Below are 65,773 nucleotides of genomic sequence, written 5' to 3'. Positions count from 1 at the left end.
ACTATAATTTATTTACTCTGGAACAGGGGATTTCTAGCTCATGGATTGGGTACCTGCTATAGTAGAAATAGTTTCTAATGAAGGATTAAAATGGAATGCTTTGCAGTTTTCATGTAGATGTTAAAATATTTATTTTTAAAACAGTTTACATGAATTTGGTCATGTAATGTGAAAGATTTAGAAAATAAAAAACATCCTATATACATAATAATTGAAGCTTCATCTCTGTAGCTTGTATGTTTTGCTTTGTCTTCTTAGGTGATAATGAAAACAAATTAAGCTGTCTCCAATGTTTTTTATGATTTTCATTCCTGACTTTTGTAGGATTGTGGAGGCATTGCCTTTTTTGACCCTAAACTTACATCTACATTGGACACTTCCTTGAAACGAGTCATGCAAACCCATGCAAACCTCCATATCTGAAAGCAGTCTTTGAGCTGGACATGGAAGACAAACTCTTACTACATGTTTGGCTATTGCAGTGCTACCCAAAAAGGCAGAGAGAAATGCCCAAAGGAGAGAATCCTCCCAAAAATGTGGGGAAAAGGCGAAACGTCAACTAATCAGTGAACATGTATAGAAGAATTTAAGCAAGCTAACAAGAAGTAACTTTTTTAAAGCCTTGTAAAAGACCTGTACCCACCAAGAGAGCAATGGATGTCAGCGGAAATCTACTGAAACTGAAAGTTATCAACTGTTACTTTTTAAATCAGAACCTTGAAATGTTGGATTGCATCCAGCCTTTTAGATGATAAAGGAAATTCTGCAACTAATCAATATTTGTAACTCATGGTTTGGATTGTATAGCTTATATGTAATCAAATGTCATTGCCTATTTAATTGGCTAGCCAAATCAACCCAGTCAAAAGACATAAATCATGAAGATTGCCTGAGCTACCCAGCGAACAGGACACCACTCGTTTCTCTTGATAGGCAAGAAATGGAAGGGTCAAATTGAAAATGGAAACATCAGATTTTAAGGGTAAGGTCAGTGCAACAGGATACTTGTCATCTAATCTTGAACCAGCATCACTACTGCCACCATTCAACATTGGGGCTAAATAACCCATTGATCTGTTTAGAGACTGTAATTAAGAGTAAATTAAAAAAGAAAGATTTCCAACAGGAAAAGCAAAGAGAGTCATGGGATTTCATGGGGAGGCTAACCTTGTTTTTGCAGCAATTGTTCCTAAAGAGAATAATCTCTGCTGGATAACAGTAAGAGGAAGAGAAGCGAGGACTAACGGAAGGAATATTTGAAGTACTAGAAGAATATTCGTAGAATGAATGGAGAACAAGAAGTTGAAAATAGCAGACCAGAAAGAATGAGAACTGGTGGGCAATTCTAGAACGTGTTAAAATGTACCAGAAAATTTCATTGTACAAAGATGAGGGGATCCACAATCAGGATTATAGTATAACATGGGGGGAAGATAAAATATAAGTAATGTACATATTTGTACATGCCATATTGATAGTCACAGTTCCTAGCAGAATAAGCAATTTTTAAAAACAGATTTCAAGGAGATGTAGGGGACATAAGCAAGATTGCACTACCAGATATTATAGGTTGTTGGATTACAAAAAGTTGCATACAAGGCAGCCACGAGCGTCATGGTAGGTGAAAAAGAGCAAAGGAAGTTATAGAGATGGTGGGAAGAGAGAGGAGAGAAGAGCAGTACACTTATCACCTTAAGATCAGATTTGAGTTGTAAATGGAGAGAAAGAGGGATTATTATAAATGGACCTCAGTGACTGGAAGGCTGTACTCAAAGTGCTTAATGCGGAAGATATGGGCATGAAGACCTGAATGACTTTGATAAGGAACAAATTGTTACAGCCAGACTACTGGGCGACAGCACTTCCAAAATGGCAGTGCTTATTGGGTGCCCAGAGTTAGCCTTGGCGAGTACCTGATGACAGTGCTCTGAACAGGTAGAACCATGACAGGTTGTTGGGCAGCCAAGACTTATTAATGTGAGAGGTCAATGGAGGCTATCCTGTCAGCTAAAAAGTACTGTGTCATAAACTGCAGAGCATTTTCATGATGGCTATGCGAGTAGTGTATCACAACACACAGTGCATCAAACCCTGCTATGTATGGGGCTGTGTGGCCACAGGACCTCAAAGTGCCTATGCTAACCTCTGTCCACCACCAAAGTGCCTACAATGGGTATGTGATGATCACAACTGGGCCTTGAATGAATTGAAGAAGGTCATCTGGTCCAGATAATACCATTTTCTGTTACATAATGTCAATGGCTAGGTTTTTGTGCGTCATTTACTTGGGGAAGAAATGGCACCAGGATGCACTGTAAGAAGAAGGCAAGCTGGTGAAGGGAGTGTGATGCGTTGGGCAATGGTCTGCTGGAAAACCCTGGGTGCATTCATTCATGTAGATGTTAATTCGGAACATACCTCCTAATTAAATATTGTTCCAGACCAGTTACACTCCTTCATGGCATGGATATTTTCTGACGGAAGTGGCACATTTCAGTAAGATAATGAGCCTTAATGAACTGCACAAATAGTTCAGGAGTGGTTTGAAGAATGTGGTGAAGGGTCCAACATTTTCCCTGGCCTTTAAATTCCTCAGATCTCATCACAACTGAGCAACCATAGAATATGTTGGAACAAGAAGTCCAATTCGCAATGGCTGCACTTCACAATTTACAGGAGTTGGAATATCTGCTGTTAATAGCCTGTACCATATACCACACAATATCTTCAAAGATCTTGTAGAATCCATTCCTATGTGGATTAGGACTGTTTGTGGAACACATGGAATAATAGAATATTAGGCATGTGGTCATAATTTTTTGGCTCATCCATGTAAATAGACACTTTAATTAAGTTTATTAGTAAAGTTAATAAGACTACAGTAGCACACTGTGTGTGTATACATATACTGTATATTTATATATATATTACAAGGTGTATGCACTTGTCTGGTGTACACACTTTTGTATCCTCTTGCGGTGATCAAACCTTGCATGTCAGCACCTGAGGCGAAGCCACAAACATTGAGCCACAGTGGCTTGTTGCTTCCTTTCTTCCTCCTCCTCTTGGTTAGCAGTTATCCTTTAAAAAAAGTTTCCTGCTAAAAGGTCCAATTACCTGCCCCCATAGTCAAAATAACGTGATGCCTGCCATAGGCAGCTAGAAATCCTATCAAGCAGAGTCCTCCAAAACTTAACAAAGCTACTATGCCTGAATGGATTCTTCTTCAGCATTCTAAGGTTCCTGTAATATAGTGCCAGATGGAAGCAAGCCAGATTTTAATTCTATATAACCTTGCAACATAGTAGCGCACGCCCCAACCTTCGACCCCCAGTTTCCCCAAGGGGAGACTGAAATATAGTTTAATGCTAGCTACATTAATCATATCTATTTTGGACTTCGGGTTTGCACCCTTTTGTATTTGAAAGTTATTTGGTCCAAGCTGGTTTAAAATAATCACCAGTTCTACCCATTTCAGCGCAACCTTTGATGTAAATTTACGAGCAGCATCAGATAGTTGATGAGTTCTAATCCAGACCAAGTCATGTAGTGCACCTTCAGATGATACTGTGCTTGTCTCAAGGTTGAACTCACCAACCTAGCCTGTACCTTCCTCCCTATTTGTTCTAGGGTTATCCACGTATGATATTGGGGCGTATCTGACGAAAGAGCTGCTTCTATCAATCAATCAAGTGCGCTCCTAATCTGAAGTCCTAGGGCAACTAGAGCAGGGGTTTCACTTAAAGCCTCTTGGACCGCTGTGTTGATGACAAACCATAGCCCTGGAAGTCATTTGTCCCAGTCCTGGTAATGATCACCGACGTAGGATGCCATCATTGTTTTTAGGGTTCGGTTCACCCTCTCTGTCATGTTGCTTTAGAGATGGTATGCCACTGTCAATTTTTGTTTCATCCCCCTGGCTAAATATAACTTTTTTCATTGAGCTGTTGGTGAGCTGTGGACCTCTGTCTGATAAAATGAACTTGGGGACCCCTCAACAGATGAAAATCTCAATCTTTAAAAGGATGCAGATTTTTTCAGTCTTTGCATCGACCTGAGGAGATCTACCCATTTAGAAAAGTAATCAACCACAACCATCAATATGGTTTTTCTCGTGGTAGTGAAAGGCAGGGTCCCCATCAAGTCCGTTCCCAACATCTCTCACGGCTCAGAAGATATCCTTGATTGAAGCTCTCCTGCTGGCTTACTAGGTGGAGTTTTATACTTCTGACACATCTGGCATTGCTTGTTGTAGTCCTACCCATCTCTGCAGACAAATGGCCACCATACGACTTCCAATATCCTCAATAGTGCCATGATAATACGGTAGAAACTCAGGTGTACTTTTATGGCATCATAGCTTGGTGCCACTGAACTTGGATGACACAGACACATATAGCACCCCTTGCAGTTGCTTAAAATGAATGTGGAGTCTTTGGGACTCCTAAGTCATGACAGGAAGAAGATTAAGGTCATAAGGCAGTTTAACCTTCCTTTCAGTGCACACCCGCCTCTTCCATCTTAGCCAGCATAAATGAGTCCAGAAACAGGAAGATATCGTTATTTATAGACTGGCACAGGCATGAGACATCATGGTGCTGATATTCCCCGAGCTTCATTAACTTTAAAATTCTTCTTCTTCTTCTTCTTCTTGTTCTTCTTCTTCTTCTTGTTCTTCTTCTTCTTCTTCCTCCAAGAATGTATAAATAATGAAGGCTGGCAATTTGAGCACTTACTAAATTGTACCTAAGTGCATTGTGGCATTCTTTTGAAATGATGAAGTTAATAAAACCATTGTAATAATCATAACCTGCATGTCATTTTATATATGAAAAACTGTAAACCTTCTTTTGCACACACCTTTATTTCAGCAAGTTACATACCGGCAGGCATTACTGTTATTTAGCTTCAGCTTTGCTGAATATTCATTTGCATTTACTACTATTGGCCCTAACAGGTCTACCTTTGATAGTCGTCCTGGAATGCAAGTCTATTGTTTGTGCTGTTTGTTGTGCTTGTGCATAACTTATATTGGGTTCATGTCATGCCAAGCAACCAGGGTTTTAGAAAGTGGTAACAGAAACGGGAGAGCAGTTAGAAAATGGAATCCCAAACTGTGTTTTACCATGCATGTATAGCAACAGGAGGAACCAATGCATTTATGGCATCTGAAATCTGAAACATCCACTATTTGTGTTATCTTTTAATTTCATCATGCTATATATGTAAAATGTATTTTTGTGCTGTTCCTACCAACTATATTGATAATTGAGTAATACTCAAAATATTTTAATGATCAATTGATTAATCCATACAAAATAGGTTCACATTACTAAATGTTATACTTCATGTACAGTTTTTTTAATTATAATATCATATTTCATGCTTTCAGTAGTACTTTTTTGTTTCCACAGCTTGCCAAAATGGTCGCTGCTCTACCATGTTTGGGCTGAAAGAGAAAATGGATATTGCAACCAATATAGAAAGACTTAGCTTGTAGGTCTAAGTCAATTTTTTTAAGCTACATTTATGTAATTTTGTGAACTTTCATTAAGATTGTTCATGTTACAGTATCAGTAGACAACTACACTATCTTTTAAAGTGAAATGCTCCCAAATTATGGACAAATTCTAAAGCTTCCAAGCTTTGGTTGTAGATTGTTTGAGAAGACATAGGCTACTTTCCTTTTCTTAAATTGAGTCAATCAAGTAACATAGTTACTCATAAAGCTGTATTTATTTATTTATATAATCTGCAGTGTACAGTATATATACAGTTGTGCTTAAAAGTTTGTAAACCCTTTAGAATTTTCTATATTTCTGCATAAATATGACCTAAAACATCATCAGATTTTCACTCAAGTCCTAAAAGTAGGTAAAGAGAAACCAGTTAAACAAATGAGACAAACATATTATACTTGGTCATTTATTTATCAAGGAAAATGATCGAATATTACATATTTGTGAGTGGCAAAAGTATGTGAACCTTTGCTTTCAGAATCTGGTGTGACCCCCCCTTTGCAGCAATAACTGCAACTAAATGTTTCCGGTAACTTTTGATCATTCCTGCACACCAGCTTGGAGGAATTTTAGCCCATTCCTCCGTACAGAACAGCTTCAACTCTGGGATGTTGGTGGGTTTCCTCACATTAACTGCTGCTTTCAGATCCTTCCACAACATTTCAATTGGATTAAGGTCAGGACTTTGACTTGGCCATTCCAAAACATTAACTTTATTCTTCTTTAACCATTCTTTGGTAGAACGACTTGTATGCTTAGGGTCGTTGTCTTGACCCACCTTCCGTTGAGATTCAGTTCATGAACAGATGTCCTGACATTTTCCTTTAGAATTCTCTGATATAAATTTAGAATTCATTGTTCCATCAATGAAGGCAAGCCGTCCTGTCCCAGATGTAGCAAAACAGGCCCAAACCATGATACTACCACCACCATGTTTCACAGATGGGATAAGGTTCTTATGCTGGAATGCAGTGTTTTCCTTTCTCCAAACATAACGCTTTTCATTTAAACCAAAAAGTTCTATTTTTGTCTCATCCGTCCACAAAACATTCTTCCAATAGCCTTCTGTTTTGTCCACGTGATCTTTAGCAAACTGCAGACGAGCAGCAATTTTTTTTTTGGAGAGCAGTGGCTTTCTCCTTGCACCCCTGCCATGCACACCATTGTTTTTCAGTGTTCTTCTGATGGTGGACTCATGAACATGAACATTAGCCAATGTGAGAGAGGCATTCAGTTGCTTAGAAGTTACCCTGGGGTCCGTTGTGACTTCGCCGACTATTACATGCCTTGCTCTTGGAGTGATCTTTGTTGGTCGACCACTCCTGGGGAGGGTAACAATGATCTTGAATTTCCTCCATTTTTACACAATCTGTCTGACTGTGGATTGGTGGAGTCCAAACTCTTTAGAGATGGTTTTGTAACCTTTTCCAGCCTGATGAGCATCAACAACTCTTTTTCTCAGGTCCTCAGAAATCTCCTTTCTTAGTGCCATGATACACTTCCACAAACATGTTGTGAAGAGCAGACTTTGATAGATCCCCGTTCTTTAAATAACACAGGGTGCCCACTCACACCTGATTGTCATCCCATTGATTGAAAACACCTGACTCTAATTTCACCTTCAAACTAACAGCTAATTCTAGAGGTTCACATACTTTTGCCACTCACAAATATGTAATATTCGATCATTTTCCTCAATAAATAAATGACCAAGTATAATATTTTTGTCTCATTTGTTTAACTGGTTTCTCTTTGTCAACTTTTAGGACTTGAGTGAAAATCTGATGATGTTTTAGGTCTTATTTATGCAGAAATATAGAAAATTCTAAAGGGTTCACAAACTTTCAAGCACCACTGTGTGGGTAAGTCAATAATTATCTACATTTAGTTTAGGTTGGCTGCACAGCTTTCCCTAGGCACATGTGGAAACATGGTGCGTCTGTTGTCATAGTGGTAAAGCTTCAACCTTGACGAGACACTAACTGTTGTAATTTTCTAGAAGTAAACGTGGCCACTCCACTCTCCATCTGCACCAAAGAAGACTAAAAAGCAAGGGTTAAAATCCACACAGTTTGAAAATCACAGCAAAGTGTTTATGAATGTATTGAGAAGCACAAAAATGGTCAGACAAACGCTAAGCATGAAGAAGGAGTGGGATGCCCGTCCATGTCGACTACCGACGACAACATTGAATAAGTCAGTACCGTGATTCTGATGAGGATTTCCTCCCATGGTAGACCTTCAGTGTTCACTTTTTGGGGTATATAAAGGTATTAGTATGTTGTTCACTTCCTCTCATTTTGTTCCTGTCTGAAGAGGAAGAACACCACATGGAGGAGAAAATGGCATCAATTCCACTCTGGCCCTTCCAGTCTTAAGAGTAAAGACCTGTCTCCTCTTCAGTCCAGTGTCATTTGGCCAACAAACATAAGAAAGACTGGCTCAAGCTCCTACAACTGTGTTGCTGTGATGTTTGTAGCAATACAAATTTTACCCCTAGCTTTTCCCTGCAATATTTATGCATCCAAATCTCACATTAAATGGGGTCTTTTAATCCCAACACTTTGACACATTTTCCTTCCTTTCTAAAAATATGCAAAAATTACCCAGACTAATTTTTCACGTTTATTCATTCACTTTACTATTTACTTCAACAAGCTTACTAATATAAAGCACTGTTTATTGAAGACAGGACTCCGACAGTTGAATATTTATTCTGCGCATTAAAGATTGAACTACCACAGAAGGCAGCAATACTGTATGTATATTTCAGGTCAATGTTTGCTCTTGATTTAAGCTGTATCCTTTTACATTTGAAAGAAAATATTTCATGAGAATTATTTCTTCCCCACTGAGCAGAGAGACCACTGCAGACCTCAGTAGCCTGAAAATCACACAGTCGGGGTCTGTGCATTCCAGAAAAACTTATAAACAAAAATCTCAAAGATTTATCTCTTTCCCTGCTAAAAAAAGACAGAAGACACTATACTGTATATCCAGTAGCCTGTTAACATGAGATTACTTTTTCAGAGGCTACAGGTAAGTATTACTAAATCATTCATTTTTGATATTGGTAAGATGTGTATGTGTGTTGTTTTCTTTTATTCATATATATATAGGGTGTTCCAGATCTAATTATGCAATTTTCATTACGCTATAACTTACTAAGTTCATTACATAGAAAATCACCCAAAAAATCCCAGACCATTGAGAAGTGTGCGAACTGACAACATGAAGAATCATCTTTGCACCGAACTGGAATTGTTCCCATATAAATCAGAGTCATCCAGACGATCTGGATCTGCATAATTAGATCTGGACCATCCTGTATATATATATATATATATATATATATATATATATACACATATATATATATACACATATATATATATATACATATATATATATATATATATATACACATATATATATACACACATATATATACACACATATATATATATATATATACAGTTGTTCTTGAAAGTTTGTGAACCCTTTAGAATTTCCTATATTTCTGCATAAATAAGACCTAAAACCTCATCAGATTTTCACTCAAGTCCTAAAAGTAGATAAAGAGAAAGCAGTTAAACCAATGAGACAAAAATATTATACTTGGTCATTTATTTATTGAGGGAAATGATCGAATATTACATATTTGTGAGTGGCAAAAGTATGTGAACCTTTGTTTTCAGTATCTGGTGTGACCCCCCTTTTCAATAATAACTGCAACTAAACGTATCTGGTAACTTTTGATCATTCCTGCACACCGGCTTGGAGGAATTTTAGCCCATTCCTCTGTACAGAACAGCTTCAACTCTGGGATGTTGGAGGGTTTCCTCACATTAACTGCTCATTTCAGGTCCTTGCACAACATTTTGATTGTGATTAAGGTCAGGACTTTGACTTGAACATTCCAAAACATTAACTTTATTCTTCTTTACTTTGGTAGGAAGACTTGTGTGCTTAGGGTCGTTGTCTTGCTGCATGACCCACCTTCTCTTGAGATTCAGTTCATGGACAGATGTCCTGACATTTTCCTTTAGAATTCTCTAACATAATTCAGAATTCATTGTTCCATCAATGAAGGCAAGCCATCCTGGCCCAGATGTAGCAAAACAGGCCCAAACCATGATACTACCACCACCATGTTTCACAGATGGGATAATGTTCTTATGCTGGAATGCAGTGTTTTCCTTTCTCCAAACATAACACTTTTCATTTAAACCAAAAAGTTCTATTTTGGTCTCATCCATCCACAAAGCATTCTTCCAATAGCTTTCTGGTTTGTCCACGTGATCTTTAGCAAACTACAGACGAGCAGCAATGTTTTTTTTGGAGAGCAGTGGCTTCCTCCTTGCAACCCTGCCATGCACAGCATTGTTGTTCAGTGTTGTCCTGATGGTGGACTCATGAACATGAACATTAGCCAATGTTAGAGAGGCCTTCAGTTGCTTAGAAGTTACTCTGGGGTCCTTTGTGACCTCGCCGACTATTACACACCTTGCTCTTGGAGTGATCTTAGTTGGTCGACCACTTCTGGGGAGGGTAACAGTGGTCTTGAATTTCCTCCATTTGTACACAATCTTTCTGATTGTGGATTGGTGGAGTCCAAACTCTTTAGAGATGGTTTTGTAACATTTTCCAGCCTGATGAGCATCAACAACTCTTTTTCTGAGGTCCTCAGAAATCTCCTTTCTTAGTGCCATGATACACTTCCACAAACATGTGTTGTGAAGAGCAGACTTTGATAGATCCCTGTTCTTTAAATAACACAGGGTGCCCACTCACACCTAATTGTCATCCCATTGATTGAAAACACCTGACTCTAATTTCACCTTCAAACTAACTGCTAATCCTAGAGGTTCACATACTTTTGCCACTCACAAATATGTAATATTCGATCATTTTCCTCAATAAATAAATGACCAAGTATAATATTTTTGTCTCCTTTGTTTAACTAGTTTCTCTTTGTCTACTTTTAGGACTTGAGTGAAAATATAATGATGTTTTAGGTCATATTTATACAGAAATATAGAAAATTCTAAAGGGTTCACAAACTTTCAAGCACCACTGTATATATGTGTGTGTAATATATGTATGTACATATTTATTGTTCCCTTAGTCTTTATCTTAGAAACATAAGAAATTTGACAAACAGGAGACAATTCAGTCGATCATGGCCAATTGTTCCGCTAATAGCGAAGCTGTCTCAATATCTCATTCTGAATCTTCTTAAATGTTGTTAGGATTTCTGCTTCAAATACATGTCTCAGTAGCTTGTTCCAGAGTCCCACAACCATTTGCATAAAGAAGTACTTCCTGGCTTCAGTTTTAAATGCACTTCCCCTTTATTTCCACTGCAAACCATGAATACGTGATTCACCCTTAAGCCAAATGATTGTTGCTAAATCAATGCCTTTGAGGATTTTAAATACCTGGATTATGTCCTTACACATTGTTCTCTGCTCGAGACTAAACAGGTTTAATTTGCTGTGTCTGTCAGACTGGGATGCACCTGGTTGCTCTCCTCTGTACAGCTTCACGTGCTGCTATGTCTTTCTTGTACCATGGTGTCCAGAACTACACACAATACTCCAGATGTGGCCTTACTTGTGCATTATACACTCCAAACATAATGTCCCTTGACTTAAATTCAAGTTTTTTATAATATAACCTAACATTTTATTTGCCTTTTTAATTCCTTCTGCGCATTGCTTGGTTGATGGAAATGTTGTGTCAACATAAACCCCCAAATCCTTTTCAGAGGTTGCTTCTTTTATGACAGCAACTCCCATCTTGTATTTGAAATTGATGTTCCTTTGCCCTCGTGTTGCACTTTGATCTTTTCTAAGTTAAACTGCATTTCCAGGTGTTCATCCAGTTCCAAATTCACCAGTTCACCTTGAATTCTTTTTGCTGCCTCCTCGGTGTCTGTCATACCACCAGTTTTAGTGTAATCTGCAAATCTGACAAGTTTACCAACTACACCAGAATCAGAAAACCAAATGGTCCAAGAACAAACCCCTGGGGGACTCCACTGATGACCTTGCTTCATGTGGAACATTATCCTCTTATTTGTACACTTTGTCTCCAGCAGGTTAATCAACTAGATTTTTACAAAATCCAGTTTTGTAAATTACCTCTGATGCCTATGGTTTCTAGTTTCAGAATTAATCTTTGATGTATGAGTTTAGCAAATGCTTTTCGAAAGTCTAGGTAAATAATGCTGTATGCTTTGTTTTTCTCAAATATTCCAGCTGCTTTTTCAAAAAAAAAATCTAAAAATTGGTTTCACAGGACCTTCGTCTCATAAATCCATGTCTTATTATAGTTATCATAATTTTGCATGGCACAGAAGTTAAGACTAATTGGTCTGTAATTACTAGCATCCGTTTTGTCTCCCTTTTTGAAGAGTGGAGTCACATTTCCAGTCCTCAGGTAATAACTTCTCCTTTCTGAGTTGACTACTGAAATATGCCTAATAAGGGTTTATAGATGACGTCTTTCATTTCTTTTAATACATAAGGTAAACTCCCATTAGGTCCAGGGGTTTTATTACTTTTCAGTGTATTGATGGCTTGAAGCACACCTGACTCTTCTATTTTAAAAGCTATGAATTCATGTTTGTTTTTACTTCTGCAAGATGCAATCCTCATGTTTCCTCTTTTATACATACAGTACTTGAGTGAATTATTTGTTCAGTTCATTTGCTATTTCCTTCTCATTTTCATTGATTTCTCCATTTTGTGTCCCTAAGGTTTTATAAATTCTCCTTTATCATCTTTTTCTAGTAGTAGAGTCGTGGAGTAGTACTAAAGAATTGCTTGTTCGTTTTTTATCTTCTCCAGCAATTTTTCAAATGCTTTTTATCTCATGCTGTGGTTTCCACTATTCCTCTACATAAGAATTATCTGGCTTTTTTAAATAAAAATTTTCTTAATTTTAAATTTAATCATAACTTCAAGTGGAACTCAGAGCAATGAAAAATGAATCCTTAAGTAGTCGGCTGGGTAAATACACATAGCCGCACAGCAAAAAACTGAAAAATTGGCAGATTCCTCACTAAAATGTCCTTGTGTTGGGACAGCTGTCAGTAGAATTCACTTTCCATTTCTCATCTCTTGGTTCTCTTAACAGGACTGTAAAGAGTGAAGGAGATTCTGTCAGTTGAGCAAAGGATGGGTTTAAAGGAGATCCGAGGCATCTTTCAAAGGTAATTTCTGGTGTGACAAGGAAAGTTTGCTTATGCCAGTTTTCAATTACTTTCTGTTTTTTGCTGCCATTTCATGTTGTGGAATTTCTAGCAGATTGAGGGTGAGAGCTGCAAGGCAGTGTTAGCTGAACCTAATGAAAAGTTTAACAGAAATGCGGAAATATTCAAAGGGTGAATATTTTCTGAACATTTCTGACAAGATCATTTTGGATGGCAGGCCACTAAGACGATTAATAAAGGGTGCAGGAGAAGAAATGTTTGTCAGAGACTAGTAGCGTCAGAGCTGTGCAATCAGTTCTAAATTAAAGCACCACATCCTTAACAAAAACCAGAAACTTGTAGTCGAGTGAAGTTGTAAAGCTAATTGACTGATTCAGAAAGGCGCACACTAAAGTCAGTTATCCACAATCAAGTACAACCAGCAGGTATTCAATACTGATCTTTATACTGTTGTGGTGGTGATGCCACAAGCTTTCAGCCTTCCCTACATACCATCTCATTAGCAACCTTCAACAAAAGCTTCACAAAATAGTGGCACCCATACTAGCGGGAGAGCAAAATTAATTTTTAACACCATGTAAACGCAAAACAAGAAAGAAACATCCATCCATTTTCAGAACACACTTATCCAAAGCAAGGACATGGGGGTAGCTGGACCCTATCCTATCCCAGCAAAGCAGGAACAACCCCTGAACAGGGCATCAGTCCATTGCACGTTGAAAAGAAGAGGTGAACCAAGAAGAAAATATCTGCATCAAACTGCAGGAAAGCTGACAGAAGTAAGTCATACAAATATGTAAACCAGAGTCTATACAGGAACACTCACAAGGCTTTTCTTAAATTATCCTATACTGTATATCTGGACCATGCTTCATTCAAAATGGCATTCTTTTATGCTGTTGTGGAAATAACAAACGGTATTCCTGAATACTGGGGTAACACCTCTAGCAACCTTACGTTGTACATAGCAGCAGAGCCACAAAATGGTGTCACAGTAAAACAAAAACAACAACTTTTTAGTGCAGCCTCCTTGGCAAGTATATTGCATCCATTAGGTTTTCCACAGTTCTCTAGGAAAAATGTATTATTCGCAGGAAAAATTGCCACTGAATTTATGACACGCAGACTGAACACAAATTGTAGCACCAATTCAAGAAAGTAGAGCACCTGATGGAAATTCACACAGACACGAGGAGGACATGCAAACTTCATGCAGGGTGCACCCGGGGATGTGGACCCCAGTCTCCTTATTGTGAGGCAGCAGTGCTACTACTGTGGTACCAAGCTAACCCTTAAAACGAAACTTCAGAAATGAATTCCTGGTCTTCAAAATCCTAATTCACATGTATACATTTTATCTAAAGGTCAAATAAAAAAACCCAGGAAAAAAAGTAAATAGGGTAACTAGTCCTAAAATTGATGGAATTTGGCCTGGAACACAGAAACAAGAATGTTTCTCCCATCTGGGAACCTTTGTGTTGGTGCACACGCACACCGGCTTCTCTAGGATGGTCCAGTACACTCAGCAAGCAGAAGAGATGAAAGGGCTTTCCAGTCATTACTCAAAATTACTGAATTGTCCTGATACATAAGGGAGTATTTAGTATGTCGTTTCAAACTTAGTCCATTATATAATGAAACATAAGGGGAGCTCAATAAGATCCAAAAGGGATTCTGACAAGCACAAACAATCTATCATGGTTGAAATAGTCATTTTTTGCCAGTTTGAGTATTCATGTAATACCTGTCAATACTTTTTCATAACATTGAGCATTGGGGTGTGTTATGTTGTTTGTTCTAAATTTTGTAAAAGCTTTTCAAGTCATGGCATCCAATTTAGGGTTTCTTTTACTGTGTACTTAAGATATTGTAAGATTGTGTCCAAGGTTTTTGCGTTATTATGCACAACTTGTGATCTTTAACAACATTTTATTGAACCTTTCTGTCATTACATTGGTTTTAGAATGGTGGATATTTTGTAGTCTGTTTCATGATGGACTTTGTTTTACAACATTTATTTAAGTCCATTTTTAAGTGGAAGGAACTATCTTAGCTGCTAATGTTTGATGTGAAATGTTACTTTTACTACAAAGCAGTTTCATATAGTAGAACAATCTAGACAACACCAGGCCATTCAGCCCAACAAAGCTCGTCAGTCCTATCCATTTAATTCTTCTAAATAAAACATCAAGTCTAGTTTTGAAAGTCCCTAAAGTCTTACCGTCTACAACACTACTTGATTTGCTTTTTCCAAGTGTCTATTGTTCTCTGTATGAAGAAAAACATCCTAAAATTTGTGTGAAATTTACCCTTAACAAGTTTCCAACTATGCCCCGTGTTCTTGATGAACTCATTCTAAAATAACTGTCTCAATCCACTGTACTTATTCCCTTCATAATTTTAAACACTTCAATCCTGTCACTTCTCAATCCTCTTTTGCTTAAAATTGGCTTACTGGTTCAGTTGTCACCTTTTCCTTGCTGTGTGGCACTAAGTGGGTCATTAAACCCTCCCTTACTCAATGTAAGTGTTCGTGCTGTATCCTAATTTGGTCATCTTGGATTATATTCACATAATATGTCAGTTAGCACTGTTGCCAGGCTTACTAAATTTGCTTTTCAAAAACAGTTAACCTTAGAAAACTGTATTGTGTAGTATATCATCATTAAAATTGTTGATAGCCATTCTAATTTTGTAAAGTGGTCTGATGAGGTTAATTTTATTATCAAAGCAATACAGCATTGAACTAAGATATGTGTGAAATATTTGGAAAATGGGACTTATTGGGGCAGCTTAGCATTTAGCTAAATTAACAAGCTTGATGGACTGAATGGGGTTCTCTTGTTTGTTCTTATGTTCTCAGAAAACTGGACAGTTTTTACAAACTTGTTTTGAATCTTTAGAAAGGTGTACCCAGTTTAAATACTGTATGTTAAGTCCATTGTAGTTTCTTTTCACTGTGTAGATGTCCTACGAATGTGCACACTGGAGTATTTACCTCTGTTTATCTGTGATATGGCAGCCATGTTATGTGCTAGCTGCTATCATATGACTGACATCAGAGCTTCTCATAAAGTCATCACTGGTCGACTTTATAAGATGGCAACAATATATGCTCAGTATCCTAGTCATCCATCCATCCATTATCCAACCGGCTTTATCCTAACTACAGGTTCACGAGGGTCTGCTGGAGCCAATCCCAGCCAACACAGGGCGTAAGGCAGGAAACAAACCCTGGGCAGAGTGCCAGCCAGGGACAATTTAGAATCGCCAATGCACCTAACCAGCATGTCTTTGAACTGTGGGAGGACATGAACATGGTGTTGACTACAAGTAACCTTTGTTCCTTTGAGCACTCTTCTTATAAATTGTCTTCCATTTTATCTTATATCAATTACAGACATTTCAGTGATTCTATATGTGAGCCAGTCTTGCCACTTTAGATGTGTAACTCTTAGACATACCTGCATATAGGCCTTATTCTACTCCTTCAAGAAACAGTAGTCCTCATATACAGAGGGGCATTAAAGATGGCACTTTGTGCCTCTCTAGCCTGCATAGCTTTCCTCTCTTTACAATCACTCAGAATCATCCTTACAGATATTTCAAAGGTCAGCAACCAGTACTTTGGATAATTCTCCATATAATACATTTGATAGGAACAGGTACTCATGGCCCAGGAGACTGCGATCCAACCTCACCATCAGATATAGTGGAGCATGCTGAGTATTGTAATGGTGTCCCATTGTACAACTAATGCAAAACGCCATTCCACTCACGGTACCAAATGTGAGTAAATTAGACTCCATGTGTTCTGGAAAGAAAGATGGGTCAGAATTTTAGAACTGGATTAGGACCAAGAGATGAGATGGAAACAAAAATCAAAGATCTTTGCCATAACTTGTTAATCCTTATTCAGAAGCACCATAACTAACATCAAGAGGCAATTTCACTGTGTATCTGTGTGAACACTGGCGACACCCTAAATATCATCACATTGGTGATGTCACTCCTTCTGACTTCAGGTAACCATGACCTAGCAACATGTTGTTTAAAATCTATCTATCTATCTATCTATCTATCTATCTATCTATCTATCTATCTATCTATCTATCTATCTAAATAAAACAAATTTCTAATCCCAGTTTCACTTTCAATGTTCAAAGTCTTATAAAACAATGCAAGGCCTGTGTTGGCTGGGATTGGCTCCAGCAGACCCCCCGTGACCCTGTGTTCGGATTCAGCGGGTTGGAAAATGGATGGATGGAGTACAGTAATCCCTCCTCGATCGCGGGGGGTGTCTGGTAGGTGACTACCTGTTGAAGCTCATCGAAAGAATGCCAAGAGTGTGCAAAGCAGTAATCAGAGCAAAGGGTGGCTATTTTGAAGAAACTAGAATATAAAACATGTTTTCAGTTATTTCACCTTTTTTTGTTAAGTACATAACTCCACATGTGTTCATTCATAGTTGTGATGCCTTCAGTGAGGATCTACCAATGTAAATGGTCATGAAAATAAAGAAAACACATTGAATGAGGAGGTGTGTCCAAACTTTTGGCCTGTTCTGTAGATATGATATTAAAAGGCAATACCCCTTCCTTAGTGATACGGTGGTAAGAAATCACATAGGAGAAATAACTTAGGTTTCTTTAATGACGGCTTACGCTGCATAACAGACGAAGGAAGCCATGAGAAAAACCCAGTTCGGGAGTAGTGGCCCGATGTGTAGAGTCTGTCATTTTCGCTGCTGCGTTGGAAGGATTTTCAGGATCGGATGACGTTATTTCCCATCCGTTGATAAGCTTCAAGGGTGTGCCAAGCAATGTTCCAAGCCTTTATATTCTTTCTTTATGTGCAGGCCCCCACTTAGGTGAATCATGACATTCCAAACAAAGCAAAGAGGATACAATTTCATGCTGAGTTTGACACACAAAAATAGTACACAGTGGTCATCAGTCTGACTGCCCATTTTGCAGTTGTCCTTAACTATCTTGTCTTAAGATGCTTGCCTAACAGTTCTTATATGGTGAACTCCTGTGCTAAATCTGGCTTTGTGTCAAATGTGCATGTGAGTAGAAAAAGGCAGATTTATAAAATATATTTGCACAGAGCACAGTGATATATTAAACTTATATACTTATTACACACACCCTAACCTGTTCTGCAATGGGACCTGTCAGTGTCTCTGTGTCCCTAACATCTGTCCAGCACATTTTCCCTTTTAGCATTCATATTGGCAGTACTGTGACAATGCTGATTCCAGGGCACATAAATTGAAATTGCCAATCAAGAGTTTGAATAATCTGCCAAATTAGCTTCCAGTTTTTGTATTGTTTCACAAATAGCCTGAAAATAAAATGGGCTTTCATCAAGATCATTTGTACCAAACATAATGCAGATAAACTAAGAGAAAACCTCCTCAAACAACTGAAAAACCCACCTATGATTTTAAGTTTAAGAAGGCTGTCCTTAGGGGAACCATTCTCTTGTGTAGATATTTTTTAACTAAAGTTAAAAAGTTAGACACTGATCCAGTATTATTCAGTTCCAGTGTTATTTTTTAAATACTTATTTATTTTAGGTTTCATCAGAGCATAACTTAATGCATGTGGCTTTAGAACTGTATAAGTAGGTCACTTCAGATATTTTTTGTATTACAGCAACATTTCTGTGGTTTATATTAAGCAACACTACAGCAATTATAATTCAAAAACAATACTTTATTTTATTTCAAAGAAAGCACTATAAGGCTCAGTGTTTTTTGCTTAAATCATATTATGTATAAGAATTGAGTGTTAGTGTTATATTTGCATTTAATTGTAAATTTACATAAATCATACTAATCTGACATTTTGTTCTTTTTTGTGTAATATAGCATAATTATGTAGATTTCTCCACATCAGTGCTTCATACATCACTCATGTCAGAGTAATTGATGGTGAAGCTGTATTTGCCTGTTAAGGAAGCCATGGGGCTACTGTAGATCCAGGCTGTCAGTGGCAAGCTTCTCCGCAGCCTACTGTTGATAATCACAAGAGTACAATATGTTTTCCTTGATTGAAAATGAATTAAATTCATGTGACAGCAGATGCCACAGCTGCATCATGCCGCCTGTCAGGTATCCACTGGCACCCTGGGATGTTCAAGACACTGGTTGTTATTTGTTTCCAGTAATTGCTGAGACTGAAGTCATCTGAATAACAGCACCCTTCACCTTATACAATTTATCTTATACTATTTGCAATTTCACCTCATTGTATTGTGCATTTGGTAAAATATGATCTGTTTCAATATATGTTTTATAATGTTACTGTATTTATCTTGAATATTAAAAATAGTCTTCTCTATTTTATTCTGCGCCAGTATAGCATCACACAAAGTGTTTGAATACTTCTAAACCTAAATTTGTGCCTTCAGTCCTTAAAGTTCTTTTGGGCATCCATCCATCAACCCGCTATATCCTAACTACAGGGTCACGGGGGTCTGCTGGGGCCAATCCCAGTCAACACAAGGCGCAAGGCAGGAAACAACCCTAGGCAGGGCGAACACACACACACCAAGCACACACACGGGACAATTTAGAATCGCCAATTCACCTAACCTGCATGTCTTTGGACTGTGGGAGGAAGCCCACACAGACACAGGGAGAAAATGCAAACTCCATGCAGGGAGGACCTGGGAAGCGAACCTGGGTCTCTTAACTGTAAGGCAGCAGCGCTGCCCACTGCGCCGCCCTACTAAGACAAAGAATCATAAAACAAAAAGAGAAGACATACTAAAAATGTTATAATGACTTAACATGAATACAGTTTGAATATAAGACTTCCTATAATATAAACTTTTATTTGTACCCTCAAATACCACAACATCATTTTTTGCTTAATTTCCTAACATGCACAGATTGTGCATCACAGCTTTTATACTTAAAGTCGCTCAAGTGGAAACTTTTTCTTAAAAAACTATGTTTTCTTAATTTGTATTTCCACAATACATTCAAATGCATTACTTCAAAGCAAAACAGAATATTTTTAAAGGCAAATGACACATCACAATCGCAAAAATGTTTTCATTTATTTAAAACACACATAAAAGACCATTGTTAATAGCTGGCTATTGTTTTGCACTAGTAAACAAGTAAAAAAAAATGTTTATTTTGAGCAATATTAAAAATGTGTGAGAAACATATAAGCAAGTAAAAATAAGTGTAGTGAAACTGGGGTTTCACACCACAAAAACACGCTTAAATGGAGTAACATCTCATAAACCTACAACAAAATAAAATCCCTTTAATGTTCAAGACAATTTCCTTTCTGAGCCGCTCGCATTTCTTTTCATTGAATTTCCTGTAAGACTAAGGAATGTACTCTGCCAGAGTGTCTTGCCGCCAATCCCAATGACACAGCATGCCAGCCGTTTGCCAGCATTTCCATTTATCAGACTGGCTGGGTTGCCTCCTTCACCAAGATCATCTTGCTGCTCATGAATCACAATTGCTCGGCTCAAGATTGAATGTGGACCAAACATGGTTGCCTTGATGTTTTTCCTGTATTTTTTAATTTTTCCTTTTTTAGGAGTAAAGTTTCCGAAATCCCCTGGATGTCCAGGGTGACTGACATTCATTGGATTGAAATGACCACCTGTAGCATCACAGCCATTACTCAGGTCTCCAAACTCATGAATGTGAATTGCTCTGGCCTGATTATCTGACTCTGAGAACCCAACCAAATTGATTGTTGTTTCTAGATGCCCACTGGGGTATGTCTGCTTAAAGAGCACCTGTCCAGTCACCTGTGGCTTCTCAGCCTCGAGTGTACTGCTTGGCTTCATTTCACAAATTGCATACACTTCCTTTATATCTTTTGCTGCCAGTGCAACTGGATGGAGCAAGCTTTGCCACAAATCATCCACCTTTGACTCGATATTTTTCAACATAAGGGGGCATGACTCATAATTGGCTTGTATCTGAGAAACAAAATGGCTTATGAAAAGCAGTGCAAGATGGTGATAAAATGCTGATTGCTTCATTCTCGTGGTCCTACTATCCTAAAAGGTAAAAAAGAGAAGATTTAAGTGCAACCCATGCCAAACAAAGTTGCATGAAGTGTAAAACTCCACATAAAAAATTGAAAGCACCTTTAAACAAGGACATTTCAGCATGAGAAAACATAAATGATCATTATTAAAATACATCTCACATGATACAAACATTCATAAAAGAAAAGAATGCTCAGATGATCATTAAAGAATGCACCAAACTTAAGTCTCCACTACCTAGCTAATGTCCATTTGCCTCTTGTGCTCTTGGAAAGTGAAGTCAGGTTAAAAAATATATGGGCATATCTCCAAACTGGCACTCTCATACTCCTATCTTTCAAAACAACGCCCCTAGAATAGATGTATGCTTCATCTTCTTTCTGTACAGGACACATTTGAATATTTGCACCATTAGAAATATAACTGACAACTTCAAGCTCCAGACCATCAATTGCTAAGATTTAGTTATCCTATTCCTTCTCCTTTTTCCTCCAGTTGAGGTCAGCCTTTAAGACTTGGAGTTTAGTTATTGTCTTTTCTCTTTTCTTCTTTCCTCCCATCCTGTTTTTTTTTCTGAATTCCGCCCTTCCTTCCCATACACAGCTAGCTGCCATGCTGTCTGCTGCACTGTATAAAGCAGCCTATAATCATTTACCTCTCTACTCAATTTGAAACCCCCCATTATCCATCTTTATATTCTGGAATACTACTTTTTAAAAATCCATCTCTATTCCTAAAATCAAAATCATCAACATATTTGGGTTCATATTTAAGGTTTATGGTTTAAGCTTTCTTTATTTAGTCATGTTTATACAAGAAAACATGAAATTTGCCTTCTCAGTTGCATCTAAATAACAGACAGAATGAATAAAACAGACAAATAGAAACAAAAAAGGTTAAGGTAAGGCAGTTAGATAATTTACACAAAATAAATACAATAATCCCTCCTCGATCGCGGGGGTTGCGTTCCAGAACCCCCCGCGATAGATGAAAATCCGCGAAGTAGAAACCATATGTTTGTATGGTTATTTTTATATATTTTAAGCCCTTATAAAACTCTCCCACACTGTTAACATTATTAGAGCCCTCTAGACATGAAATAGTCAAAAGTTTAAACTGTGCTCCATGACAAGACAGAGATAACAGTTCTTTCTCACAATTAAAAGAATGCAAATATATCCTCCTCTTCAAATGAGTGCGCGTCAGGAGCAGAGAATGTCAGAGAGAGAGAGAGAGAAAAGCAAACAATCAAAAAATCAATACGTGCTTTTGGTCTTTTAAGTATGCCGAAGCACCGCGATAAAGCGGCATTTTTTTTGGAGGAACCTCCGTATCCTCTAGGCAAACAGCCTCTGTGCAAACAGCCCCTCTGCTCACACCCCCTCCGTCAGGCAGAGAGAGTGAGAGAGACATAGAAAAGCAAACAATCAAGCACCGCGCCGGAAGCATATCTTATATCATTGAGGAGTTTTAGTTAATATGTAATACATGCTCTGATTGGGTAGCTTCTAAGCCATCCGCCAATAGCGTCCCTTGTATAAAATCAACTGGGCAAACAATCTGAGGAAGCATGTACCATAAATTAAAAGACCCATTGTCCGCAGAAATCCGCGAACCAGCGAAAAATCCGTGATATATATTTATATATGCTTACATTTAAAATCTGCGATGGAGTAAGGCCGTGAAAGTTGAAGCGCGATATAGCGAGGGATCACTGTATAATAAATATATAAATAGATATAAAATATAAATATATAAATAGATATTTACACAAAAAAAAATGTACTACATCCACATCCCATGTCCTGTAAATGGTTTCTTATATGACCAGTCATTGACTAATACTCTTGTGTTTTAAAAATGCACCGCCACATACATATCACAGTTCTGCTCCTTCCTTTTTTTACCTTGTATATTTCTTCTTCTAGACCTCTTTTCTCTTTGTCTTGCTACTGTTCAGTGAAGGATTATTAAGTACAATTGCAGCAAAGGTATTAGTAGATCTCACTTGAAGGTACCTAACTGTCTTTCTCCTAGTTTCTTGAAGTCCTGTCTTCTTAACGTAACCCACCACTTCTTGAGTTTTGTCTATAATTGAGGGATGAATTGGGGGGGTGGTGGTAAAAGAAAATCATAACAAATAGGAATCAAGTGCCTAGCCAGCTTACAGCTTAAATAAACACTTCTTTGTTCTTTTGAGGCTTTCTAATGGCAATGCAGCTTTTCTCCCACACCCCAAAAATATGCTGGATACATTAAAATGCAACTGTAATTTCTCCCATTATGAGTGTGTCTGAGTATTCTCTGTGATAAACTCAACTGTAGATACAGGATCTGTTCCTGCCCTCCTGCAACCTTCTATATAAAACTGCATCTGTACTTTACAGTTATTGGTTTAAGAAGATCTTGCCTGAAGAAGGAGCCTGAGTTGCCTCAGAAGCTTGCATATTGTAATATTTTTAGTTAACCAATAAAAGGTGTCCTTCTGTTTGACCTCTCATTACATCCATAATGGCTAACATGGTACAACACCATACTACTAGAGAAATGTACTGGGAAAAATTGCTGGGTTGAGGGCATGTATCGGGTGGTCCAGATCTAATTATGCAATTTTCATTACGCTATAACTTATTAAGTTTATTGCATAGAAAATCACCCAAAAAATCCCGGACCATCGAGAAGTGTGCGAACTGACGACTTGAGGAATCGTTTCAGGCCGAACTGGAATCATCCCTGCATAAATCAAAGTTATCCAGGCGATCTGGAGCTGCATAATTAGATCTGGACCACCCTGTATAAATAAAAGGCTAAACCAATATTCTGGGAAGCTCAACCTGGAAATTTCCCAGGTCAGATCTAATGTGATTCATGAGTCAACACACAAAATGTCACAAAAACCTTACATAAGGAATGCTAATTTTAATGCAGATGCACCAATCAAATAATGCTTAAGTGTTCCATACATACAGTACAAGTCTATAAACAGCTGCAGTTTTTATATACAAACACTTAATATTAACTGTTCTGCTACAATTTATCTACACTGATGAGAAATATATTAATCCAGTATTTTTTGGACACATTTGTGCACTGCCTATATCACCTTTGTTTCTCTGTTAATATACAGAAGACAATTTCACCAGCACTGGGAGCATTGTGCTTATGTGCCAGTGAAACTGATAGTCAGTGACATTTATTAGGTGGACGGCATGGTTTATGAAGGTTTGCGTTACACTAAAAGATGTATGACATTACATCCTTGAAATGTCATTCTTGGTTCTGATGATTTTCAACTTCCCTAGCATAATTTTCTTTGCATCTTTATAATTTCATTTTACCACTACTGTTTAACAGTCAAATGTAGATAAGATATACATTTAAAAATTATAATCATTCATTGCAGATGTTTTATACAGCTTTTGAATTTCACTTTTTTTTTTTACATTGTTTGGGGCTGTAATGTGTGAACACTATTGATACGACAAATAATGGATCACCTTGATTAATTTAAATTAATAAATCCATACTAAATTTCTTCAATGACTAACCCGGTAATGTATTGGGTTAAACGTATGAAAGAAATTAAAGCTGCAAAATACTGTATTCAAGCTACTTTATTTGTAAAGTTATATTATGTTTCTGTGCCCTTTAAAGGTCACTTTCAGTAATTAGTTTCTTGAATGTTTTTGAAACATCATTATTTTCCAATAACGGAATGGCTAGCCCTCACAGACTACAATAGTAGGTTTGCTCCCTACCTCTTACTCACAACCAAACCATTCTGAATTGGATTCAGCGAAATACAGAATATTTTGCACATTCTATAACTACAACAGTATTTACTGAAGTTTCATTTAATTATGTTATTCCTCTTTTTTACCACCATGCTGTCTACTTTCATATATTCATCTATTTACTGCACAGCAGAGGATTCATTGCCCTTCTGTGGTTACTCTTCTTTCTATTGGTTCAAAGAAGGAGAACTCATATTATGGGCAGTACTCTGTTCAACTTGCATGATGAAGGCATCATCATTTCCACTACTGAACTAAATCCAGACTCAATTAAATTAGATTTTTAACAATTGTTCAATTGTCCTTTGCCTTAAGTCACATCTCTCCACTTCAGGTTGACTGTTTTAAGAATAAAGTATTATTTTTCATTCCTATCACAATACTATTAAGTTAGCCTTCTCCAAAAAGAAACACTTTCACTTTGTTGTTCTTAAATGTAAAACATAAAAAGTAAGAAAATGAACACATGGAATAATATTTAAGTGCATTCAGAGACTTAATTTGCTGTTTTGAAAGCTGGAGCACTTCTAAATTTACTGGTCACTTTATTTAAGAGTTAGGATCACCAGTTTCTTTATTAAATGTTATTGTAGCAGTGAGTCATAATAAAAAACAACAGATAATACACTATAGTTATGTGTATTACAGTACTTAAAACTGTTTTATTACCATTTTACAATATCATATAGTTGAAAACAGAGCTCACATAAGCTTGTGGTTGCTGAAATAACTTTCATGAACAGCTCATTTTAACTCTAATGATGAAAAAATTGCATAGATTGCTGTCCTATTGTTAGTTGCTGGTTGTGAAAGGGTCTATGACAAATTGTAGTTGAAACAGCTTAAACATAAATATTTAACCTAAACTTTGTGTTATCCTCTCAAGCTAAAACTATAGGCTGCATCTGACCATGATGAATAGTAAATAATTGTGGCACATTTCAAGTCATACAGCACACATCTCTTTAAAATGTCTAGGAACACTCAGCTTCTGTAATCGGCTTCACAGTTAAAACTCTGCACTTAATTGAGATGAGACACATTGGTCAACACCAATGTGTTTGTTTACTTCTGGCATTAAGGTCATTTGAGGAATCGCGACCATTAACTCTTAACCTGGACGGCATGTAACCGGAGTCCAAAGCCACACAGGCTCTACATGGTTTACTCCTGCTGGTGCAACAAACCTGCCAGACACAAATGTTTAGGTGCCCATTAATGCAGGCATGACTGGCATCAAAATTAAACCAAACTGGTCATCCCAGGTGTTTCGTCCACTCTTTCTGCATCCGTTAAATAACAATATGATGCACTTTTCAAGTCTCACAGCACTTATCTCTTTAAAATGTCTAGGAACACTCAGCTTCTGTAATCGGCTTCATAGTTAAAACTCTGCACTCAATTGAGAGGAGTCACGTTGGTCAACACCAGGAATTTGTTTGTTTACTTCTGGCTTTAATCTCTTTTGAGGAATCTAAACCATTATATCTTAAACTGAACCCCATATGACTGCACTCCAAAGCCACACAAGCCCTACATACTCTATCCCCACTGGTGCAACAAAACAGCCATACACAAAGGTTCACTTTAATGCAGGCATGACTGGCATCAAAACGAAATCAAGCTGGTCATCCCAGGTGTTTTGTAGGTTCTTCCAGCATCCGTAAAAGAGCAATGGAGATGCGTGTTTCAAGTCCAACAGCACTCATCTCTTTAAAATATCTAGAAACAGTCAGCTTCTGTAATCGGCTCCGCAGTTAAAACTCCGCACCTAATTGAGTGGAGACACGTTGGTCAACACCAGGAATGTGTTTGTTTACTTCTGACTTTAAGCTCTTTTGAGAAATCGCGACCATAACTCTTACACTGGACGGCATGTGACTGGAGTCCAAATCCACACAACCCTACACGGTCTACTCCTTCTTGTGCAACAAAACAGTCAGACACAAATGTTTAGGTGCCCAAAAATGCAGGCATAAGTAGCTTCAAAAGGAAACCAAATTGGTCACCCCTGGTGTTTCGTCCACTCTTCCTGCATCCGTTAAACCATGACAACCAAATAGCAAATGGGTGAAGTTATTATACCTATTTTTTATGAAGATCTTAAGCAAACCATCGCCATGTCTCTCAGGCCAGCGAAGGCAGTAACCCTAATTTCGAAAGCTGAACATCCAGAGAGCAGATTCCTATGTGAGCAATCACATTTTACTACATTAAAAATGACGGTGTACCTATGGAGAAGATGTTGCAGACAAGTGCGCTGCATGACAGTCACACTGGGAGCAACCTCACTGCCTATACAGTATGCAGAGCTACTGAAATGGCTAACTGACTGGCTGTTGTTCCTAAAACCTATCTAGCATTTCCAATGGTTTGATCCATTACATGACCGCATCAGTCACAAGTTTGTGTGTTGGCAATTCCAATAAATGTTGCTTCTCTTTAAAGTTTGTAACACACCTGACCTGGCCAAGCAAGCAAGCAATTGTTGTAATTTTCAGAACAGCCTGTGATACCAAAGTGAGCATGTGCACTAAGCAGCCGGGGTGAAGTAGCTCCATTAGCTGTACGCACAGATCTCATATTAGAGGAGTTGTCACTCACAATGGCAGGTTGTTTTTCTTTTATGTTCCATGCATTCAGTGCCTCTGTCAACAAGCATCAGCACTAGATCCTTATTTTAAAACTTTTCCCTTTTGTCTGAAGAGGAACAGTGAGGACACATATTTGAGACTGATTAACGTGACTGCTATACGTGAACAACTGAAGATATGTGTAATCTGTAGAATTATAGAAAGACACGAGTCTTCCACTGTATCTTTAATTTTGACTAATTCAATTATTTTAAATGTTCAATAGGGGAATACATTTGGCTAACAGCTTAGTTGAAGGGTATGTACATGGAGCTTCGTAAGACAAAAATAGGTTATTGAATATCATTATATAAGAAGCAATATTTAATAATTTCACAATGTATAATAATATTATTTGCAAGATTATAAAATAGATGATATTGCATTACATTAAAACAAGGAACCTCCCATAATATTGTGGACTCTAATGTGGCAATACATATATATGTTAGTTAAATAATGGTGAATTTTGAATAAGTGAAAAAATGTTCTGTTTTAAACAGCAATGATATTTTGTTCCACATCTTCTAAATAGTGATGTTGACTGTCCATTACTAATCAAGTATTTCTTCTTAAATGTCACTCCATGCTTATGCATATGTTATGAAGTCACTATGCAGACACCCTTCAAATAAAGTGTTACTGAAATTTTTGACATTATATTAATGTTCTCTATGCATGTTTAAATAATTTCTAAAAAAGCTACCACTGGAAATATATCAATGCGTGCTAATTCAGTCAAGATAAAATCGATATTGAATGGAATCGCGGCATTGTGAATAAAAATTGAATCGAATCAGGAGATCATCACCAATACCCAGCCCTAGTCCTGAGTACATGTTTATACAGTGTATGTATAAAATGTCACCGAGGTTATGGTTAGGGATTTTGTTTTTTTTATTTTATAATTTCTACATAAGTCGCTTTCAGTTTTTACTTTTACCACATGAACAAAAGATTTGTGCATTTTTGGCTAAAATATTAATAACAGTTACTTCCTGAAAGCTTTGCATTGAATGTCCACAAAAAGAACGTACTTCCTACATTACTGTGTGTTTGAATTGAAGATCCACTTCTATTCCACATTAACTGGTCAAGAATCTGATCTTCAATTCAAATGCGTACATTCTGCATGCTTTGAGCATATGAATGGATAACATAATGGACATGTGGATTATGTGACACAAGTTACATGAGAATTTTTTTTATTTTTCCTATGGACCTTTTTTCACATCATTTGCTGTTGTCCTTAACTGGTTACTGCAGTTTCCGACTGAGGTTGAATCTTCAGTATGCAATTTCTCAATGAAAAAAATGAGATTAGAATTTCTTCTTGGCCCCCACTACAAAGTAGATGGGGTAAGTAACACATACAAATATTTTTGGGTGGAGTATTACTTTAAAGCTGCCATCTTCACAAAACCTTTTGATAGAGCTTTGTATTTTATTTTTCATTAATCAAATGCTACTGATTATAAGTTGTTACAGCACTGTTTTAGCAATGTGTATTATGTGAATTTCCCCTTGGGATTAATAAAGTATCTATCTATCTATCTATCTATCTATCTATCTATCTATCTATCTATCTATCTAATCTTATCCTTAGCCATCCCTTAGATGTGTAGTTTTTGTAAAAATGCAGGTGGAAGGTCACAATGTCATAGACTAAGGTTTGGATCTGACACTCTGCTGGTCGTTTTGGTTTCATCTGTAAGACATTCTGATGATTTAACAAGTAATTCTGGCAGCAGTCATTGTCATCACTAAAGTTACCTTGAGCCTGAGCAAGCCAATCCATGATACAATGCAAGTCCCTATGACTTAATCTTGCAACAGTGGGCCTGACAGATATTTAAAATGAATAACAATGGTGGTTGCAAGTATATTATTAAGGTGTTACAAACTAAAATTGGCTTAAAAAATAGACACACAATTGGCTTATCTGTAAAATTAGTAATTGAAAAGAGTTCCCAAACAGGTAATTAGTCCAGTCTACTGCAGTTCCTAGGGTTTCGTAATCACAAAATGTTACACATCTGTGAAACAGAGATTAATCCATTTAAAGTCTGTTCAGCGTTTTGCAAATAATATTCATCATAACAGAACCTTTAAATAGACTTTGATTGTGAAACAGGTGGGGGAGACAGCAGCCTTATCTGTGAACAATGTCTAATGCAGTGTTACGGGAATGGGGTCAAAGGTATTCTACAGACAAAACCTTGTTACAAATACGCATAAATAATGGAAGTTTTCAGTTTTTTGTTTGCATTCTCACACAAACAATCCACACTTTCTTTTTAGTAACATTAAACTCAAAAAAGAATGGGTTATAACCGCCCCAAAACACTTAAAATATGTATTACTACTTTGTTTTACTTTTTAAGTTTATATTACCATAATAAGTATTTTTTTTTTCTCTATTAATTTTCAAAACTGCATTTCTTAGCCATGAGAAACCAACCAAGGAGAACACACTGGTCCTACACAATAAAACAAGTTTGACTCACTTTCTAATAATAGTATTAAAAGTATTAATGATAATAATCCAAGTAAATGTAGTATATCTTTGTTTTTGTTGATTAACCTGTGCAAAGTACCTTGAGTTGCATGTAAATGTATGATAAGTTGCTTTATTATTATCCATCCATCCATCATCCAACCCACTATATCCTAACTACAGGGTCACGGGGGTCTGCTGGAGCCAATCCCAGCCAACACAGGGTGCAAGGCAGGAAACAAACCCCAGCCAGGGCGCGCACAAACATGTTAGGGACAAATTAGAATCGTCAATGCACCTAACCTGCATGTCTTTGAACTGTGGGAGGACATGAACATGCAAACTCCACACACGGAGGACCCGGGAAGCGAACCCGGGTCTCTTAACTGCGAGGCACCACCGTGCCACATTATTATTATTATTATTATTATTATTATTATAACCCTAATAATAATAATATGGCGTTTGTTTATTGTAAATATCTTTACTTTCCAATACAAGGGATAACATTAAGGCTTAAGACAGCTGTAACTTCAATCAAAGCAATGCCTGTGACAACGTATACAAGTCAAATGATCGTATACGCATTTTAATTAATCAATAGCAGGTTTACCAGTTTGGATACCAACTAAATTCTGGACCTACTGTACAAATGGGAAATCTGTGCAAAATCAGGCGGAGAGATTCAGCAGTGTGGCACTACGTGCTGGACAAACCCAGAGAGAGACATTCATGTTTATGTGTTAGATCCATGACTTAAAGATCTTTGACTGTTAATTAGCAAAGAAGTCGAAATGTAAATATTTAATAAATGACGTTAAATTACTATTTTCCCCAATATATGTGAAACGATACATTTATAAAACACAATTCAAAATCTTCATACTTGGAGGAAATGTTTAAAGTGATTAAAAATAAAACTTAGGAAACGGAATGCAGAAATGCTACAGCTCGCACCCATATATATTATCGATCTGGCACTTTCAAGTAATCGTCTTGCACAACAAGACAAGGAAGCACACAAACACACATACAAATATATATATATGAGTTGAAAAAAGTTAAGTACGCAGTAAACATTTACAGTACTTGGTTTTCGCGTGTCCGGCTCCAGCTGTTTGGTTAGCAGGGTGGGCAGCTCCCTTCCGATGCAAGTCTCATCGAAGCCGCAGCGTTACGTCTGGCGCCGTCGGCCTCGCGCAGCTCGCCTTTCTAGATCGCGGCAGAGCTTGCGTAACGCCAAGTTGGTCCCAGCTGAGGCCAAAAGCTGCTTTTTTTATTTGAACAAGACTACAATGTTACTTCAGTTATGAGCCAGAGTACATGATTTCATTGCTTTGTCTTTAACTGTGCTTACCGGCAGCACGTACATTTCTCGCTTGTTTTGTTTGTTTTCACTTACTTAATTTTTGGTAATGTGTCAGTTTTCTTGCTGGTTTGCGCTGCTGGGAATTTTATTTCCTCTCCAGGAGTTTGAGAAGCAATGAAAAACGGTGCTGCTGGTAAACAGGTAACGATTTATTGCTGCAGTGATTTATTTTATATTTTGGAGACTTTTGACTGGGACAGTCCAGAGTCCATGGTATGCGTTTCAGTTAGGCTGACCAGACGTCCCGAAATCGAACAAAACGTCCCGTTTTTAAGCGTACGAAACGCGGAGGAGGACCACAAAAGGACTTCGAGTTCATGTGTACAACACTGGGGAATTTTAAATTGTTACTGTCGCTGGGGTAATCAGTTATTTTTATGTTTTGGAACCATGACAGCCATGGTCATGCTACTTAACGCCCATAAATATATGTTCCACAAATGCACAATAATATATACAGTGATGACTTCTCTAGCGCCTTCACCATCATCCAAACTCTGCTGCTTAGGGACAAGCTGACAGGGATGGGAGTAGATTCATACCTGGTGGCATGGATTGTGGACCATCTCACAGACAGACCTCAGTATGTGGTCTCGGGAACTGCAGGTCTGACATTGTGGTCAGCAGTACAGGAGCGCCGCAGGGGACTGTACTTTCTCCGGTCCTGTTCAGCCTATATACGTCAGACTTCCAATACAACTCAGAATCCTGCCACATGCAAAAGTCCGCTGACGACACTGCTATCGTGGGCTGCATCAGGAGTGGGCAGGAGGAGGAGTATAGGAAGCTAATCAAAGACTTTGTTAAATGGTGCGACTCAAACCACTTACATCTTAACACCAGCAAAACCAAGGAGCTGGTGGTGGATTTTAGGAGGCCTAGGCCCTTCATGGACCCCGTGATCATCGGAGGTGACTGTGTGCAGAGGGTACAGACCTATAAATACCTAGGAGTGCAGCTAGATGACAAATTGGACTGGACTGTCAATACTGATGGTCTGTGTAAGAAAGGACAGAGCCGACTATACTTCCTTAGAAGACTGCCGTCCTTCAACATCTGCAAAAAGAATGTGTTTGGTTGTCAGGTGGTCCCCAGCACCATATCAAATGACCTGATATTACTGTTTACTTTGAGGTGCTGTATGTCGTTTCTGTGAAAATGTACATTAGAAATAAATGTTGCTTTTTACACCTTTTCTCACCAGCCAAGACAAATCACCACTGTTTTATCCATACTGTGCATCTCAAAATTTCTTTAACATGGCAATAATTCTTTGCTGAGAAACCATATGACTTGATAGAATGGCTTGAGCTGACCAGTAAGATGATATCAGTTGCAAAAAAGAGCTGAAATGAAAGGATGCATTATTCTTTTTTATTTTTAGGCCCGCTTTTTAAGTTGTCTTTTGTGGTTTTGATGCATTTTAACATGTTTTGTTTTTGCACAGAGTGCTCATCTTTCACTGAAAGCCAAACTAATCTTATTATCATAAATCAATCCGGGATAGGAGAAGCATAATTTGAAAAATTGTTCACCAGATGATAAATGAATCCTCTGCAAATGTTCTGTCAATGTAAAATATATACATATCCATAAAATGCAGGCAACAGAACAAATAAAATTGCATTGCTTTTCAGTGCAAACATGAAGTTAGCATGCCAGTAGAAAAGTGCGTTTAAAGAATTCTTTAAAAAAGTAATCAGTTCTTAACAGTTATTGCAGTCAGCATAGTATATGATTACATTTACGCAAAAGGGCACATTTCACATTTGGATTGCATTCGCATAGTGAGACTGCTGCTGTCATGTTGCCCAGGAAAGAACTAAACAAAGACCTAATAATCTAAATATATTATCTGAGGAACTGAAGAGAAAATTATTGCCCATAGACTAAAACCATTTCATTTTCTATTTGATGGCACAATTTCCCTCTACTTCAGCCCTATTTGGAATAATATCGTTATTTCATCAGATACAAAACAAATCACTGATCTCTTAATGCAAATACTATTCATTTAAGAGGAGCCTAAAAACACTTAAAATAGAAATTTCCTTTGCATCAGCGTTTAGCCAGCTTGAAAATGATACAGGCATACGGTACAGAGAAATACTGGGTTTGTAATTAACTGTGAGTAATAAATGTGACAGAAGGTACAAGGTGTTGGCTAAAAATATGAATTCCCAGAGAAGAATGATCCTTAGTATACATAGTATTGAATAGGGGTAACATTTTAAAGAATTTTTCAGAAGCAATTCTCTTCATCCATTAATTGTCAAACCCAATCCAGTTCAGGATCACAAGGGACCTGAGCCTTTCCCAGCAGAAATGGGTGTAAGGCAGGAAGCACCTGTATAACCTCTTACCTGTCTCACTGCTCTTATCGCACCCTGTATATTTAACTCTGGGGACCTCTAATGGCAGGCTGTTCACTGAGTGAAACTGTCTTTTATTTTCATTTCTTTACTCCAACCCCATTTACCATTGATAGAGGACTTCACAAGTGACCGTTGTGCCCAAAATTGCTCTGTTATGACTATTGGCAGCAAATCTCCAAGCAGGGGAACCCAGATTGAATGATTATCATGGACTGGGTAAGATTTGATTGCGAGAAAAATTTTTTTTAAGAAACACTGCCCTAGATTATAGATTATATATCCTTAATCAAAAAGGGAAAATTGAGATTTCTTGCCAGAGACAGAGCTCTTTGATAAGCATCCAGCAGCTAAGCAGATAGTAAGCTCCATTTAAATATCCATGACTTCTCTCGAAGTGTCAGAAAGCCAACAGAACACCAAGTAAGTTAAAACTAAACTAAAAACTGAACCGAGAATCTATCTGAGGAAAGCTCTAATGAAAGGCAGCCACTGTCCTCACTTCCATCCATCCATTTTCCAACCCGCTGAATCCGAATACAGGGTCACAGGGGTCTGCTGGAGCCAATCCCAGCCAACACAGGGCACAAGGCAGGAACCAATCCTGGGCAGGGTGCCAACCCACCACAGGACACACACAAACACACCCACACACCAAGCACACACTAGGGAAAATTTAGAATCGCCAATCTGTCCTCACTTTTCGCCCATATTTAACACCTTTTTTACTTCTACTAGAAGAGCAGGCACATTCTCTCAGTCAAGGTTACTTTACAATGGGAATCAAAAACTTGTTGCAAACACACAGGTTGTACAAAACATTTCAAGGCCATGCATTACCTATCAGCTTTCCCAGAACACACTTCACCTCTGGCCTCAGCTGTTTACCTGAAATCTGTCAATTGAAAGAGTTTAAGCATCCCCCATACAGGAACATCGTTGGATGAGGAATATTGTAGAGTACACTCACACCCACACTCAGTTACACCGTGCCAGTTTACTGTCACCAGTTATATTGTCATAGCACTCAGTGAAGAACACAATCAGATGTAGAGAGAACATGATGCTATTTGGGTTTGGGTTTGGGGCTGAGAAGCTAGCTGGGAAGTAGCAGTGCTAACCTCTTTGCCTCCATCTTGCACTCCAGTCATCTGTCTTATTACATTTCTGATTAACTACTGTATATGTAGTGTTTGGCTCCATACAAAATTATTTAAGTGCATCTCGTAATGTTTTTATTTATATAACTGGGGGCTTTAATTATATTGTTTTTTGGATAAGTTGCATTGCTGTCCTGGTTACATTCCAATTTAGAATTTGAAAGATGGAAGTGTTAGTTGGTGTATAATTTTTATGACGTCAATTAATTTTTTTACATTGCAATGCAAAATGTTTTCAATGGAAGTGTTCATGTCTAATGGTATTATAGGAAAACATTTATCAAGTGGAAAGGTCATTCCGAATACTTGGTTGAGATGTACAATGACAGCCCCAATGATAACATTCCACCCCATTTTGAATTCTGTTTGGCAAAAACATAAAGCAGGTGGAAATTTAACACAAGTAGTGTTAAAGACCAAGGTGTCTGAAACCTTACAATAAGATGGAAGTCTTTTCCTTCTTTATTGTTTCTTTTTTTTTTTTTTTGGTTCATTCATATTTAAAAAAGCATTGGCCTACTTATTCCTGAAGCCAAAATTTGAATGTTTCACTTTGTTCAGTGCAAAAATGTAGCAACAAACTAATTCCAATAAGAAAAGCAAAATAAATTTGTGTTTGGCTTTCACAGATTAGATCAGTTTTGCTCATAGCCTGCTGTACCTCTAAGTGCTTTGTGTCCATTTAGTTTAAAAACCAAGCATGAAGGCAAAATGTGAGGCCAGTATCAAAGAATAGGAGCTAGCAAAGGATGATGATGACGTTCGTGTGAGTCAATGTAATAGTGTGGACGGTAAAGGAGCCAGGTGTCATCACGTCATTGGCCGCTATCTAAGTAGAGATGATCTGCAAGAGCAGAAACACAAACTCCCAGGCCTTATTGGATTTCTATTTCAGAAAAACTAATATAGCAAATGTTATAAGTTGAAGTGCTATCAGCGCATGCTCCTTTATTTCACTTTATCATATGGCAGATTTCATTGTCTGCAATTAAAAAAAAAAAAATGTTCTTCCTTTCCACAGCTATTCTTGGACATTTACTGTCGTTGACCTTCATAGTTAGAAAAGATAGGAATGACTCTTTAATTGTGTTTAAAACACTTTGAAAAGATGCCATTGCTTTGCGTTTTCCATTAAATTGGCAAACATTAGTCAGGCTTGAATCATATTACTAGTAAAGGTGCCGATTGTTCCCTGCATTCCACTCTTTAGAAAGACAGGGCTTTTAATTCTGTGTACAACATGAAAGCTATCAGCTTGGACCATTTCACACCCAATTTAACTGCTATTTAATTGCCTGTGAAAAAGGGAAAAAGTAGCTGGTATTTCAAATTAGCCCTAAAGTCTCAAGTAGCATTACTTCTTATCTCTAATGTTAACTACTTCTTCTCAACCAACACCGGTCCTTTGTTTTAAGCAATGAGCCGTTTGCCATTATATTTATTAGCAATATCTAGGTTATGGAATTGCGTAGGTTAATAACAAAGACTTTCCTTAGTAGCTGAATAAAAGTCAGTGCCTTTAGCTAAAATTAGAGTAAGAGTTCACTTGGCACGCAACCTTACTGAAGTTTTTGTAGCTCCAAATACTGCTATAATGAAAATGGCTAAAAGATATTAATTTGTCTTGTCAATTGACAGTCAGTAAGTCAGTCATTATCCAACCCGCTATATCCTAACATGGGGTCACGGGGGTCTGCTGGAGCCAATCCCAGCCAGCACGGGGCACAAGGCTGGAACAAACCCCAGACAGGGCGCCTGCCCACCGCAGGGCGTGCACACACATGCCCACACACCAAGCACACACTAGGGACAATTTAGAATCGCCATTGCAAATAGCCTGCATGTCTTTGGACTGTGGGAGGAAACCAGAGCACCCGGAGGAAACCCACGCAGACACAGGGAGAACATGCAAACTCCACGCAGGAAGGACCCGGGAAGCAAACCCACTGAAGTCTGCTTACTGTGCTGTCCTCAATTGACAGTTCTATTCCATATTTAACTGAATTTGCAAATTATGGTGACAACATCATATTCAGCTTACAAAGTACTGTAACTGTCAAATTGCTGACAAACTGCATAAGCATGTTTAGCTTTTCTTACAAATATGAAACAGACACAAAATTCTGAAAAAACAGTCATTATTGAATGTTTAATGAATGTTTTCCCACCATCCAGAAGAAATACTAAAGGTTTAAATTCCTGTCAGGTTATGTGCAGCATAAGTATAGCAGTTTTAAAGCTCTAAACCACCAAAAATCCTAGTACAGCTGATTTAGCAATAGAAATGCTTAATGTAGTTTAAACCAGGGGTCGCCAACTCTGGTTCTGGAGAACCACCGTGGCTGCAGGTTTTCATTCTAACCCTTTTTTAATGAGTGCCCTGTTTGTGCTGCTAATTAACTTGACCACTTAAATTGCATTGCTTTTTTAAGATTTCTTCATTGTTCCTCTGAATAGCTTCATTTCATTCCTTAAACGGCACCCAAACAGAAATTAAATGTGAAGTGAGTGAGCCAACAGAAGACCAACTAAGTCAGGGCCTCAAACGCCAACCAATTTGACTCCAACCAGCTGCTTAATGAGGTGCTGATTCTTGTTGTTAATTAAACCCGTTCTTTAATTCTGTGGTTTGTTGCTGCTCTTGTGGTGCATTAGCAGACATTTCTGAAATTGTTGATTTTTCTTTTTCTAACAGGACTATTAAAATGTTTTGAGACCTTCATCATTCTTTATTTTCAGATCTCGTATGATGGACACCAGTTGTTTTGGCTCATTTTGTATCTCATTACTGTTTGGCTGCTAATTAAGGAAAAAGAAAAAATTAAGGGGTCTGAGTCTTCAAGAGCAAGTCAATTAAAATTAGTTCAAAAGAAGTTAAGTGAATTTACAAGAAGTTAATTAGCAGCAAAAACTGAACACTGATTAAGAAAAGGGTTAGAATGAAAACCTGCAGCCACAGTGGTCCTCCTGGAACGGAGTTGGCGACCCCTAGTTTAAACTGTACTACATATACGTTTACTGACCTATAAAGAACAAAAGAAGAGGACAGAACAAAAAGATATATATTCATATATGAGGGTTGGTAACCCAAAGATTCCCAGAATCGGTCAATAGCATGAGAGTAGGTTATAGTTATTAACTGTGCCACTAGGTATTGTATGGCTGCAGACTTGTTAATCTCTGCTGAGATCATCAAGATGTGTATTTCTGACATTTATTCTACAGTCGTGCACATGACTTCGATGATTATTTTCCCCCTACAAGTTGAAAAAAGAATGTCAGTTCATATCAAACATTAAGACTATGGTGATCATATTTTTCAACATTAATGGACTTGTTAATAAAAAGTTTGTTTTCTGTAATCAGACTATTAATCAGTAACATTACACTGAACTGCTGAGGCATCTCAAGATTCAAGATTCAAGAGTATTTATTGTAATTTCATCCATATACAGTAGTACAGCATACAGTGAAATGAAACAACATTCCTCCAGGACCATGGTGCTACATAAAACACAGGACAATGAAGAATCCATGACACATAACATAAAGACACATAATATATGACAAGGTGCATATATAACAAGGTGCATGTGAGTCAAATGTGCAAACATGTGCAACCATGTGCAACATTGCAGAGCAGAACACAGATATCAGATCGGTCCATGAGTGTTGAGGAATCTGACTGCTTGGGGGAAAAAACTGTTACACATTCTGGTGGTGACGGCCCAAATTCTTCGGTACCCTTTTCCCAATGGCAGAAGTGTAAACAGTGAGTGTGAAGGGTATGTTGGGTCATTCACAATGCTGGTGGTTTTGCGGATGCAGCGTGTGGTGTAAATGTCCATGATGTAAGGAAGAGAGACACAGATGATCTTCTAAGCTGTCTTCACTATCTGTTGTAGGGCTTTGCGATCCCTTACCATGCAATTTCCAAACCAGGCAGTGATGCAGCTGCTCAGGATGCTCTCTATTGTTTCTCTGTAGAATGTTGTTAGAATAGCTAGTGGAAGATGGGCTTTTCTCAGCCTACGCAGGAAGTAGAGCTGCTGGCTTTCTTGGCTAAGGAGCTGGTGTTGTAGTACCAGGTCAGGTTCTCTGCCAGGTAGACACCCAGGAATTTGGTGCTATTGACAACCTCCACAGTTGAGCCTTCAATTTTCATTAGCAAATGCTCACTCTTAGTCTTCCTAAAGTCAACAATCATCTCCTTTGTTTTGTCTACATTCAGAGAAACATTATTGGCTTTACACCAGCCCGTTAACCGCTGCAGCTCTTCTCTGTATGATGACTCATTGTTATTGCTGATGAGACCCACCACAGTCTTGTCATCGGCGAATTTTATGATGTGATTAGAGCTGTGCGTTGCTGCACAGTCATGAATCAGCAGTGTGAACAATAATGGGCTGAGCACACAGCCTTGAGGGGCTCCAGTGCTCAGTGTGGTGGTTCTGGAGTTGTTGTTTCCAATCCTGACTGACTGAGGTCTCTCAGTCAGGAAGTCCAGAATCCAGTTACAGAGGGAGGTGTTCAGTCCCAGCAGGCTCAGCTTTTCCGTCAGCTGCTGAGGAATGAATTGTGTTGAATGCTGAGCTGAAGTCGATAAACAGCATTCGAACGTATGTGCCCTTATTGTCCAGATGAGCGAGAGCCAGATGGAGAGTGGTGGCTATTGCATCATCTGTTGAACGGTCTCAGCAATAAGCAAACTGCAGGGGGTCCAGTGAGGTCTGCAGGAAATTATCAGAGAAAAAACAAACGTCCATGGCAGTGATACATACAAAACTGAATTTTGCACCATGACAATGCACCTCCACACTCTGTGTTATGAGTCAAAGAGATTTTGACCAAAAACAAGATGGTTGTTCCTTCAGACTTCCCATATATGCCAGATATTGCTTCCTGTGACTTATTTTTATTTTTTTTGTTCCCATAATTAAAATTGAAACTGAAGGGAAGACGGTTTGCTACCATGTTAGAAATCCTGTAGACCCAGTAACAAAGGAGGAATAAAGAAAATGTTAACAGGAATGGAAGACACACTGGGACATGTTTATTGTATCCCAATGAGAATGGTTTGAAGGTGATCAAAACAAATTTCTGTAAGTTGTATAATAAAATATTTTTTTAACAATTTTGGGAATTTTTGGTCCCTCTAGCATATTCAAAGAACTAAACCATAAAATATGAGCCAGTGACCTGCAGAAAGGAGGAAATTGTGAGGATAGACAAGGACTGAGTTTTTACTGATATTTTTTCAAATCCCATGCATGGGGGAATATGCTATAATTAGGTAATAGATTATTAAGAATGGATTCTTTCAGTGTGAAGATGTGAAAACTATTAAGATATGTTTGTATTAAGTAGATCATACAGATGTTTAAGTAAGTCATATGAATATAAACTTTCTCAGCTAATGTTTTTTTAGACTTTGTAAGCTGCTTGTTGACTAGGTGAAAAATGTAATACATTTATTAAAAGTTAAGGACTAGTTTTAAATGGAGGAATGAAAATTCTCGGCATAGCATGCATAAGTAACAAGCACCAAAATGTCAACCAAATGGTGATCGATTCCAAATTTAAATGTCGGAAATTTCAGAAGATGCTTTGGCTCACAATAACTCTAAAGGAGGAGATGCGTGCACTTTCTCTGGATCTGAACCACTGTAGACCAGATTTATAAAGTCAGACAATGAGTGGATCATAGCAGCAGCAGGAAGAACAAAGCCATCTAGAGATCTCCAAGGCAAGAACCATCTAAGCTGCAGCAGTGCGAACTGCAAGAGCTGAGAACTACCTGCACATTGAGTGTTTCAGTCAGCACAGTTCGTATAAGCTGCTAAACATTTGTGGTTGTGTATTGGGATTGTCACACTCATTTACTTTGCTTCTGCTTTTGGTATATTAAGTAACGTTAAAAACTATAATGACTGAGTAAAGTATCTAAACCTGCTCTCCTGCTTACCTTGTTGCTCTGTTCTACCCATCTAGGGTTAGGTTTAAGGAGGGATGTCTTCTAGAGAAAGAAGAGTCAAAGCAGCAGGATGAAGCCTGACTGTAGTCCTGGATGGAAGTGCATTGTGGCGGTGGGCTACGTCTCTTTTCAAATCAGTAAGTACAGGAATAAAACATAGAGAGCGAAGATAAAGCATAAGTGTGGCTCTGCAGAAAAAGAATCTGGGCATTGAGACAAGGGAGTTATGTTTTAGGAGAGAGGGCACCAAAACCTTTCCACAATAAAAACACCATACTATTTCTCAAAGTTTAACACTGAACAGCGAAGTTACTGATAATCGCACTACGTAATGATACCTGCATTTTCCCATCGTTTCCAATAAAATGTTAGTCCATCATTCAAACAGTACAAAAAAACAGTTTGTGACATTTCTCACACATACTTTTAAAATAATGAAACGAGTAAATAGCAGAAAATAGTGGTAATTAAATTTCATTATCCTTATAGTTTATTTCTTCCTCTTGTATGTAAAGATAACAATTCAAACCTTATAAAAATGTTATATCTTTTACAGTATCTGCTTTAAGAGATTCCCAGTGAGTTGAAATCCACCGAGTAAACATGTTTTTAATAAACAAAATGTCAGTCTGTGAAAATACATATTTAAGAAAGCTATCATCTGCTAATATGGGTTGTTTCGTAATTCATGTGGATATATTATTATGGACCCTATGATGGAACATAATTAATTATTACTATAACAGAAAAGTTACATGAGTTATTGAAAACAGCAAGTTCTTACCAATAAAAATATAGTTGATATGTGAGACATTATCATCATCCGAAGAGGAAACAATGTTATCATAAGTGTGGTAAATCTTTACAAATATCATATCTTATCATTCTTTAACAAAGTCTTGGATTATTGAATCCATTTTATATTAGCATGACCCATGTCAGAGTTGATATGTTGTTATAACTTTCTAATGCAAATTAGTAGATGCACATCCACAACCCAAGTCAGAAAATAGTAGGATGGTTTGGGAGATTAAAATAAAAACAGAATTTGGTGATTAATAAGTTATAGTAAATGGACTTTGACCTGCAAACAACATAACAGCCCATCATTTGATGTTACAACCAAAAGAATTGTATTTTTTTTTTCAAAAATAAACACTTAATTTGATGTTGATACTTGCAACATATTTGGACAGTAAAGAATTGATCACTTTATGATGTTGCCTTCCTTTTGCAGTGACAGCACGCCAGTACACCCACGTCAGCAAACATAGTGACAGGGAAAGTAGTCATCAAACAAAAATGAGTAAGCCGATAAACATTGCGTCAAAGAATGACGTGAATGGAGTGCTGTGGCAAACTAAAACTGGTAGGAAGGGTTTGCTGGGAATCAAATGGAGAATGTATCTGTTTGGAAGAGCTTCCTATGTATTTCAGAAGAGGTCAAGGATTTGGACACCAAATGGACTATGTTTAAGTCCCCAGTATTAGAAGCATCTGCATGGGGCAAGAACGTTGTGGGTGCCAGTGATTACAGCAACATTAGGACTTATTTTTGATAGCCAATAGTAAGGGAAGCTGTCAAGCTGAAGAAAGAGGCAATTTGTGCAATATTCAAATGAGAGTTTCCAGATTTGAATATTCTATTAAATTGAGTCTTTTTTTGTTGTGGGATTTGAACCTGCCAAGGAGGTGGATCTTGTCCCAAATCCTGTTCTTGATTTTCAAGGACAGGATATTAAGATACAGCAAAAATTGGAGAGTATCCAGTTTGGAAACCTAGAGGCCGCTCCTCTGCTGTTTTAGGATGATGATTTCCATTTGACTTCTTCAGTCTGTGATCTCCAGCTCACACATTTTGCATGCTAGGTGCAGAATAAGAATAAGCACCTCCATATCCAAGGTCATGCTCCTTTTCTAGGAAAAGTGTTGTGTTCTCCTCAGTGAGCAGCTCCACCAAGTGGAATAGTACAAATATCATGACTAATGCATTGGTGCAGAAGCACCAGATCTATGGATATTTCCCAGTAAAGCGGTGGTGAAGCATAGCAAAATCTTTGGACAAGGTGTCCAGTTACAGGTTAGACTACATCCTTAGCCTCAACTGGGCCACAGTTTCCTGGTTAGTGACTGAAACATTGAAATGGGAGTCCTGCACAGGATTGCTGGGCTCACTAACCTTGACAAGGTGAGGACCTCAGCAATGTTGGAGGACTTCACAGTAGAATATCAGCTTTTAAAGGATTAAGGGGAGCCAGTTAAGATGGTTCAGGTATACAGCTAGAATGCTCACTTGGCAACTGCCATGACCCATGGGGAGTAAACCAAGAGAAAGACCCAAGGTATACTTGAGAGATTATATCACTTAACTCCCAATTCTCCATCAAAGGCTGGGAGAGAATGTTGAGGTTAGGATGGCCTGATCATCTATTTTAGCATTTTAGCATTTTTAGTTGTTACCACGACTCTCATCTGGATATGCAGAGAGAAAATGATGATGATGAAGCATCTGATTTTGGATAATTGTCAATACTGTGGAACCTACAAGATAATCCAATAATATCGATCACCAACCATAAATTGTAATTGGTTTATTAGAGAATTAAGCTAGTTGTATCATCATTTTTTTCACACCGAAAAATTGCATTACTTATACTTTTTAATGTTTAAATAAATGCAAACTTTAACTTTCAGCCATGTATTAATATAAGACATCTGAATTTAATAATAAAACTGAAATAAGTGTTACATTTTTATATCTTCATATATGTTAAAGTTGAAGCACTTCAAGAGTCTACACACTTCCTCATAGCCCAGTAAGTACACTATAGAAAGTTCATGGAAAAAAAAAATCTGAATCATGCTAATAACTGCAAGCTTGTGAAAAAGGAAATATTGAGGAAATGGAATTTATTTAGCCTGAAAAAGACTAAGAAAAGACATGATAAAAACATTTTAAATTATGATGTGAATAAATTAAGTCAAATCCAGTTACCTGATTACAATGCACCTCTCAAAAATAACGTGCTGAGGTTCAAGTGGCATAAGAATGCAACCAAAAAGTTAGAAATTCTTTTTTACCAACAAAGTAATTGTAAATACTTAGAAAAACCATGTAGTGTGCTGCAAAGTTCTACCCTGAGGGCACTGAAGTCTCATCTTGATGTTGTTTTAGAAACATTAGTTAAAAAGGAATTGATTAAAGTGACTAATCTCATCAGGATGTTTTCTTTTAACAGGTTGTATCATGATTTACCAGGGATGTTTAATGGGGAATATGTAAATATGTGACAACAGTATGTACAAAATATGTGTGTGTGTATATATATATATATATATATATATATATATATATATATATATATATATACAGTAATCCCTCCTCGATCGCGGGGGTTGCGTTCCAGACCCCCCCGCGATAGATGAAAATCCGCGAAGTAGAAACCATATGTTTGTATGGTTATTTTTATATATTTTAAGCCCTTATAAACTCTCCCACACGGTTTATAAATATTCCCAGCACAGTTATACAGCATAATCCCTTTGTATTCTCTTAGATATTAGGTAAGATTCATTGAAATTATGTATATAAACACACTGTTTATATACAATAAAACCTAAATATTATTTTAAAGATATCGAGCGTCTCCGATATCACATATATTACAGCCATTACGATAGACACGCCACCAGCAATAAATACATACAATGCAAGAAAAATTGTATACAGTAAATGTGTGTACAGTGACACTAAACATACATACATGTACTAAGTACTGTAAGTAGAAAATGAATTATGGTTACTCACCAACAATGACACGATGACTTGTGCGATAACAATGAGTTTAATTTTACTGCACAACAAAGGAGAGCGTTACTGCCCTTAAAGGAGACACTTCAGGCGATTGTGTAGCACTGCCGTTGTTCTTCTTCTGGCAGACTTCAATCCAAATCTCTAAAGCAGATTCAATCCAGACTACTGCCTTATTACATCCACTTACAACTTGTTTTGCACCCTGGTTAAAAGGACACTGCGGCCGTAGATCTTATATTCCTTTCCTACTTTTTAAATAAAAAGAATCGTAGCCTTCAACAAATCCAAAACGTTTACCTTTTCGGCAATCGTTAACATCTTCCGCTTGTGCTTGGGCATGGCCCCTGAAGAAGTAGCAGATCATTTTGGAGCCATAATGAAGGGCTTGACTATGCACAAAGATAAACACAAAAGAGCACAACTCTTTACACAGCGAAACACGTTGATGCTGAATGAGCGAGACGAGACTTCCTGGTTAACACTGCATTCAGCACGCAGGAACTTAACTGAGTGCTCTGAATGGTTAGCTTCTCAGTCAGGAGAACTTAACTGCGTGCTCTGATTGGTTAGCTTCTCAGTCATCCGCCAATAGTGTCCCTTGTATGAAAGCAACTGGGCAAACCAACTGAGGAAGCATGTACAGGAAGTAAAAAGACACATTATCCGCAGAACCCATGAAGCAGCGAAAAATCTGCGTTATATATTTAATTATGCTTTCATATAAAATCTGCAATAGAGTGAAGCCGCGAAAGTCGAAGCGCGATATAGCGAGGGATTACTATATATATATATATATATATATATATATATATATATATATATATATACACATACATACATATACACTGTAAATACGTGGATGCTTGGTTGCACTATTGCGCACCTTTTTTCCCAACAGACAGTACGCAATACACAGGGTAAAATCATCAACCCAGAAGTTGATTTTTAATTATTTTCTTCAATAAAGTGCCAAAACGCACATCCACCACCATGAACAATAAATCAGTAACAATATCTCAATCCTCCTCTCCACCCAGCAGCTCTGTCACACTCCCTCCCAACTCCAGCTCAGCTTGCTGGGTTTCAACCAGTCCTTTAAATAGTCCTTGACCCGGAAGTGTTCCTTCTCTGGGTCAAACGCCACATCCTCCTTCCTCAAGTAGCCCGGTAGTACTGCAGGCTTCCATCCTTGTGCCTCAGAAATACTTCCGGGTCGTAATGACAGTAGGAGTCCCCACGACACCCAACAGGGCTGAAGAACCAGACTCCATGTCCCATGATGCCTTGAGGGAATCCGGGGAACCATTTCCGTCCAGGAGAGCTGCCATCTAGCGTCCCGGGGGATGTAGTGCCCTGAAAAGGCTGCTCTTCCTCTTTCTTTCTGTTGAGGGACGTCCCGGCCAGACTGAAACGCCAGCCATCCATCACAGTACATATATATATATATATATACATACAGTGAACCCTCTTTTATCACGGTTAATCCGTTCCAGACTCTACCATGATAAATGAATTTTCGCGAAGTAGGATTCTTTATTTATAAATGGAATATTTTCGCACTTAGAGTATAGAAAACCTGTTTACGACCTTCTAAAAATGTTTAACATTATTAGAGCCCTTTAGACATGAAATAACACCCTTTAGTCATCATTACACTCGTATTACCCAATATATTAGACAAAATAAGAGAAAATAAGACATATTAGACGTTAAAAATATCATATTACTAGGCGCACTCGCCTTTTAAGGCGACCGACTTTTATCCTCAATTTTTGTGCTCCATGTGTACATCAGGCATGTAAGTGTAGGGAATGAGAACATCAAAGTGCCCATTCATAACATTTCCCGAAAACTTAAGTTTTTTTTTATCCCCTCAAGTGCCTGTCCAAAGTCGTACAATGTCAGCCCGAATCTGTACCGCTAAAGACGGAGTTTCATGCACTAAATAAGCTATAGATGAGAATAAGCAAGCACCATCTCCCCTGATATTTACTACGTGGTGAGGCATTTGTACTCCATTAACATTAATTATTTCCAGAGACATAATTTTGTCTATTTTTCCAGCGCATCGCACACAAAAGCAAGGGAACGATGAGAGCACCAGAACTCTGCTCACATCTCGTCGCTTTGTACCTCAAGCCGCAAGTAGTAAGTCTGTAATAAGTGGAATACGCACGCTTTGCACTCCCGGGACAGAAGGACAATCCCGAACGCTTTTATATAGTAGATTATTGTGCTGTACATTTAAACACACACAGTTCTTACACACAACCACTAACCTATGAAGGCACGATCTCAGTAGGAGAGTCTTCAGAGGTGGTGCAGTATCTTCAGCAGGTGCGTTGTTGTCTTCAGTGAAGAAGTACTAGGAGTAGGCAGTGGGTGTCTGGGTGCGCGGCTGAAGAACATCTTGATAGGCAGTTGCTGGCGCTGTCTTTTCATATGCATGAGGAGGCTCTTGTAGGGTATTGCCATCTTTAATCATATCCAAGAGTTTCACCTTCTCCTGGATAGTAAGCATCTTTCTCCGGCGCTTAGTTTTATTGTCAGAAGGCTTAGAAAAAGCAGCACATTTAGGAGCCATCGTAGGGCTTAGATAAAAGGTCTCAGAAAGCGCATGCATAGTGACGTAAGCATGTATGAGAAAAAAATCGAGATAGAGTGAAGCCACGAAAGTCGAAGCATGATATAGCGAGGGATCACTGTATATATATTGTGAACGATAGGGGGCGCTCTCGCTCCCTTGAACCCCTGTCCACGACTCCAGACACCAGGTAAAAGTCCTCAAGTTGACTTTATTTTCTTGCCACAGTGTACAAAGCACACTCTCCTCCACAATACTCATAAATCACCAATAAATCACAATAAACCAATCCTCCAGCTCCCAGACGCGTTGCCACCCTTCCACCCAGCTCAGCTCGTTGTCTGGGAGTTCCCACAGTCCTTTTATACCTCCTGACCCGGAAGTGTTTCTGCCCAGTAGTCCACAAGTCCTTTTCCCTTCCGGGTCAGGGTAAATAGTCCCTTTCTTCAACCCGAAGTCGTCGCTCTTCCTGTGACGAACCTCCGGGTCACAGGGCTGAAGAAGCCCTCGGTCCTCCCTGCAGCTCCTCCTGTGGCCCCACGGCATCCAGCAGGGCTTTGCATAAAAACTCTAATGTCCATGATGCCCTGCTGGTCTTCTGGGGACCTCCACGCTGCAAGGAGGGCTCCACCTGGCGGCTTGGGGTATTGGCGGGATAAATGGCGCCATCCATATATATATATATATATATATATATATATATATATATACACACATACATACTTACATATACATTCGCACATACATATGTATTCACACATTAATAAATACATGCATATGTACATATTGTATACAGTATGAACATTTTTACATAAGCTATGTTACATTTTATAGTTTTTACTGCCTATATACTGTACTGTATATCTATAGCTGTATCTAAATATAATGCAAAGATGACTGACTGATCACTCACTCAGTCACTCATTTAAAAAGATAGTTAAAATTTGGTAGGATGGTACGTCTGGGGTATCTGATATCCACTAAGAAAGGAAATTTCGATATATCAATAATGACAGATTTGATTGAAATTTGGTGACATTATAGAAAAATGAAAACTAGCCAAACTGTATTTTTTAATTTGTCAATATTTATTAATATTATATGTCGCAAATGTGCAACCAACGGGATGAAAAGATGGTAATGTCACGCCAAATCAGGGGTGGCAGTGTGTACTAACCCTTTCTCTCATTCTTCTTCAGGCCACCCAAGGGAAATCCCACCTGGGCCTGTGAACATCACTTCTGGTTCTGGGCCCAATGACATCACTTTCTCTGACCCACCTATAAAAACTCCATCTTGTTCCTATTAGTTCAGTTCTGTCTTGATCTCCGTCTGTAATGACCTTTTGATTTTTTTCATCTGTTTCAGGTCTACAGAGTGGTTACCCCAAACTGTTTTCTATCTCTCTGTTATCTTTCCGCACATTAGCTTGCATGTTTTTAGCCATGCTGAGAGCGTGCTTTATGCATATCCTGTGCTTTATACAAATGAAGTGATCGATGGACCATGCAAAAGCACCACTAACCAATAGGGTAGACAGATGACTGAAACCAGGATTTGGTGTCCTGCACAGGAAAAAAGTGATGGGATCACGTTCTGAAATTGAAAGAGAAAATTGTTGTTTTTGCTCTTGAATACTGATACTCTTACAGTAGATGCATTCTGGCTCTCATTTTGGTTATCCAATCTGCTTCATTGACCTTTAACATTCGGTCGCGCTGCTGAAAACTGTTCCCTTAACTGTTCTTTAACCACTGTGCCGCAAACTCAGAGGGAGGAATGTTGCTGTTTGATATTGGTGCTTAATTTTCTAATAAAGTAAACACAGAAATTACTGATCTGTGCTCTGTGCTTTTAATGTTAATAAATCAGATAACACATAGGACACTGGCACTTATTTATACCCACTTCAAGCACTGCTTTGCACATGCAGAGGCATTCACATCATAGGACTTACTACGTGCTAAATGGATTTTGAGGAGTCTGGTCCCACATAACAGCTTTAAAAAACAGTGAATTTATTTCTTTTATGTTTGCAGCAGCTTTCAGAAAAAAAGTTATATAAGTATAAGTAATTTTGAACCTAGATCTTCTGACACTTTTTAAATGTTTAAGGACTAAAATGAAGAGAACCATCCATAATTTGGAAATATGTTTTCAAAAGTGTAATGTGCGAACTGGTAAACCACTGCAGGCAAACATTTATAAATCTGTTTTAAATTCAACCACAAAGTTCAGTATGAAGAGTGCATGAAAGTTAAGCAAGCATAATTAAATTCCAGTAATATTAGATCCGTATTAATTACCTATTTATGCCAATTCCATTCTGTATACAGCTGGCTATCGAAAGTATAATTAGATAACAGTAGTCATCGTGTTTTGTGTATCAAAAGACAAGGCTCCGATTAAAACGGTGTGCAACGAAGGTTTTAAAAAATAATCAACAGTCAGGATAAGAGAAGTGATCACCTCCTACAATTATTTCTCTGAAGTCAGTTTATTACAAATGTCACAAGAAAATCAAAGTGGATCCGCTTTATGCAACCACAACTGATTTGAGGTTGAGTAGCACGATGCAAGCTGCCTGAGCATAAAGGTTCATTACATTGATGAGGAATGTGTGCTGAAAAACAGACACTTGCAAAGCTGCTTCTGTAACTGAGTGCGCCTTTTATTTTTCTTAAGAACAGGGGCACCACTACTCACGGACTGAGTCTGGCAGCAGATAACAGTGTGTTACTGTCAACATACTTCTCGAGCTTACTGTATATTAATATTGTTAAATTTAATGCTTGTATGTAGTAGTACATTAGGACTAGTAGGTGACATTACTATCACTTAAGATTTTATCATGTTCCTTAATTTTTAAATACGCATACAGCTTTTGTTTTCTTAATACAGCAGAAACCCAATTTAACATTCCTGTGGTTAACATTTTCTACTATTTCCTATTTTTGAATGGTGAGTGTTGATGATGGCTGTTTTTTTTACAAGAAACACTAATTTTGGAAAAAGAAGGTGGAATGTTTGTGTTGTACCTAAAGTTGATTATCTACATATTTGTATAGCAGCAATCTACTAAATTAAAAAACAGTGACATAGATTTTTATAACGGCGCTGTATCATTATTAAAGACAAAATTTTTCATTTTTCAACTAATCCAGCTTTAACAATTGCATTTTAATTTTAAGTGGTTCCCTGCACAATGATAGTGTGTAAAGAAAATGCAGGGTAGTTGGCAAGACAAGGAGCATGTGCCATTGTACTGTGAATAGGCTATATGAACACTCTCTTCAGGAGTCCATGTCAGCCAGCTGCTTCACTTCCAGCACTGATATCAAAACGGACTAGCTACAGTATGACGTTTTTCACCCGATCACTTCAAGATGTGCCCAGACTTTTGGCAAACGATGTAAGTCATATTATTCAAACATAGTGTCAAACGTCAGGAGCTAAAAAGGAGAAGGACTTCATACTATATGTTTCAAGCCACATTGACAATTACGAAGGCAAGATCTGGACATATGGTGTTAAAAACTTGTGTCTACTATGAACTTACTGTACATGGGACAAATATGTGGTTACATTAGGCTTCTTTAAAAAAACAGAATTAGTCATTAAACTTTACTAAGGGACAGGTGAATACAGTATGTATGTAAGCTTAATTTTTTAAAGTTGATTTTGGAACAAGAGGTTTTTAACAGTTTCTTCTCCTTCATCCTTATCTTTTTGTGAAGCTATCAAAGGGTTATTTTTGATTAGTGAATGTTTGTTTAAAATTAAGCCATTTTGATACCAGGCCTCAGTTTTATCCAAGGGCCTAGTCTGAAGAGGGTAGGTCACCTCTGGCTGTTGTATTTTCAGGAGCCATGAGGTAGAAATGACTAAGGCTTTTTAATGAATTCACAGGCCTCATTTTGATGGTTTTATTCCAGAAAACCAGAAGGTTTTCATAACAGGGTGCAGCAGTGCCATCACAGGGTTGAGAGTGTAAATGTCATGACAAACACTTCCTAGTCACCCGAGTTTACAGTGATTTTGTTCTTGGCAATGAATCCTTGCATACAAACTAAATTTAGAATTTTGCAGTTTGGATTGTTGACTGACTAGTTTAGATGCTGAAGTTCCTTTCTTGAAGCCTTGGCTTCTTGGCCTCTTCAGACTATTGGCGCACAACCTTGGTTTGACAGACTGGGTCTTGGCTTGAGATTTACAAAGTGAAGAGAATTTCACCTTTTCAGCTCCTCATGGAGCAGACGGCTCTTAATATCTTAGGTTCCAGGTTTGAGAGATCAGGATTGAGAGGGGTCGTTTTTCATTTGTTCCCATTGCTGAGAAAATCCCCAGGGGGTTCAGTGAATGTCTTGGAAATATCCCAGACAGAATTCCTGACTCTATTATTATATTCTATTATTTCAGTCTATTGTGACCCTATCCACAAGGGATGCACAAACCAGTGTGTTTCTTCGTGCCAGTCCCAAGCCCGGATAAATGGGGAGGGTTATGTCAGGAAGGGCATCCGGTATAAAATTTTGCCAAATCAATATGCAGACAATAAAAATTTCCGTACCAGATTGGTCGAACCCCAGGTTAACAATGACTGCCACCAGTACTGTTAGCCAACAGGGTGCTGGTGGAAATTGGGCTACTATTAGCCGAAGAAGAATAAGAAGGAGAAGAAGAGGGGGCAGAGATATCTGTAGGCAGGAGGAGAGGAGGAAGGTAAAGAGAGTGGAACTGAGGGTAGGAACTTTGAATGTTGGTAGTATGACTGGTAAGGGGAGAGAGTTAGCAGATATGATGGAGAGAAGGAAGGTTGGGATATTATGCGTGCATGAGAGTAAATGGAAGGGGAGTATGGCCAGGTTGATTGGAGGTGGATTCAAATTGTTCTATCATGGTGTGGATGGGAGGAGAAATAGGGTAGGGGTTATTCTGAAGAAACAGTGCGTCAAGAGTGTTTTGGAGGTGAAAAGAGTGTCAGACAGAGTAATGATTATGAAGCTTTAAATTGGAGGTGTGATGATGAATGTTGTTAGTGCATATGCCCCGCAAGATTTTTGGAGTGAGTTTGATGAAGTTTTGAACATTGTACCCAAAGGACAGAAAGTAGTGATTGGAGTGGATTTCAATGGACATGTTGGTGAAGGGAACAGAGGAGACGAGGAGATGATTGGTAGATATGGTGTCAAGGAGATGAATGAAGAAGGTCAGAGGATGGTGGATTTTGTCAAAAGGATATGGCTGTGGTGAATACGTATTTTAGGAAGAGGGAGGAACATAGAGTTACATACAAGAGTGGAGAAAGATGCACACAGGTAAATTACATCCTATGCAGAAGAGTCAATCTGAAGGAGATTGAAGACTGCAAAGTGGTGGCAGGGGAAAGTGTAGTTAAGCAGCATAGGATGGTGGTCTGTAGGATGAAATTGGAGATCAAGAAGGGGAAGAAAGTGAGGGCAGGGCCAAGGATCAAATGGTGGAAGTTGAAAAAGAAAGACTGCAAGATTGACTTTAGGGAGAAGGTGAGACAGGCACTGGGTGGTAATGAAGAATTACCAGACAGTTGGGAAACTACAGCAGATGTAGTAAGGGTGACAGTAAGAAGGGTGCTTGGCGTGACATCTGGACAGAGGAAGGAGGAAATGGAAACCTGGTGGTAGAATGGGGAAGTACAGGAGAGTATACACAGGAAGAGGATGGCAAAGAAGAGGTGGGATAGTCAGAGAGATGCAGAAAGTATAACAAGAGTACAAGGCATATGATGAGTTATATGAGAGGTTTGACAATAAGGAGAGAGAAAAGGACCTGTACCGATTGGCTAGACAGAGAGAGAGAGCTGGGAAAGATGTGCAGCAGGTTAGGGTGATAAAGGATCAAGATGGAAACATACTCACAAGCAAGAAGAGTGTGTTGAGCAGATGGAAAGAGTACTTTGAGAGGCTGATGAATGGAGAGAACGAGAGAGAGAATAGGTTGGATGATGTGGAGATAGTGAATCAGGAAGTGCAACAGATTAGCAAGGAGGAAGAAAGGACAGCTATGAAGAGGATGAAGAATGGAAAAGCCGTTGGTTCAGATGACATACCTGTGGAAGCATGGAGGTGTTTAGGACAGATGGCAGCGGAGTTTTTAACCAGATTGTTTAATGGAATCTGTGAAAGTTAGAGGATGCCTGAGGAGTGGAGAAGAAGTGTGCTGTTGCCGATATTTAAGAATAAAGGGGATGTGCAGGACTGTAGTAACTACAGGGGGATAAAACTGATGAGCCACAGTATGAAGTTATGGGAAAGAGTAGTGGAAGTTTGGTTAAGAAGTGAGGTGATGATTAGTGAGCAGCAGTATGGTTTCATGCCAAGAAAGAGCACCACAGATGCGATGTTTGCTCTGAGGGTGTTGATGAAGAAGTATAGAGAAGGCCAGAAGGAGTTGCATTGCGCATATGACAGGGTGCCTTGAGAGGAGCTGTGGTATTGTATAAGGAAGTCGGGAGTGGCAGAGAAGTATGTACATGAAGGTCAGTAGGAACAAGACAGAATACATGTGTGTAAATGAGAGGGAAGTCAGTGGAATGGGGAGGATGCAAGGAGTAGAGTTGGCGAAGGTGGATGAATTTAAATACATGGGATAAACAGTACAGAGTAATGGGGATTGTGGAAGAGAGGTGAAAAAGAGAGTGCAGGCAGGGTGGAACGGGTTGAGAACAGTGTCAGGAGTGATTTGTGACAGACAGATATCAGCAAGAGTGCAAGGGAAGGTCTACGGGATGGTAGTGAGACCAGCTATGCTATATGGGTTGGAGACGGTGGCACTGGCCAGAAAGAAGAAGACAGAGCTGGAGTTGGCAGAGTTAAAGATGCTAAGATTTGCATTGGGTGTGGCAAGGATGGATAGGATTAGAAATGAGTACATTATTGGGTCAACTCAGGTTGGACGTTTGGGAGAGAGGCAAGATTGCGCTGGTTTGGACATGTGCAGAGGAGAGATGCTGGGTATATTGGGAGAAGGATGCTAAGGATAGAACTGTCAGGCAAGAGAAAAAGAGGAAGGCCTAAGAGAAGGTTTATGGATGTAGTGAGAGAGGACATGCAGGTGATGGGTGTAACAGAACAAGATGCAGAGGACAGAAAGATATGGAAGAAGATGATCCGCTGTGGCAAACCCTAACGGGAGCAGCTGAAAGTAGAAGAATTGTGACCCTATCTACACGCCATCTCCGCAGCTTCTTTCCTCATATTATTCTATTCCTAAATAAGCTTACATAGGGTAACTGTTTTTGCAACATATAACTGGTCACTGTGCTGTTTTTCTATTTGTAAATACTTCATACTTGCTCAGCTTGCACTGTTTGATATCTATACTAATAAAAGGCAAAGCCCTCACTGACTGACTGACTGACTCACTCACTCATCACTAATTCTCCAACTTCCCATATAGGTAGAAGGCTGAAATTTGGCAGGCTCATTCCTTACAGGTTACTTACAAAAAAAAGTTAAGTAGGTTTCATTTCGAAATTCCACGCGTAACCGTCATAACGATCGACAACGTCCGCCATGTTAAACTTTCTTATTTATGGCCCCATCTTCACAAAATTTGGTAGGTGGCTTCCCTGCGCTAACCGAAACCAATGTACATACTTATTTCGGTGGTATGACGCCACTGTCAGTCGCCATATTGAACTTTCCAACGGTCTTTGTTACCTATGGGCCCATCTTCAAGAAATTTGGTACGCGGGTTCCCAACGCTAACTGAATCCTACTTACGTACATATATACGTCAATAGCCTACAGTTCGGTCCCTGTGTGAGGCAGCGTTGGGTTCCCCATCCCCACGCCTCCCACGTTGTTGGCTGCCTGCCTATGTAAGGCCGTCCGTCGATACAGTCTCTTCATTCCCTTCCTTGCTTCGCCACGGTATTCACGTCTCCCTGCTGATAACTGCAGCCTTTTTATTTAATCCACGGCTTCTCCGCTGTTTTATTGTTCATTTATTACGATTATAGTTATTGTATAGGTATTTTAGACTTAGTTTACATTGTTCAGGCACCCATTTCCTTTATCGTTCCAAACGTACCACCATTAACATATCTATCGAGGTGATCACCATCGATCAAAGAACTGTCACTTACTGAGTGGTTTCCATGCCCGGAGATGGCGCCTGCCTTTTCCATTCTCTGTGCTACATATTGCACGGCCATATCAGGCTCACTCTTGATATCCGGAGGAACATTGTGTCTTACGTATGTATTAAATGACTGGGACAGGTTCAAGGTGTGGACTGATGACGGTACAGGAGATAATTATACTACACAGGAGCACTATAAGAGTGAAATGCTTAAGTAGTTCACCTATGGTTCTGCATGTGAGTTGATGGCTGCCGCTGAATTGTTCGGTTGTCGCTTTCAAGTGTACCGAAATGGCCAAATATTTTACACCTTTGGACAACTGCCAGTGCCTCTTAAACATCTTAGGTTCACAGGTGACGATTTGAGTAGTAGACACTTTGATGTTTATGAATGTTTAAACTCTCAAAAGCTGGATGCGAAATTATCGATGAAACCGGTTGTATGCTTACAACGCTTGACAGATGCAGAATATCTCTTCAACACAAGTCCTACAAATACTGTCGTAATTGAAACAAACCATGAAACTCAAACCGATTATGACAGCAGCAATCCAAGCTGTGAGATTTGAGGCAAGATTGCTTTTCACATGGCCAACTGTACGTTGCATGCTCAAGAGTAAGCTCAGCGCACAGCTTGGTCATATTACAACCGGAGGGCCGAACTTACAACGTGGTATACAAAGAGATCCTTAACAAATAATTATCGGAATATTTTCTCTCAGTTTAAAAAGGTTTACTTTTCTTCTTAATAAGAATTTTAAGGCAGTACTTCGCCACTGCGAACTATTTTGCATAGTTTTTCTATCTATTTGTGTTAACTATTGAAGCTTGTAAATGTTTTGTTCAAGAAATTGTTATATTCGTATAGTGATTTGCACAGTGTCAGGTTAATGGTGGGTTGAAATTTTGTTGTCCTGAGTTAGTTATTTTTTGTATCCTGTGTTTTGCACCTAACCAAATTCAATTCTGGTATGTTTCACATGCTTGCAATAAAGTGATTCTGATTCTGAACTTCAGTTAACTAGCCATTCTCTCCTTCTGTTCATTCTGTTTCTTTTGAGAGATGGGGTGCTTGTGGCTTTAAATGAAGTTTGAACCTTCTCCTCATTGGATTAAAGTTCCTTCCAGGTGCAAAGTCACTGTCCCGTAACAGGTACGTTCTTCTGCCTATCTTAGTTGTCCATCTACACCTTTGCTATCAAATGAAGTCCAGGCAGATTCCTGGTACAAGCTGGTGATCAGTCGCCTAGTGTAGTTTGGAATGCACTTGAGGAAGGAGAAGCTGGATGCCTGCATTTCCTGTTAAATCTCTTTTCTTAACAGACCAGGTATACCATGAAAGACTAGCAGGGTAGGCAATGCCCACTTTGTCCTATGATATTCATGTCAATCTTTTTGTTCTTCAACCTGAAGTGAAGGTGAACATTTAAACATAACACATGTGTTAATGGAATATTTCTAAAGGACAAAACCAGTTGGTTGTATGTTGTTCATTTTCTAGTGTCCACAAAAATGAATTGTTAAGATATAAATGATGGATTATGCTTTCTTTCTGATCCTTTTGGATTAGTACTCCATTTTAACTCAGCGCTTTTTTTTTTTTTGCACTGTAGAGAGTATGATCCATAATAGAAGAATAAACACAAATTATTTCAAAGTGAACCAGTAAGTAATACCTAGAATACAATCATATTGGCAGAAATCACTGGAGCCACTGAAACAGGTAAAGGACTGTTTGTTTCAGTTGGCTCTGACTGTTGTACTTTTCACCAATAAAATTATTTGAACTGAAAAAAATGCAGTTAGAACTGCTGCTTCAAAAGAGTGATGTCCTGATGAATCTGCTTTGCATTGCTTCTTTTATGGCTTCATTTATTATGTCTGAATAATGATCAATAAGCTGAGATACTAGAGCTAAATGCTGGTGAATACACCTGTGTTTTTAGCAGAGCTCTCCATAAATTGAACTGAACACTAGAGGAAATTCTCCCTTAGGAACGCTGTCTTTGCTGTCCTATTTTTTTGCAGTGCAAGCTGCAGACATTCCTTTGGTATTTAAAATTTTAATCTGGCCATCAGTTGTGGTTAGCAAAGGACAAAAATTGCAAAAGTAGTATATTCTTGCCAGCAAATACAATATGTTCATATAAGATACTAAGTGTAGCTTTTGCCACAGGAATAAAGCAAATATATTTGGAAGTTATCAGCCTTAAAATAACACTGATAAATAAGTTTTACTGAAATTACCAAATGCAATTATCATAACTAAAAAGCAAAGAACATAAAAATCCACCTTTAGACTCTTTATCTAGCAAGGTACAGAAAAGAAAAAACTTTGCTTTACTGAATAATGTGATGTTTCTAACTTGTTTTCCATTAGTCATGCCAACAACCCATTCTTGGTAAAGTGCATCTAGAGGATGGGCATCTTCAGGTTGGTCTAGGTATGATGGAACTTTCGTCCTCTTTTGAAATATGAAGGATTAAGATTCTAATTCCCATGATTCCACAGTCTGATTGAACAAATCTAGGATTTGCATTCTCAAGGGAGCAACTTTTGACCCAGGGGTGACATCTGTTGGCCATAATGAGTTAGTAACTTGCAGCCTGATTCGTTTAATGTATTTCATTGAATAGCACTAGAAAGATTTTGAGAATGGTATATTACATTCTTCTCCAGCCCAAGGTTTGAATGTCACACTTTTTGGTTTATTTTTATCTTTTTGTGTGAAACCTTAAGGTTTGATGGATTTAATGTCAACTTCATTCATGCATTTAAACAACACTTTTTCTATTTTTTTCAACAGCACCGCCTAACTTTTTGTTATGACTTGTGTTTTTTCTGATTTTGGTAATACCTGTCCTTTTTGGCATAATTTTCATGTCTAATCAAATTCAGGTATTTTCTTTCTCAACTTTTGCCACTGCATCCATTGCAGTTTATACTAATATTTTAGTAATCTTGACCTAGTTTACTGAATAACAGTTTTATCAGTAAACATTTTTCATTGATTTTGTTATTTTCAGGCACATTGACGACTTCAATTAAAATGACAGCTGTTTCTCACAGACGTCTGCCTGTACTTTTATCAATATACCCAACTCTACCCTACCACCATGCTGCCCCATATAAATATACAGTACATTAGCCTAATTGTTTTGTACCTGAAGACTCATAGTCAGTTGACGTTTGTGGGAAAAATAAAAGGTACAAAGAATACAGGGAGAAAGACTACATTATGAAACTATATAATTACATGCTGCTTGTACTGGGGGCGTCCATGATGGTGTACATTTTGCCTACATTCACCTGAAGCCCCTCTTCTATGTGGGTACGGTTGTATAGAATGTATGCTCATCCATTCAGCTTAGTGGACAGAAGCTATTATGTGTGTTGTGGTTGAAGTGGAAGTTTGTTCAAGAGTACAGAAAGTGAGTAACAGTTGTGTGCAGAGTAGCAAAAATCATGATGTACTGTCTTCCTTCCTGTTTTGAAAATCAATCTCTAATATAATGTTTTCAAACGAGAACTCATTTTGATTTTTTTGACTGTGGCACCTTCCTGCAATGTAAAAAGAGGATTTGGCCAATAAACAAATGAATACATAAAAAATGTGGATTACCAAAAACAGTTGTCAAGTTGTGTCCAGTGTGGGAAGGCAGGGGCGCAATAGAGCGATACACCCTTTCAATGTGCACTGCCTTCAATGTACAACAGGTGGGGCACAAGAGCAGGAGGAAAAGAGAGCTGTTCTTTAGGTGGACATGTGCAATGTTTCTTCAGGACAATAGAGGACAGGTGAATGAGGACATTGTTTAGATTTTCAGGACAACATACAGCAGACAACATGAATCTGAGTTGTGGAGACCTTCAGAGTCTGGTAAGTCCCTTTTGAAGAACCATACCTGTCAGATGTTACTGTCAAAGTATGACTTCTATTTTTCTAGGCCTTCCCTCACCATCTCCTGCAGAATTCCTGTTCTCTGTAGTTGCAACATGGGCATGGGTAGTATTACAAAGCTACGCAAGGCACATTACTGCTCTAATGCTGTGGCCATTCCTGTGTCCTCTTGAATTTTGTCTCCGGAAAGGCAGTGCAGTGATAACTCTAGTGACAATACAAACAGTAAATAGTTAATAATCAGGACATAGAACAGACAATAAGAAACCAATGTTGCTTGCTCTATCACCATCCCTCTACCAACATCAAAAGCTACAAACATTAAATAAAAAGTTCAAGAAATGTAGGTCACCTCCAATTCCCTGTTCAGTCATCTGTGAATGAGAAAAATGGTTTGCATGATTTTAAAATCCTGCCACAAGCTTGTAATGAACTGAAGCACTTTCAGGGTTTTAAGGCCAGGTTTACACTTTACGCGGACATGACGCATGCTGCAGCAGACGCTCCTGCTACGCAAGTGTTTTACTATTTTTACTTTTTCGCGTACTTTACGTAAATCTGAAGAATCCACCAGGTGGCAGTGCGAGATATCATCACAGTGAGAACAGACTCGGCATCAGTGTGTTGTGAATTGCCTGGAACATCCATTAAATTCCGATGACTCCTTACCACAATATCTCTGAAAAGGATGTTTAATGATTAAATCCATCAATCCAGGGATGTGTCCATTCCAGCTAGCATTGGGCACGAGGCAGAAGCAATCCCTGGATGGGCATCAGCTTCTTGCATGGTGAATACAAGCACTCACATACACTAGTGTCATTTTAGTGTCACCAAATCTGCATATCTTTGGAAGGAAACTGGAGCACATTGTGAAAACCCAGCAGGAAAACATGCAAACTGCAGGCAGGGAATACCAGCGATGTGACTCCCTGTGAGACAGCAGTGCTACCGCTCTGCCACCGTGTCACCCCCATGTGTGTAATTATTAAATAGTATTCATTGTTTAAACGAAATTAACAAGTTATCTGTAAAATGTAACATACATACTTTAATGCATTTCATCGTGAAAGTGAAATGAAGTATAAATCTTAGGATTGTAAATGCGCAGAGAGTAGGAATATCATACATTTAATATGTTCTCTGTGGTGATCTATTGCTGTTTGCCACTGCTGTCAGGTCAGGAGGAAGCCCTAGAAAAAAAAGACGGCACAGAAGACGGTATGTGAGACTTTTAAAATGTATCGTGTCATTACGATCGGGAATATGCGATGCTTGAATATAAAAGCACCACGAATGCATTTGTATGTCGGCATTTTGCTTCACCACATCGAACCATTCATCAAACATCAAAGCATGCACATCGAACCTACTAGGGTCCACAGAGCGGCTTTCTGTTACATGTAGATAGTAACCAGAGACTCTGACGTCACATTCCAACTTTTAGCACACTGCGCCCGCCGACTTTTTGCTGGTACTGCAACTCGCGCAAGCGTCGCGTTAATTTCTGAGGACCTGCTCAGAGGATGCATCAAATTTACACTGGGAATGCGTGGCAGCCATGATGCTGCCGCGTACGCATTCTGAGCGTGAAATATAAATGAACGCTTAGGCTACAGGTCATGCTGCCTTAACAGAGGTTAAAGAAAGAGGAACAACAATTTTAAAATGTAAAACCATTATGAGAACAATAGGTCCTAACATGAAAAGTGCTGTGGGACCAACACAGTGCAGGCTTTATAGAAGAGCAGCAACTATCCAAACTGTCTTGCTTATTTAATTACATTAGAAAACATGTGGACCACCATTTCTCCCAAGATCGAGGTCCCAGCCCAAGTAGTGATGAGTACCAGCAGGTTGCTGCACTGCATGTACTTGGTGGGCAGCAGATGCCAGAGCTGTCATTATTCCTTGTTTTGTCTTGGTAGAGTTCTCTATTATTCTACTTTCCCCCTTTGTAGTATTAACCCTTAAACCGCTGGAACTGGCTATAGTTGGTTCCCAATGCAATTTGCTAGCACGCCGGAGCCGAGTATTTTCGGCAAAGTACAGTACATTTGTTGAATACCGCAACCGGCTAAAGTCGTTTCCCAGTGCAATTTGCCAGCCGGCGAGGAGATGAGTATATTCTGCGACTTATATTCATTGAATGCTGCAACCGGCTATAGTTGTTTCCCAGAGAATTTGCCAGCACGCTGGAGCTGATCAGTCAGTGCCGTATATTCATTGAGCAGCCAGCTCATGACCACTGCCGGCCCCAGGAGAATTGCAGCATCACTGTCCCTGGGATTCAGCTGCTGCACTAGACTAACCTGCAAGCATCAGTGCTTACCTCTGTGTGTTTGCGTGTGGTCACTTCAAGCACAGTTGGCTCGGTGATTTAATGAGTTACAGCAATGGCATCAGATGCACCTTGCACATATAATAATAGATTGTTGCAGTAGTTTTTTTAATAGTTTTTACAGTTCATTGGCAGAATGTAAAATGATCAGTGTTGGAGTAATTGTGATGCTCTTTGCATAAAAAAAATGTGTTCCATTAAAATTTCACATTTTCTTTGTGAATTGTGACGTTTACTTTAAGTGCAGCAAAAAAGTATTAGGTGTCCGGGGTGCATTAACCCCCAAGTATGTGGCAGTTTAAGGGTTGATGTGTAGCCTTTGTCAGAATGCATCAGATCTCACAGACTAACCACTGTTTATAAGGTACTGTACCATATAACTTCTCTCACCTTCCCTTCTACGTCTATAACATCAGGCAGTTAGGTGTAGTAAAAGACAAGCAGGAGTTAAGTTAAAACTTCAAATAATGAATTATTGATAATATTCATAAATAATAACGATAAGCAAAGTACAAGTGAATATTGGCAACCATACAACCTGATAAATGGTGATGTGTGGTTTCAGACAGCACACAGACTTGTTTATTTTTTAAAATGTCTCTAGTTAAGACATCATTTGTGGTCAGCTTTCTTCAGAACAGGCCGCATGCCTGTCTCAATATGGCTGCCGAGCTGTACTCATCATTGTGTTGCCCTTTTCAGTTCATGGTGTGTGAGATGCTCCTTCATCAGATTGTATAAGAGAGAGGGAGGGGTAAAGCAAGCAAATTTATTGATTCTCTGTCCAAACCTTACAGCTAATAGGGTGTCATGGTACTTAATGGCTTCAGGCAACCAATAGAATTCTGGTGCGACACAATGGTTTCACACCTGCCTACAATACCATTTATTAAGCTGAAGCTTGCCAGCTAGGTAGTTGGCCTCCATGTGGGGGTTGATTGAGAGAACACTGCAGAGAATCACTAGCCAGACTTCTTTTAGGCACTTCCCTCAGCCCTGTCATAAAATTACAGAGACTCAGTCCTAAAAAGGGAGGGGCGGTGGGGTTCTTAACCATCAAACGATTGCCGTTCTTATCAATGATAGACATTAGTGTTATAAGCTACAAATAAAGACATACAACATTCCTCTTCCTATCACATAAGCAGCTTCTATATGTAGTATCACTGTCAGCAGATGTCATTGCAATTCTTTACCTGTCAGCAATGGTGCATGCCCATGTGTGGCTGAGGTGGCCATCCAGTTCATGGGTTGTGTTATGTGTATCAAGGCATAAGCTCTCAATATTAAGAGCAAGAGCAAATTTCAAGGTGCAGTGTTTTTACGAGTTTTTGTGTGACAGACAGAAAACCTTAGGCATCAGTAAAACTCATAATAATATAGCATTTTTTTTTTTTGCAGCTTTTTGCTTTGACTGCACTTACCACATGTGAAAATCCATTCTAATAATCAATAACTGAGAAAGTGAATTGTTTGTCTTAACTGATTGACAATTTGAGGACCAGTAACAAATGTTACTCGAGGGAGTGCATGAGAGTGATGAACAGAATAACTTACCTTGTTATTGCTCAGACTTGGGTGAGTGCAGAAGTAACAAGTGTCACAATTCTCATACCCTTTTTTGCATGTAACATAAGAAGTGTACCTGCATGAGAGAGAATTTGATTATGGACAAAAGATAAGCAGGTAAAATGCTATCCAAAAGAAGCTAATGGAAAGCCGTAGTATATACTTTGGAGAGCTGTTTGATGTAATCTAGCAATCAGCATTTCTCATATGTCTTGAGTGGTATGCAGTACAATTCTTTAAGTGAGCATATGTAGCAGGTATTTGGGAAGTGTATGCAGAAGACATAATAGTTAAAGAGCAAAACATCTCAGTACAGACTCACTAGAACCCATAGCATATCTCAAAACCAAAGGCAGGTGGCAAGATATCTGTCCATTACAGGGTACATCATACACACATACACACTGCACCAAGCATGACCCTGGACTTTGGGGCAAAATCTACAGTGGAAGAGGATGAACATGTAAACCAAAGCAAATAAAAATTGCAGTGGTTTCTAAGCATTATTAGTGTACTGCACTGCATTGGATGGCAGCACTTAATAAATGAAATCTGGAGACAAATAATGGCCAGGGATAACCAGTCAAGGTTATCAACTGAAAGAGAGAGGGAGGAGAGGTTAGGAGCACACACTGATACAGCACATTGCCACACCCACCACATGACAAACTAACTCAGGATCAGAGATTAGGACCCGAGTGCAGCCATGGAACGGGTGACACCTCAGCACCACACTAGTTCAGATGGAGTGGAACAGTGTGAGTTTTTTTATGGTGGCTGGAGTGCCAGTTCTGCCACCAACCCCGAAGTTTTTCCCTGCAGTTTGGAGGGCCTACATGCAGGGATGGATGCAGATTAACATCATACTCAGGACGGAGCAATTGCAGGTTAAGGGCCTTGCTCGAGGCCCAACAGAGCAGTGTCCCTTTAGGCATTTACGGGATTTGAACTGGCAACCTTCTGATTGCCAGTGCAGATCCCTAGCCTCAGAGTCACCACTCTGCCCAGAACTGAAAGACAAAGGAAGAAATAACCAAAGTGAAATGGAGAACATAATAAAGAAAGAAAGTGAGAGGGTCAGTAACCAGAAGTTCATGTAACCAGACCCAGATCATAAGATGAAAATTGAAGCCAAAACAAAGAGAATTCATACCCCTAGAGCCTGTTTAACAACTTGACTGAGTCCACAAACTTGGACAACCAAGAAGTCATAGGCTGCACGCTTCTGGTTGACCTTACCTAGCAAGGGCTTAGCAGTAATAGACACAGTTCATCTAAAAATGGAGGCACCCATAAAAAAAAATAGTACCCCAGGAGGAAAAAGAAAAGATAAGAAAAACAGTAAATATATGTAACAGCTAAAATCTTCTGCCTCAAAACAACATATCAAAAAAATGTTAAGTCCAAGGAAAAGCTGTAAAAAATTCTAGGGAATATGACAATGAGACAGCAATGTTCATAGAAAACATAACTCACTCTTGTGTGCTGTCTAAACAATGCCATGCATTTTTTATAGCATTTATAGTAAAGCAAATTTTTGTTTCTTCCAGATTCGCCGACACAAGACATCTCAGCTACTCAAGAAGGATCACCAACTTGTTGACTTCCTCATTCATCTGAAAAAGCTTGGAGTCTCTCTCAATCCTTACCAAATTCTATATTTGCACTGTTGAGTTCCTCCTCATTGACAGTGGAATATCCTAATATGATACCTGCTCAGTTCAGGGCGGTGAAGCACCGCAGGGTATGAGGAGTACATTTCAAGATATAACTAAAATGTTCTTCTTTAGAAAGGCAAAAGGTATCATGAAGGTCCTCTGCCATCCTGGGCAGTTACTTTTCTCTCTTTTTTTGTGCAAATGGTACAAGACCATTAGACTTTTCGCCACTAGATTGACGGGCAGCTTTTATCCTCATATTGCAAAGGCCCCTCAACAACTGTTCATCCTAACTACATGAGTATATCTAATGTGTTTGTTATATCAAATTGTCTAATTTTGTATACAATGTGGAGTATCTTATTATATATATATTATCCATTATTTGTATTATACTATTGTCACTAGCCTCTATGATACATGAATGTAAGCATGCCATTGTACCATGTGGTCAAACAGTAACAATAAACTTGAGCTTAATAGAAGGACCGGACAAACATCACTCTTCTCTTACTGTCTTTGCTCTTTGTTTAGCTGTTCAGAACTTTATTTAAGTGTTGCTTACAATATTCACCCTTACACTTGTAGTCCTTGCAGGGAGTGCTCATTTATCAGAAGTCATCTTGGACCTTTGAGGTCACCCCCAAAATACATCTTGGGGAGAACACAAAGTATCAAAGAGAAATCAAAAGCTTGCTGCGCCACCTGAAACAGGTTCCTTGTCTGTCCTTGCTCTCTACGTAGAGTGACTTTCTTACTTCCACACCTTTATCTCCCTTTTTCGGTTACCAACACTCTGGCCTGCCTTCTTCCAGTAATGCTTCATTCAACTTATACCCAAGCTGTACATTCATGGCTTTTTAACCTCATCTCAGGTGCACTTCTAGGCAACAACCCAGTGTCAGAAGAAGTTCTACTAATTCTTGGAGTTACCAGGGTGCAGAATCCTCTGGAAGCCCCTGAATACCCTGAATTCTGCACAGCACTTAATCAGCCATGCCTGTGTGGCTGCTGTAGAGACCCCTTTTTGTAAAATGCCACTCTGGAAAAAATTTTTTTTGGCCCTATAATCTCTTTCCTTAGAGTGCTGCTAAAGACTTCCTTCTATGTGACTATTTTCAGTAATAGAATTTACTGATCCATGCTGGCCACTTTTTGTAGAGAATCCTCTCCCTCTGGTCTATTTTGACAGTCGCTTGCCATCCTACTA

General features: G+C 38.6%; 1 protein-coding gene and 1 long non-coding RNA gene across 3 annotated transcripts; one reads left to right on the top strand and one right to left on the bottom strand.

The window, feature by feature from the left end:
• Nucleotides 1–19,789: 19,789 nt before the first annotated feature.
• On the bottom strand, nt 19,790–30,910 carry LOC120527775 (extracellular superoxide dismutase [Cu-Zn]-like). 2 transcript variants are annotated; one of them, XM_039751588.1, is made up of 2 exons: nt 30,786–30,910; nt 19,790–20,781 (listed from the first exon to the last, which is right to left on the bottom strand). In XM_039751588.1, exon 2 carries the CDS (start codon nt 20,761–20,763, stop codon nt 20,032–20,034), a length of 732 nt encoding a protein of 243 aa, XP_039607522.1. In that variant the 5' UTR covers nt 20,764–20,781; nt 30,786–30,910; the 3' UTR covers nt 19,790–20,031. The 2 variants fall into 2 exon arrangements, with proteins under 2 accessions (XP_039607522.1, XP_039607524.1); XM_039751590.1 differs by having other exon boundaries at nt 30,781–30,881.
• Nucleotides 30,911–30,912: 2 nt separating this feature from the next.
• Nucleotides 30,913–65,051, top strand: LOC120527776. The gene is made up of 3 exons (XR_005633401.1): nt 30,913–31,206; nt 40,589–40,708; nt 64,456–65,051. It is a non-coding gene; the product is annotated as an uncharacterized LOC120527776 (long non-coding RNA).
• Nucleotides 65,052–65,773: the final 722 nt, after the last annotated feature.

The sequence above is a fragment of the Polypterus senegalus genome, chromosome 4 (assembly GCF_016835505.1).
Source record: "Polypterus senegalus isolate Bchr_013 chromosome 4, ASM1683550v1, whole genome shotgun sequence".
In the NCBI taxonomy this organism is placed as follows: Eukaryota; Metazoa; Chordata; class Cladistia; order Polypteriformes; family Polypteridae; genus Polypterus; species Polypterus senegalus.
The sequence above is the reverse complement of the archived record's forward strand: the minus strand, read 5'-3'. Positions and strand labels throughout refer to the sequence as shown.

What these genes read in the sequence shown, in the direction of transcription:
- LOC120527775 (XM_039751588.1), bottom strand. Translation starts at nt 20,763, where the DNA reads ATGAAGCAATCAGCATTTTATCACCATCTTGCACTGCTTTTCATAAGC.